The sequence below is a fragment of the Castor canadensis genome, chromosome X, assembly GCF_047511655.1.
Source record: "Castor canadensis chromosome X, mCasCan1.hap1v2, whole genome shotgun sequence".
NCBI lineage: Eukaryota > Metazoa > Chordata > Mammalia > Rodentia > Castoridae > Castor > Castor canadensis.
This window is the reverse complement of record NC_133405.1, coordinates 102,789,489-102,861,577: the sequence shown is the minus strand read 5'-3', so window position 1 is coordinate 102,861,577 and position 72,089 is coordinate 102,789,489. Positions and strand designations below refer to the sequence as shown.

The 72,089-nt window shown below is 41.1% G+C and overlaps 1 protein-coding gene across 1 annotated transcript; it reads right to left on the bottom strand.

Annotated features, from left to right (window-relative positions):
- Positions 1-13,867: 13,867 nt before the first annotated feature.
- Ndp (norrin cystine knot growth factor NDP) lies at positions 13,868-38,901 on the bottom strand. Its single transcript, XM_020165217.2, has 3 exons — positions 38,703-38,901; positions 24,537-24,914; positions 13,868-16,474 (listed from the first exon to the last, which is right to left on the bottom strand). Exons 2-3 carry the CDS (start codon positions 24,708-24,710, stop codon positions 16,247-16,249), a joined length of 402 nt encoding a protein of 133 aa, XP_020020806.1. The 5' UTR covers positions 24,711-24,914; positions 38,703-38,901; the 3' UTR covers positions 13,868-16,246.
- Between the last annotated feature and the right edge of the window lie 33,188 nt (positions 38,902-72,089).

Genomic DNA, 72,089 nt, shown 5'->3' with positions numbered 1-72,089 from the left:
CAGGAAGTCACAATGCATGGAAAAGAAAAGAAACAGGACATAAAAGCCTGCTGCAGAAAGGTTGCTATGGTGTGATGTGTTCTTCCCCACCCCTCTTCCCAGAGCCAGAAAAAAAATGAATGATAATAGATTTCACCTATTCTTTCTTAAGTGAATGAAGGAGGCTTTCCTGAAGAAACTGTCTCACAGAATTAATGGCTCCATCACACAATCCAGCCACACAATCGGACATTATGACCCCAGATCTCCAGGAGCTCCAGGCAAAGCACAAAGACATAACATAAATCTGACTGCAGAGGATGCACAGTCATGTTGAAAGTATTGACCTGGGGCGTGGATCGCATGAGACCTGCCTAGTCTGGTAAAGTTAGCATTACCAAAACCTTGCTATAGCAACCAAAGTTCAGAAATTTATTTGAATTAAGATGCCTGCAGATCTGTTGGTGGATGTGGACCCCGGGCCTGGCATAGGGTGTTGGAAGTACAGCTAGTCATCCACTTCCTTGATTCTGAGCACAGAACGCTTTCAGACTCTGCTTTATTGGTAGACCATTAGCACCATCTAAAGGCTACATACCAAATGTCTTGCTGGCGTGCATGTTGCTCAAAATGCTCTTTGCTCTGATGGTGGATTCTTTGGGGATGACACTGAAAACTGGTACCTACTTGGAGTGAAGCAGTAAGCCACTACCATGCTGTGTGTATCCATGTTGGTTCTGTTCCTGGGGAGGTGCAGGTTGCCTATAACCCTTGCCTGTTTGAAAGATGTCAAACAGTAGTCTGTGTATATTGGAAGCTGCCTTGGCCGGGTTTCTTGTGCAGGTGCCTTGTCATTTTCCAGCTTAGGAAACCCACTCTGCCAGTGGACCTAGTCTGAACTTGGCCATGAGCACTGTAACAGGGTGGAGGCGAAGAATGGGGCAGACACCCCACAGCCATTAGTCTGGGCCTGAGAGATTGGGGTTCCAGTACTACTTTGCTGTGTACTAGGTTTCTGACTTTAACCTCTCTAAGTCCCTCATCTACAATGCAAGGTCACTCAGCTGGAATGGTTCTAGGGTGATATCAGTGTGGCCTTGGGGTCTCAGAAAGTGAAGAGATGGCCTGGTCTCTTACCTCTGTTTCATGTCATTGGAGGGAATAAAATGAAACACTCCAGCCAGGTCTCTGTTGTGGAGAACCTAAACTCAGCTGATTTTACCCAAATCCTTTGGATTCAAGGCCAAGGAAAGTCTGACTTAAAATGTCTTTGGGAAGTTTAGAGGGGTTCCAGAGGTTAGCTGGAGTCCCCAGAATCTCTAGAAGCTGGAGTACTTCTTTCTCCCAAAGACCTTTTAGAAATAGGGACTGGTCTTATAAAGATGTGGATGATAGGAAGTTTTCAGAACAAATTGACTTGACCTTGATCTTGACACAGGTCCTCTGATATAGTAGTCATCCAGTCAGAAGTTGCCTTGTCTGAGAGTCAGATTGAGATAGGTGCAGAAAGGGATGGTGGGTGGAATTGAGAGAGTCAGAGAGAGAGAGAGAGAAAGAGAGAGAGAGAGAGACTGGGTGTGGTGGCTCACACCTGTAATACTCAGGAGGCAGAGATCAGAAAAATTGTGGTTCACAGCCAGTCCAAGTAAAAAGTTAATGACAGCCCTTCTCAACCAATAAGCTGGATGTGTTGGCTCTGCCTATTGTCCCAGCTGCATGGGAGACATAGGTAGGAAGATTGAGGTCCAGGCCCTGCCTGGGCAAAAACATGAGACTTTATCTGAAAAATAGCTAAAAAGCAAAAAGGGCTGTGGGCATGGCTCAAGTGATAGAGAGCCTGCCTAGCAAGCTAGAGACTCTGAGTCAAACCCCAGTACATCAATAGGAAGGAAGGAAGGAAAGAAGGGAGGGAAGAGGGGAGGGAGGGAGAGAAATAGGGAGGCAGGGAGGAAAGACAATCTTAAGCTTAGGAGACAGAGGTCTGTGGTCAGCTTGCTCCTGCCCCTCAAGGCAAATTATGCTACCTGTCTAAGCTTCGGTTTCCTTGTCTGTAAAATGTGGCTAACTGCATATTTGTTGAGAGGATTCAATCAGGCATCATGCCCATCACAGATAGCACCGTACTAAATATGAAGGAAGGATGCCAGGAGTGATGTCATTGGCTGCTTATCCTAAAATCAGATTCTCCCATCTGAGGCCTTACAGTGCACAAAGAAAGGCTAAGTGTTCTTGCTTATGGGCATGGGCCCTGGCAACAGATTCCAAGTCTCAGACACAAGAAACATGCTTGCCAGTTTCCTGTGACACATAGCCCAGGGCCTGGCCTTTGTCTTTGCAAATGTCTTCTTGGCCTGCTGCTTCCTCTACCCTGCACAATGCTGCTTCAGTTTTCAGCCCTGACCTCTTTTTGCTAGCAGGATATTTTATGTTTTCCTTTGATGATCCTGAAACTAAGCAACTTAATTATGGATGAGCACCCTGCCTAGAACTGTGTATCTCTCTTTCTTTTTCTTCAAATACCTCTGGCATATTTCCAGGGCCTTAATATACAAAAGCACCTACCATGAGCCACTCGCAGCCCCTTCTATTTCCTAAAAAAGGTAAGTGAAGCCAGGTGTGGTGGCACATGTCTGTAATCCCAACACTTGGGAGGCTGAGACAGGAGGATCACGAGTTTGAGACCAACCTGGGCTATATAGCAAGAACTTGTCTCAAAAAGGCAAAGGGAAAGGAGAGGAAAAGAATAGAAAACAGAGGACAGGAAGGTAAAATATGTCCTATCTGAGGGCTTGGCACCAGTGTGGGGGGATGATATAAGGAAAGGGTGTAAGAGGATGAATATGGTGGAAATGCTATGTATTCATGTATGAAAATGGAAAAATGAGACCTGTTGAAACTATTCTAACAATAGGAGGATACAGGAAAAAGATGGAGAGGATAAACTTAATTAAGATGTAAGCATTTTCGCAACTGTCACAATGAACCTTCAGTACAACAATAATATGATAATAAAAGAGAAGAAAAGAAAGACAAGAGAAAGGAAGACTGAATTAGGAGGAAAAGAAAAGACAAACCTAATACATATGCCAAAGATTATACCAAATTCAAATTTTTGAAACATTCTTAAGGGGTTGGAGATTTAGCTCAATGGTAGAGCACTTTCCTAGCATACATGAGGCCTTGGGTTCAATCCCCAGCACTGCAAAAAAAATATTTTTTTCTCAAAATGAATGATGCATCATCAGCAATTCTACCTTATGTATTACAATAAAGTTAACTATGTTTTAAGATTGGTGGTTAGCCTCATACACTGTTGGTGGGGATGTAAGCTAGTTCAACCACTTTGGAAAACAACATGGAGGCTCCTTAAAAATCTAAACATAGATCTGCCATATGATCCAGCAATACCACTCCTACCCAAAGGAATGCGACTCAAGTTATTACAAAAACACTTGCACACTAATGTTTATTACAGCACTATTCACAATAGCCAAGTTATGGAAACAGCCAAGATATCCCACTACTGATGAATGGATTAAGAAAATGTGGTATTTATACACAATGAAATTTTACTCAGCCACAAAGAAGAATGAAATTTTGTCATTCACAAGTAAATAGATGGAACTGGAGAACATCATCTTAAGTGAAGTTAGCCAGGCTCAGAAGGCCAAAATCACACGTTCTCCCTCATATGCGGATTATAAATCTAAAACAAATGCAGTAATATTATTGGACATGGGTCACACACTAAGGGGAGAACACGCATGGGAGGAATAGGGAAAGGGAAGGAAACCTAAGACTTGAATATGGTTGATGTGCTTACTGTATAGGAGTGAATATAGTAATCTTAAACTGGCAGAGGCCACTATGGGAAGGGGACCAGGGAGTAGTGAAGAAATGAACCAATATGGGTTGCAATACACATGTGCATGGAAGCAATGCTAGGAATCTCTCTGTATAGCTATCTTTATCTCAAAGTAGCAAAAAACAATATGTCTTTCTTACTGTCTCTCATGTTTTCTCTTCAACAAAATAGGAGAACAAGAGAACAAAACAGGTTCTTCCCAGAAGGGGGAGGGAGAGGGGGAAGGGGAGGTGGCCCAAACAATGTGTACACATGTGAGCAAATGTAAAAATGATAAAATTTAAAAAAGATTGGTGGTTCAAAGCAAAATTTTAACAAGATAACTTGATTGCTTCCTATTTTTAATCATACATTCATACATATAAAACACCACTTATGAAACCTTTGACTTTTTTTGTGGAGCTGGGGATCAAATCCAGGGTCTCACACATGCTAAGCACATGGTCTGCCATAGAACCCCATGCTCATCACTTGAAAAGAAGGAAAAACAGAGAAACCCATTAAGTGAAAATATAAAGTTTCCTCATGATGAAAATAAAAGCAGGAGCAGATTTTTTAAGTACCATTAACTTGAGAACAGGTGGTGCAAGAGGTATGTGTGTGTGTGTGTGTGTGTGTGTGTGTGTGTGTGTGTGTGTGTGTAGAAAAATATTCACAATACAGGAAGAGATCTTCAAAATCTTGTCTGAGAAATTGAGAACTAGGAAGTCCAAGTGATTCACTTGGAACAACACAGTTGGTTAATGGCAGAGCCAGGGGTACATTCCAGTTCCCTGACTTTGAGGGGATTTCTGGGTGTTGGCAAGTAGTCTCTGAAATGTGCAAGCAGCTATTGCTTGCCAAGACCCAACCTCTTTGCTCTTGCTCTTAGACTTACCATATCCATGCTTTTTTCTCTGTAATTTCAGTTCATTCATGAAATTTCAAAAAGAATATATAGCTCAAATTGATATGTCCCGTGAGTGTAAAGTACACACCAGACTTCAAAGACTTGGCATGGAAAACACATGAAATGTTTCATTAATAACTTTTCATGTTGATTATATGTTGACATGATATTTGAGATACATTGGAATAACATTAATTTTTACCTGATCATCTTTAATTTTTGTTCCTTTGGGTTGTTGTTGTTGTTGTTGTTTTGCTTGAGACAAAGTCACTGTGTAAGCCAGGCTTGCTTTGATCTCACAATTCTCCTGCCTCAGCCTACCAAGTACTGGAATTACAGGCCTCCACTACAATGCCTGGCTCTGTTTTTATTTTTTTTAATACAGCAAGTAGGAAATTTAAAATGATAATATGTAGATCATGTTACATTTCTACTAATCAGCACTAATTTAAGTGATATTAAGTTATAATTTTCCAATTTTAACTTGATATTCCACCCTTCATTCAAATCTAAGATTTCCTACAGAGAATTCGGGCTCTGGACAAAAGACTGTTGTTCTGGAAAAATAGGAATTAGTCTAATGACTGAGGAGTATTCAACTGTACTAATCAATAATTATGTTGTCAGAAAATCCACAAATTGTGCTAATCAATAGAATAGTTTAAAAAATAGAAATTAACCAGGTGCTGGTGGCTCACCTCTGTATCCTAGCTACTCAAGAGGCAGAAATCAGAAGGATCGAGGTTTGAAGCCAGCCCAGGCAAATAGTTCATGGGACCCTATCTCGAAAGAAACCATCACAAAAACAGGCTGGTGGGGTGGCTCAAGGTGTAGGCTCTGAATTCAAACCCCAGTACTGCAAAAAAAATAGAAATTAATGTAAGGAGACCCATGTATGAACTTGTACAACACACTGTAATCTTATCTACCATGGGAAAGAATGTTTACTTCTGGACTCTCTGCATTCTTAAATTTATAATCAGGGTGGGGGGAGTGCCTGCCTAGTATGATCAACACCCTGGGTTCAATCCCCATACCCCCAAAAAATGAAATAGAAAGAAATTGACCAAAAGATTTCCTTTCATAAGGTTCCTCTATCAGATCACTGCCAAAACGTGCTTCTGAACAGGTTTATTAACTCACATCTTTTAGAGGAATTGTTAAAGGATGGGGGACATCATTTTTAAGAATTATTGCAAGATGGGAAGAAGCAAAGCTCAGACATTTACTTAAGAATAAGATAGTTTCCCAGGAAAAGCATTAAGAAATCTCACACATTTCATTGTTTTTTTTTTCTTTTTTCTTTTATTATTCATATGTGCATACAAGGCTTGGTTCATTTCTCCCCCCTGCCCCCACCCCCTCCCTTACCACCCACTCCACCCCCTCCCGCTCCCCCCCTCAATACCCAGCAGAAACTATTTTGCCCTTATCTCTAATTTTGTTGTAGAGAGAGTATAAGCAATAATAGGAAGGAACACATTTCATTGTTTTAGTTGAATCAAATCTAAGCCAGATTCCAGTATGTAGGTGAGCACATAAAATGACCTCATAGGCATTTCCTGTCTCCAGTATTAGTGGAATCTGAAGGCAGAATACACAAACTAAAAATTAAGCTATAAAATAACAATGAGCTCTAATTTTTTTTCTAACATCTTAGTGCTACAACTCTTAAAAACTGGAAACTTAATGGTAGGGTAGTATTACAAGAAATCTCAAGAATGCATAATTTTTGCTGGGAAAAATATGGGGTAAGAATAATATTCTTTGTAACCAAATCTACATTTGAGAAGTCACGGCTTGTGCACACTGTGGGTGCATAAATGGGAATCATTACTAATACACGAGAATGCTTATCAGGTGCCAGGCATGGTGCTAGTTCTCAACACTTCACATATTAGCTCATTTAATCCTCAAAATTGTACCAGGAAGCCACGTGCATATAATCCTCCTTCCTGCCTTTCAGACATGGAATCTGAGGCACACAGAGGCCAAATAACTTGCAAATCAAGAGCGGAGCAAGGGCTGTGAACTTGGGCAGTCTGGCCCATGCAGTCTCCTGCTAACATACAACAAGGAGCACTGTGAACTGACAGACAAGAGTGGACAAGCAGCTGGAGAGATTTACAGTACTTGGGTTTCAACAGTAAAAATCATTTCCATAGACTTCCTCTTTGCAAGAAGAATCAATGGGTGAGCACCAGTTGGGAAATTAGAGGGCCGAAGATCCCAAACTTCAAAATGAGAGCACTGCATTAAATGTATTCCATGTTTCACTCACATCAGAGACGCTTGTTAGTGCTGTGGTTTGTCATAGCTCCTTCCAACAATGGCTACCTAAAACACCATGAATGGCAAACGTCGTTGTGGAACCTAATAAAGGAAAAGGGAAACTGTCCCAAAGCAGGAGAAACAATTGCATGTATTAGGATTATGGAAAAAGCACACAGCTAGAGAACCAAAGATCGAAGAGAACACATTGTTAAAATTTTAGTTATTGAAAACCACAAGCAGGGTTTAGAATCAGCTCACACAAGGAGAAACCATCCCTGATTAAATTTATTTCCAGACTACATATGCATGCATGGGTACTTTATCTACACTTTGTGATAATGATGGCAATATTAGTTTGGGTGGTCATTTTGAAGGTAATGAAGAACCCTGGAATCCAAAAAATGAAAGATTGAGAGTGATGAAGACCCATAAGCACTTACTCATGCTGTCAATAAAGTGGGCATGATAGGAGCCTCAAGGGCTGAGCTAAAGCAGGGAAGGTGCTAAGCACAATGTCTGTTTCATTATATGCAGTTAATCAAGGCTACCTATGATGACGGTGATGATGACATGCCACAAATCAAACTGCTTCTACGACCTGTGTCTTAACTCTTAACGGCTTTTAAGAGTTACAATAACATTCAGATTACACATACTATAATACTAGGACATTAAGGCTATTCAAAGATTACTGCCACATACAATGGAGTTTTAAAAATCACAAGCTCAGCCTTGGTTTGATACATAATTTGGAGTGTATTTGTTTTCCCCAGAAATTCATGGCAGAATAGTATATCCTATAAGTCTGTTGGATCAACAAGCTCCTTACACTCTGAGATCATTGTTTGCTAATGAAAACTGACAGATATCAACACAAGATTCTTTGGTGGGCCTTTCTTTCTGTCCAAATACTTTAGAAAAAAAGAATCATTAATGGAATCTAAAATGAAGTTGTTTTCCCATCAACTGATGAATGGATAAAGAAAATGGGCTATATACAGAATAGAATATTATTCAGCCATAAAGAAAATTATGTCCTTTGCAGAAAAATGGATGGAACTGGAGATTGTCATTATGAGTGAGATCAGTCAAGCTTAAGAAGCCAAATGTCACATGTATTCACTCATTTGTGGATCCTACACCTAAAATGGTGGTGTGGTGATGATGATAGGACATGAATGTGAAAGGGGGTGGTCTGGAGGCATTAATGAGGGGGAAGGGGCAAAACAAAGGATACTGAGGGGCAGAAATGATGAAAGTACACTACATATTTATAAATATATATGAAGACAACGTAATGAAACCCACAAAACACTGTTTGAAAGGTGGGGAGAATGGGAGTAGAATGGAGGGGTGAACTTGTTCAAGGCACACTGTACACATGTATGGAATCATCACAATGAAACCCCTCATATTATTAATGTATGCTAATTTTAAAATATGGTAAAACTTTAAAAATGATATGAATGGAAAAGGGGAAGTGTAGGGGAGACTACAGGAAGGGGGAAGGCAAAAAGGATGGGTGATGGGGGGGCGAACATGATCAAAGTGCACATGTATGTGTGAAAATAAAACAATGAAACCCATTAAAATAGTAAAAAAAAGGTGGGTGGAAGAAAGATTTAAAAAAGTAATAGAGGGGTGAATGTGATCAAAGTACATTATCTGCATGTATGGAAACATCACAGTGAAACCTCTTTGTACGATTCATATACACTTATAAATATAATTCAGAAAAGTAACATAAAATTCCATTATTTAAATGGGTAAATGAAAATACCAAATATTCAGTTGAAGGAGTTGAAAACAGTTGCCTCTGCAGATGTGGTGGCCAGTGGAATTGTTGTATTTCCTAACAAGTCTGGTGGAACCATCTGCCTTTTTAAGCCATGTGTAACTTTGATTAAAATGAAACAATAACTTCAAAGAGGGAGACGAGCATGATGTACTGATCAAAGGTTAACAGTTTGTGTTATGAACTTTGTAGACATCATTTTTTTTTCTTCTTAACTCAATTTTTTTTGTAGACATCATTTTTAATGGCTGTGTATTATCCTACTGTGTGACTATGTCACAATTTACTTTTCTACTTCCCTCCCTGTAATTAGATTCTAAATTGCATTATTTAAACAACATTGTGATCAGCAACCCTGTGTATAAAACTTTTTCCATAAAGCAAATAAATAAATAAATGTGAATATATACATACAATGAAAAACTAAAAAATAGAAGTGTTTTTACAGATGCAGAGAATAGAACAGCAGTTACCTAGAGGGGGAGTGGGAGAGAGGACAGGGAGAGATCGGTCAATGGGTACAAAGTTAAAAGTAGTCAGGAGGAAGAAGCCCTGGTGTTCTCTTTGCACAGTTGGGTGATAATAATTAACAAGAAGGTATTGTACATTTCCAAACAGCTAAAAGAGGATCTTGAATATTTTCATCACAGAGAAGAGTTGATCACTGTATAATGTATATGTGTATTGAAGCATCTTGTTACCCCATAAATATGTACAATTATAATGTATCCATTTAAAAATAAAAATAAAATAAAGCCCTATATGGGTTGAAAAAGAAAAAGAAAAGACGGTTTGGGGACTAGCAAAGAAAGCATAGACTCTGAGGCCCAAAGATGGACTCTGGTTTCTTAACTGCAAGACTTTTATAATAATTAACTAATACCATAAAGATATTTTGAGAATCAAATGAGGTACTACCTATGAAAATGCTGTGTCAATACTTGTGTCTTAGTTCTTTACATTAAAATGGCTGCATTAAATCCAAGCACCCCAGATTATCTCTTTGTGAATTATTTTTATACATCACCAGTGTACCGATAAGCCATCTCTCACCCTCTATAGCCTGTACACATATTAATTAAAAGCAAAGCCATGGCTTTCGCAATACCTCCAAGCATTTAAGATTCTTGCTGACACATTCCAGGTATTGGTACGTATTTTTAAACCTTGTATTTATTTATTTATTTTTCTATTTTATTTTATTTATTATTTATCTTTTGGCGTACTGCAGTTTGAACTCATGGCCTAGCAATGTGAGGCAGGTGCTTTATCACTTGAGCCATACCTCCAGCCCTTTCTTACTTTATTCTTTAGGTAGTTTCTCGTTCTTAGCCCGGGATGGCATCAGACCGAGGTCTTCCTAACTACACCTGAGAAGCTGGGAAAGCAGTTATTTACCATCAAGCCTGGCTTATTTGTTGATATGGGGTCTTTTTGCCTGGACTGGCCTCAATCCAATCTTCCCAATCTTTCCCTGTAGAATAGGTGGGACTATAGATGTGTGTCACCATACCCAGTCACTGTCTTTTTTTTTTTTATTACTTTATTTATTTTTGGTCAGACTGGAGTTTGAACTCAGGGTTTCCCACTTACAAAGCAGGCATTCTACTGCTTAAGCCATATCTCCAGTCCATTTTTCTCTTATTAGTTTGGAGATAGGGTGGGGTCTCTTGAACCAGTTGCCTGTGCTGGACTCAAACTGTGATCCTCCCAATCTCAGCCTCCCAAGTAGCTAGAATTACAGGTGTGAGTCACAGATGCCCAGCTGTACCTTTATTTTATTTATTTATTTTTTGATTGGTTAGGATCTTTATTTTTTCTTTTATTATTCATATGTGCATACAAGGCTTGGTTCATTTCTCCCCCTGCCCCCACCCCCTCCCTTACCACCCACTCCACCCCCTCCCTCTCCCCCCTACCCCCTCAATACCCAGCAGAAACTATTTTGCCCTTATCTCTAATTTTCTTGAAGAGAGAGTATAAGCCATAATAGGAAGGAACAAGGGTTTTTGCTAGTTGAGATAAGGATAGCTATACAGGGAGTTGACTCACATTGATTTCCTGTGCGGGGGTGTTACCTTCTAGGTTAATTCTTTTTGATCTAACCTTTTCTCTAGTTCCTGGTCCCCTTTTCCTATTGGCCTCAGTTGCTTTAAGGTATCTGCTTTAGTTTCTCTGCGTTAAGGGCAACAAATGCTAGCTAGTTTTTTAGGTGTCTTACCTATCCTCACCCCTCCCTTGCGTGCTCTCGCTTTTATCATGTGCTCATAGTCCAATCCCCTTGTTGTGTTTGCCCTTGATCTAATGTCCACATATGAGGGAGAACATACGATTTTTGGTCTTTTGGGCCAGGCTAACCTCACTCAGAATGATGTTCTCCAATTCCATCCATTTACCAGCGAATGATAACATTTCGTTCTTCTTCATGGCTGCATAAAATTCCATTGTGTATAGATACCACATTTTCTTAATCCATTTGTCAGTGGTGGGGCATCTTGGCTGTTTCCATAACTTGGCTATTGTGAATAGTGCTGCAATAAACATGGGTGTGCAGGTGCCTCTGGAGTAACCTGTGTCACAGTTAAACCTTGTATTTAAAGGAAGCCAAAATATTATTCGAATCCTTAAATATGACTTACCCAATGAGACTAGACTGTTTAGATGGAAAAATAATACACTTCTTTCCTTTTACAGACTGATGGAGTTTGTGATGCTGGCACTTATGGAAGGCAAAGGGGAGAAGCAAGTGGAGCTAGAAAGAGAACCCCCTGGACTGGTCTGGAGTGAGGCATACCCATAAGAGTTGTCCTCCATTGGGCCATGAGAGCCAAGGCCTTATTCCTGGGCCTCCATCTGGCCTAGAGGCCTCCAGCTCTGAAGATGAGTCAGTCCCTGAAAGGGTTGACAGCTGAGGCAACAAACCCTTCCTTGAAGGGAACCTGGTTGGTACATTTCCATGTTTTCCATAGTTGTCCAATTTAAAATGTCTGTCGGCCATATGTGACCATTGCATTGGCATTTGAGAGCACAGAATGGCCTTAGTCAATGAGACATTTCAAGTCACATTCATCAGGGAATAAAAGAAAAGGCCTATGGTCTCATAGTCTTATGGTAAAACAGACTAAAACATTTTATTAATATAGTGAAGACTTAGAGGAAGACAGAGGATTTTGACATTGATCTGTTGGCATGTGATGTCCATTTCTCATGAGATGCTGTCTTTCAGCAAGTCTGGCTGGGTACCTGCTCACACATGGAAACAAGCATCACTAAGTGAAGTAAGTGATCCTCCAGAGATGTAACCATACAGCTATGGGCAAAACTCTTCCCAGTCCCAAGTTTCTCCACTGTTTTAGCCCCTAAAGAAACAGGATGTACCTGTACTCGGAGTCATGAAGAGGGCAACACAGACAGGATATGGCTTTCCTTTATGATCTAAGCCTTCCAGCCACCACTACCCCTTCTTCCCACCCCTACGTATTTGGCCTTCCATCTTGGGCAGCGCTCTTGCTCAAGGATATATGTTTCAACAGGGCCTAAAGAAGTAACTGAAAGGAAATCAAGACCTTAAATTCTCCAAGGTCAAAATGAGAAATCCACTTATGCAAACAGTCAATTAGTACAAATGCACGTGCAGCCTGCTCTACCACCATGAGGTAATGTACTGGGAAGATTAGCAAATACTGCAGTTTGGAAGAAATTCAACCACTACTTCATCAGGACCAAGCAGGGTTGATTTGTCTGTCATTCTAAGCTTCTGGAGACAGTTCGGGAGATTACTATGGGTATAGACTTAAGGAATTGGTCTAAGAAGCTGGGATGCCAAGAAAATCAATTAAGTTCAAAAAACTATCTTCCACTCCAGTAGCAACTCATTATTATTAAATGCTTATAAACGAGGAAAGTGAGATCAGTTTATAGGAGGCTTTTCCTCCACCATTATGAATTATTATACAGATGGCTAAGATGTAAGCTACAAAGACTGTAACACATTTTAATTTCTTTTTTTCAGGCATAGTAAATGGGGAAGGCAAGGGAACATTCCAAGAATAGTGTTTGTAACTGATCAATGTTTTCATTTGTTTTTTTCTCCATCCTTAGGGTTAAACACTAAAATAAGGCTAAATATGTTTAATTTTTAAAGGATATAATACAAATTCCATAGTAACTTAATATCCAATAATGTCTCAATTCTCTCAGTTCCCAGGGCTATTTTGGAGTCTTTGGGGGAAAATATAACTCTTTTTCCTCTTTCTCAGCTTTGGTATACTGCCATTAGCTTTGCCCTGTCTCCTTGCACTCTTTTCAGCCCATTCATCTATGCAGAATCCAAGATCCTAAAAAGAATGAGGCTCCATTGGCTGGTGAGGGGAAGGGAAGAGAATATCCATGACTGTAGGGAGCAGAAATCTTGGACCCTAGTTCTGAATTTAAGACTAAGTGTGTAAATTTGAACAAGTTCCTGGATTTCTGTAGGCCTCCACTTGTTCATAGGGAGAGAAGAAGCTAGATACTAACAGCCTTCCCAGTCCCTCTGTCTTGTGTCCTCTAATGCTCCAAGCACATTCTGCTTATTTCCATGGGTGAGGGGAAGCTTTGACAATAGACCATGTAATGGGATTTAAAGAGGACATTTTCTACGCCTACCAGAGATTTTGGAAGATATGAACCATATAACTCCCCCGTCTCCCCCAGTGATGAGTTTATAAGAAGGAAAGAAAGACTAAGGTTTGGTAGTTGGGTTCTGGTGGCTCATACCTCTAACCTAGCTACTTGGGAGGTTGAGATCAGGAGGATCACGGTTTGAGGCCAGCCCAGGCAAGTAGTTCGAGAGACCCCATCTCCAAACTAACCAGAGCAAAATGGACTGGAGGTGTGGCTCAAGAGGTAGAGTACCTGCTTTGCAAATCCAAAGCCCTGAGTTCAAAACCCAGTCCCACCAAAAAAAAAAAAAAAGAAAGAAAGAAAGAAAGACTGGTGTTTGGGAGTATAGATTGCATACTCTCAAAGTGAAGTGAGATTTCAAAGCCAAGAAGAGACATGTTAAGGCTAGAAATATTATTTTTGGTTTTTTATTAGCAACATGAAACAGTCATAAACATGACCAGCAGTTAATTCTTTCGTTATCAGTTAAGAATTATAACCATTTAGCCCAGCACAGTGCTTCACACTTGTAATCCTAGCATTTGGGTGGCCGAGGCAGGGAGTTTGAGGCCAGGCTGGGTGTTTTTTGACACCCAGTCTCAAAAAACAAAACAAATCACATGGACAGTGGGTGAAGTCTATAATCCTAGCTACTAGGGAAGCAGAGATTAGGAGCATCATGGTTTGAGGCCCAACCCAAAAAGTTCACAAGACCCCATCGCAACCAGTGGCTGGGTACAATGGTGTGCCTGACACCCCAGTTATGCCGGAAGCACAAATAGGAGGACTGTGGTCTCAACCAGGGCATGAAATGAGACCCTATCTAAAAAATAACCAATGCAAAAAGGGCTGGCAGAATTACTCCAGCTGTAGAGAGCCTGCCTAGTAAGTGTGAGGTCCTGAGTTCAAACCCAATATTGTCCAAAAAAGAAATAAAAAGAAATATGAACATTTACCTTTCACTATTAGATTAAGTTCTTTTCATGACAAAATTTCTCCTCATCAAATGGTCTAAATTGCCATTTCACCTTTGCTTTCAGAAGAGAAGAACCTCTAATTTAGTGGACTGGCTGACTCTTTCATCATGAAGGTTAAAAATCAAGGTCAAGATTTCATTGTGTTTCAAAGCCACAAATACAATTTTAACCTTGCTGGCTTTCTAAAAACTGTGAAAATGGTGCCAAAGAGTATAAAAAAATCATCTCTACAGGAAAAGTAATTCACAGGTTGACTGTGCTAACAGTGGGGAACACTGTCATCTCTGGTTAACCAGGACAGCATGGTGTCAACGTTGCCCTGGAAACTGAGTTGTCAAGTCAGGTTGGTATTAGGATGTGTGCAGTGGACATAGCAGTATTCCGGTGTCAGGAATATTTTTGCAATGGCCATGGAGGGCTGGATCAACTATGGCACAGAAACCATCATTTGTGAACACTGTCCTGCTGGTTTTTTAGACTTCACTACTGGATGCATACTTTCTTCTAAGAAAAGTGAAGAGGTTAAAAGGGAGGTGAGTTCACTATCTCTAGCATCCAAGGAAGCCAGAATGCATTAGATTTTGTGTTCGTTGAGTAGACTAAATTTTAGAGTAATAACCAAATTTCATGAGCCACTCCCCATTTGAAAAATGTCCCTACCATGCATTGTGAAACCCTATTGCCTTCTTTTTGGGGGACTCTTCTTTCATGTCATGGGAGACGTCTAAGCACAAGCTACATGGTTGTTACAGTCCACATTGTAGTATGATATTGAAGAAAGAAGAAAAAGAAAGAGAAGGGGGAGAAAATACTTACATAGCCAAAAATTTGAAGATACTCTCTTTTTATTTCAAAACATGGGACTAACTCAAAATTTGAGCATCAAGAACCAAATATATTGGAATCAAATGTTCAGAAGATGAGCCAGGTCACCACTATGGCAACAAGCCTCACACGGACAAGTGGATGTTAGAGAATGATTCCCGTAACATGGCCAAGACTATATAGCACACCCACAAAGAAAGTCATACTTGGTTGTCTAATTTGCATGCATGAGTACGGTGCATTCTCCGTGCCACTAGTATGTATATGCCTTTTCCAAAGTCAGTGCAGGATCCGTAACTGTGCAAGTCTTTGCAAGTCTGCTCCCTTATAAAATTTTTACCATAATTTATCTGCAAGAGCCTTCGGGTGACAAATTCTTTATGCCACCTTTACTTCCCCAAAGTAATTTCTGAATAATAATTATGGCAGTCAAGAGTTTCAGAATCATGTAAAATAATCCATTTGTTAGTTATTTTAATGTCAGTTAGCTGTCTGTGAGAAAACCTTGCTAAACATATCCACATGCTTGTTGTTCAAAGTTTGAAATTGGTAACCTTTAGACCAAAATGACAAGATGAAGAAACAAAAAAAAAACCAACAGCTGTCCCAGGAAGAGTTGGGCTTTCCTGCCTTCCAAACAATGTCTTCCCTAATATGCACCAAATAGCAACAGCCTGACACACTCTTGCACGGGGCCCCACATTTTCCCACTAATGCAAAATTGTTGGAAATCCAAACAGCATTCAGAGCCAAAGGGGGAAATGCCTGAATGTGAAAAGGAACCAAAAGAAATTGTACCAGGGAAAGGAGATGGGAACCAAAACCAAGTTCCCAGCATAGCTTTCTCTGTCAAGAAGCAGAGAGTCTTTATTACTAGACTATGCAGAATCCTGCGGGAATTGCTGTGCCTTTATTTGCCTTAACTCTTTTCTTGCCAGTCCTTCCCTGGCTGATGATCGGTCATTCCAGCCAGAAGCCACACAGCCATGCAGCAGGCCTCAGGAGCTGCATTCCTCACAGTGACAAGAGAGGATGTAACGGTAGGTGGCCGTGATTCGCATGCCCCCGGAGCAGCGCAGTCGCAGGGCCTTCAGCTTGGAGGTCTGGGGCCGGCAGCAGTGGCAGGAGGAACGAAAAGGTTGCCTGAGGACAGTGCTGAAGGACACCAAGGGCTCCGAGCGCGATGCCTGGCTGCAGTGCCCCTCGCACCTGGCCAGGAGCACCATCTGGGGAAAGAAGAGGAGGCGGTTATCCCATGGAGATGCCAAAGCCTCATACTTTGAAAGGCCCTAACACTCCTTGCCAATTCCTGCTGAATTAGACCAGTGACTTCCATCCCTTGTGGCACACAGAATCTACTGGTAAACTTTTAAAATAGCTATCAGGGCCGGGGATGTAGTTCAGTGGCTGAGTGCTTCCCTAGCACATGGGAGGCCCTGAGTTCCATCCCCAGCGCTGCAAAAGAAAAAGTCAAAAATCTAGCCCTGTTGAATTAAAATCCTTGTGGGTAGTGCCCAGACTTTCATGGTTTTCCAGAACTCTTCACTGATTGTGAAGTGTACTGAGAATTTAGAAGCATTAAACAAGGCCCACCACCATAATGTACAGATAAAAAAGTCTAAAAGCAAAAGAAGTTTTCCTGACGCATTGCAATTCTACCAGTAGCAAAATGCAGAAAGCTATTAGGAGTTGAAATCAAGGAGCAAAGAAAGAGTAACAGAAAAAAATAATTGACTCTTTCAGGGAATGGTTAAACAAAAAGAATGTGGTTCCTGAAGAAGAAAAAGTAGGAAGCTGAGTGATGCTCAGGAAGAAATATTCTGGGCACTGCAACTTGGGACAAGAGAATCAAGTAGAGACAGGTCACGTTTGGGGCCCTGAGATGACATTCCTGGGTTTGTACCTTAAAGGAGCCTGGGGTTTGTGCAATCTCATGGGCATCTTCAGGGTCATTTATGGCAAATATTAGGACATATTCATTCCAGCCATCTCTATTTCCAAAGGTTTGGAGTAGAGTAGAAGTTGTGTGTTCTTTATAGTGGCTCTTAATCTGACTCCTTTAAGAATCTAATAAAAATACCAAACTTACCCTCAGAAAAATGTCCATAAGCACACATTCAACGTGTTGCATACAACTTAAGGAAATGGATTAAAGACTTTTTTTTTAAAGAGCAGAGAAAGTTTTATTGCCTATAGCAGTAAGGAGAGCATGGGAGTCATTTCCAAAGCAGTGCCCCTGCAGAACAAAGGAAGAGTGAAGATTTTATTCAGGGAGTCTACAAGTATTCCCATAGGAAAGCAATTTTCTGAGCATACTCAGTTTAAAGTCATAGTAAAAGAAGGAAAGATGGTGGGCATGCTCAGCTCAAAGACACGGAATTCAAAAGGTTAAAATGATAGAGAGAACTGCTTCTGGGCATGCTTAGTTTTTCCAGAAACTTTTAGCTGGAACAAAAAGATAAGTGTTAATATAGGAGTTTTCTCCTAAAGGTCAAAAGGTTCACTTTTATATTTCATACAAATATCCTGGTTTCCTGGGAGTGGAGGTCATGAGTGGGGTGGGGTGGGCAGCTTGATTCATGAAGCTATATAACCTTATATACCAAGGCAAAGAAGGCAGTAGGGAACCTGAGATTAGTGGTCCATGTCTGTGTAGGAGGGTCTTGGTTGGTGAATTTCATATCAAAAGTTGCCCTAATTCCAGAACCAACAGCAGGATCATAAAAAGTAGAACTGTTCAAATGAAAGATCCAAAGATACATATATATGCATGGAACCTTTTGACATTTACCTTACAGTATTTTGGGAGTTAGCAGTTAGTATGAAGGACTCACAGCTATTATCTCTGACATAGAGAAAAACCCAAGAACTAAAAGAGGGAATGGTCAGTACATCTTTCCAAAAGGAAGGAAAAGATGACCTCTGGTAATTATAGATTATTAACATTATTATCAGAGAATATCCCGGGGGTAAAATCCAATAATCACTTAGCAACCACCAAAGGAATATGAACTACTCACAGAAAAAAACATCAGGGCTAGGGAAAGAATAAGTTGGACTAGACCAACTAGTTTATTTTCCTTGAAAGATCACAAAGGCAGAAAGAAAATGATAGCAGTAAGCTGTTTTTATTTTTATTTTATTTTATTTTTTGGCTGTACTGGGCATTGAACTCAGAGTCTCACACTTTCTAGGCAAGCACTCTACTACTTGAGCCTTTCACTTTTTGGTTTGTTTTTCAGATAGGGTCTAGAACTTTTGCCTTGGATGGCATCTTTATCTTCCTACCTCCATCTCCTGCATAGCTGGGATTGCAGGCAGTCATCACCAGCTTGTTTTTGAGATAGGGTCTTGCTAACTTTTTACTTGAGCTGTCCTCAAACCACAGTCCTCCTATGGCTGTCTCATGAGTAGCTGCTGCTTTAATTTTTTAAAGCTTGATTCAATCCTGCCTGTTCTTCACATTGATAGGCAAAATAAACATGATCTGAAACAGGTTTGGGGAGATTATGACATAGGTCAGCAGCACACTGGCCAGTCTCTGATGTCCACCCTCATCTCTCTAATGAGTGAGAGATAGACAGCAAGATCTTCTCCAACCCATTCTTGGAGCAGTGATAAATTGGCTGATCTCTAATCTAGATAATTTATTACGGGGATTAAACAGTTATTCAGAGTCACGTCCCAAAAATGGAGTTTTCAAGATTCAGTTTTGGTCTAACTTAATTAAGCAGGGCTAAAGGGGACGTGGGACGCCACACCCAAATCATATACCCAAACATAGCCGTAACTGACTAAGCTATTAGCTGTACATAAAATAACCAATTCCACAGTCTAGAGCCATTTGCAGATTGTGATTTCACTAAAAGTTTTCAGGATGTCAAGATCCACCTTTAGCCCACTGTGAAGGTCAAGAACTCCAGCATCAAAGGACCTGGGGCTACCTCCAAAGGGCCTAGCTCCTCTTCCTTAGGAGCTGGACTTTTCTGCACAAGAAGAATGCACATACATGTACAATAAATACATCCATTGGCTGCCCTTAGCCTTCAAAATAAAATCCAAACTCCCAAACTGGGATCAAGGTCCTCCATGACTGGGTGTAGAATATCGTTTCAGTCTTCCAGCTGTTCTTCCCACCCACTCCCTGCTCCAATCAAGCTTAACTACTTAGGAGTCCATGGAACTGCCCCAAATTCTCCTGCCTTTCTTCGTGATGTCCCTCTCCCAGGAATGTCCTTTTCACCTCTGCCTAATGAAATTCCACCTGGCTACCCTGTGGCCCAATTCAAATGCCTTCCTCCCAAAGAAGAGAATGAAACAATGACTGGACTCTTGATCTTCCCAACAGACAGACAGACAGACACACACACACACACACACACACACACATTTCCTCTCTGGAGGAAACAAGACCCACCAATGTTGCTTCTCCCATTCCTTCCCTCATCAGTAACCTCATCTCCAGGGACCCAGGTCAACCTCCAAAGGATCTGTGCCAGGCTGAGGGCACCAAAAAACAGTAACCAGGGAAGCTAAGCAGCATGGGGGTGGTGGGAGCTTTGAAGGGTTGGTGGGAACTCAACTCACTCCAACTGGAGTCTTGTACCATCCCTTGAGTCACAAATGAAATGGACAAGCTGGCAGAATAGCTCAAGTGATAGAGCACCTGCCTAGCAAGCATAAGGCCCTGGGTTCAAGCCCCAGTACAGCCAAAAAAAAAGAAGGAACAAATGAAACAAACAAGAAGAGACCTTTGCACTTCCCTTCCCTCTCACCCGTTTACCTGTAAATATTATAGGTTTCTAGCATCTTCCATAGTGCCTATACATAGTAGGCATTCAGTATAAATTTGTTCCTAGTTGAAAAATAAAGTCACATCTCTCAAGTGGCCAATTGTGTTATAAACTCAATTTTCCTGACTTCACTCATTCCTGCTATACGATGAGCTCCTTAGGCAGAAGGAAATAATTTAAGGGAGTCCTAACAGCTCCCTTCCAATCCTAAGACTCAGTCCTTGGTATCCCATGTCTCGTCTCCTCTGGGAAATTTCACAGGCTCTGTCTCCTAAATCCCCCTCCTTTTTCTTGATTGCTACCCTTCAGTCAACATCTGCCCCCGTGCCCTTCAGTTACCATCTGTGCTCTGGTTCCACACCCTGTCCTGAGGCCACCTTCTCCCACTTCTCACCCAATTCAGGCTTCATAGGCCTGCCTTGCCAGCTCACTTTTCCAACATGAGTTCCTAAAATTCCCTCTCTGGCCAGGGGACCAGAACTCCTTGCCTCGGTTCCTCCTTCCTCTACTCACCTGGTAAGGCAGGTCAGCCACCAGGGTCTGTTCCTCATTTATCCTCCTCTTAGCATCCAGCACAGAGGTCTACACTTACTTTGCTCTCTGTCCCATCCTATGTCCAACAAGAGCACAATAGGGCTCACTTTCCTAATCCTTGAGGCTATAGGAGATCCCAACAGTTATTGAGGTCTCAGTAGTGACTGAAATAGAAAAGTGAGTCAAAACACCTGTCCAGTTTATAACTTCATCAAGCTCATAACATCATTTATTAAATGTCTATTATACGCTGGATACTGAGTTGGCTGCTTTTACATGTTATCACTGGCACTCACTCATACGTACCCACACCCTCGAGTAGACAGCTCCATTTTGCATGGGGAGAAATAGAGGCATTAAAGAATGAATTAGCTTTTCTGAAGTCACCCATTTGACAAACCATGGAGCTGGAATTGGAAACCAGGTCTCTGTCACTTTGAAGCTTGGGATGCTTCAATTCCCTTAAACGTTTCCTAGCAGCCCATTTCCACTAACAACTCACCTTTAGTCTGTTTGATCTACAGTCTTTACTACTCAGAATTTCAGGAAAACATGGTCTTCTGGGAAGATTGTAAATGAACCTACCACTCCCAGGACCTTTTGGACCCAGTCCCAGGAGGTGTCACTAAATCTAAACGGTGACCACACTGCCCTCCTTGGTGGGTTACCCTTTTCTGTCTTATTTCATTTCAATCCTTTCCTGAATTACTAGGAGATGGGTGACAGGACCCTGAAGTTGGCCAACTGCAAGTTCAGAGATGGGGTGAACAGGCAGTCTCACTGGAGGCTTCTAGAAAAGCTTCCACTACTAATATTTCTTTTTTTCTTTCTAGAAAAATTGCTGGATATAAATCACTATTGCTGGCAGACCTAAAGTTGGACTTGGACTTCTAAATAGTGATTCCTACATTCTGCTTGCATTCCTCCAATACTAAGAGCCATGTAGCAGACAAAAGAATGACCAGAGGCAGATATTGCCATTCCAGGGCTATAGGGCATCAAGTAATCTACTTAATCCTTTTTCTGGATTTTGGTTTTTCTTACCCGTAAAATGGGAATAATAATGCCTGCCATCACAGGTGTGTTGGCAATGATTAGCACATGGAGTGTAAAGTGCCTGATACCTATTAGCTGTTCAAAGTGGTGCCCTTTCTCCCTAAGCCTGTGTCACATGTATCCTTCATCTGTCTTTACAAGGTCAGACACCAGATACATGTTAAGTCAAGAAGCATTAACTGAAAGGCAAACAGCAGGCATGTGTCTAGTAAATAATGGCCTTCAGCATGATTTCCATGAGGGAAAATGTTGGTAGAGAAGAAAAATCTACCCCAGTCTCTTTTTTCTAGACATAGGTTAAATGTTTTATCCCAAGTCTCTAAAGGCAAACAATTTCATTAAATGAGATCCACTAGAGAAAAGATCAGCCTGAATCTATGAAACTTAAGAATTATAAAATATTTCCAAATGAAAACAGTTTTCTTCCTAGATACATAAAGAAAATTTAATCCAAAAAAGGTTTGGGGTGGTTGAAATTCTGCCAGGAGTATTTTATGGCCAAGGAAGAAAGGTTTATAATTACAAGAGCCATTTACATAAAACTATTCTATATTTGGAATAGTTTGGGATATTTGAAAACAGATTGTTCCCATGAAATCACAAACATTTCTTCTATTATCACAATTTTGTGCTGCTATTTACTGTGGCATTCTGGGAGAAGCAAAAGTGAACAGTAATAGACTCCAGTCTGTTTCTAAGAGTCATGCTCAAGTGCTGTAAGATTGAGCGAATTGTCTCCTTTGAACTTCCTTGGGTCAATATGCTAGTTGCTAAGGCAGTCTTCCATGATTTTGCCTAATCTTTCTAGATTGTTTTTGACATTTGTTTTTATTTATTTGTGGTTTGCTTTTGTGGTGCTGGGAGTGCTAGATCTCACACATATTAAACAAGCACTCCACCACTGAACCACATCCTCAGGCCATTTTCAAGTTTTTAAAGATGCTCCTATTTTCTTTCCTTTTTTTTTGAAGTTTAGAAAGAATTTATTTAGCAAAACAGGACAAAGTAGGGAGAAATAGAAAGGGAAAGAAGAACACCTTCTGTCTGACATGCAAGAGGTGGGAGCAGAGGGGCTCAAAAATTGGCATATGTTTACTCTGTGGAAATTTCTATTTTCTGTGCTCTTTCCTATCATCACAATGTCACTTTCTTTAAAATAATTTGAATTCCTTTTACAGTATCTGCTTTGCTAGTGTGAAGTCTTGAGTTCAAACCCCAGTCCCACCAAAAAAAAAAATAGTAATAATTTGAATTCTTTTTTCTTTTTTTTTAAAGAATCATGATTGTGGCAGATAACTCAATAAGGGAGAAATGGTCCATAGGATGATAAACACTAAATATTGACGGGAAAGGGGAGGAGAAGATAGTAATTACTCTTGTCAACCCTACTAGGTCAGACAATTTCTTTCTTTCTTTATTTCTTTCTCTGTCTCTCTCTCTCTCTCTCTCTCTCTCTTTCTTTCTTTCTGTCTCTCTTTCTTTCTTTCTTTCTCTATCTCTTTCTTTTCTGGAGATTGAACCCAGGGCCTCACACATACTAGGCAAGTGCTCTACCATTTGACCTACACTCCCTAGGAGGTAAAATTTCTAAGCAATCAGGCTCTTAAAAATGTTTCTCATATTTTTTCTCAATTTTTAGTTGCTTTTTGTTATTGTTGTTTTGTGATGCTGAAGATAGAAGGTAGGGCCTTGCATATACTAGGCAAGTGCACTACCGCTGAACTCCACCCCTTGCCCCTAGTTTCCTTTCCCTAAGAAGGAATTTTAGCCTTGCAAAAATTTATGTTCATCTGATTACTCCTTATTGTTTTAGTTCTACACGTATAAATAAGAGCCAGGAATTTTCTTCAGTGGAAAATCTATTTCTTTTCCTACAGCCATAGGTCTTATTAATATAGAGGTTAAAGTGATTTAACTCAAATTTTGATCCCCCCAAACTAAAACAAGTCATCTTCATTGGACTATAATCACAGAAATTGTGGAAAATTTAAAAGAGACTGAAATTGTAATGTTTTTAAATGGAGGGTAGAGAGATTGACTTATATGGCCTTAATTCTACTAGTTAACATTATAAAAAAAAAGTCTTAATTACCCTGGTAATTTAAAAAATACTTTCCATATGAGAACGTTTAAGTGGTTTTAGTCTCAGGACTAAAGTGAAAATCTCTGAGGTTGTGCTAAACAAATTCTTATTTACCAAGTGTGGACACATTTCATTCATGTGTATTTGGGGGCAGTGACGGTCATGAGAACTTTCATTTGGAGTCCATTCCATCCTACAATGTGCCTCCCTTCTGGGTGGTCCACAGGGCTAGCCATTCTTGGTGGCCTTGTAAGCCTGATATTCCCTTGCACACCTTGTCTTAACACCGAGGCCCCTGAAAGAATGACCTGGATAACCAATGCAAAATGAGAACTGATTAAATTGACATCTTAGCTTTCTAATCACTTTAACATAAATGTGGCACTGGGAGAAAGGCTCAGACCACACAGCCAGTTCCTGAGGTCACCAGGAGTCTCTTTGAAGAGCTCTCTAAGAAGTGGATTCTGTTGCTCAATTTTACTCCTTGCATTCCCTATTTTTTTAAACTGCTGATGGAAGTAGAAGGAGTTACAATAACTTGTAAACTCAATTTTTGTTTCTCAAAAAAGGACACTACTGCTCATGAATTTCACAGCGAAGGACAGAAGACACTCCTCCAGTAGGATGAGTGCACACATATTCCATTAGCTGACACAAGTACAAAGCATGGTGGGAAACTCTAAAAGCAGGATTCTCCCACAAATCCTATGGTGCAGTCATAATTTGGGCTATCATCATATTCTCCCTCCTGTGATAAACAAATATGGCTTCTCTTCTGTTTCCAGGGGAGAATTGTTACCCTCACAGAGACCTTGTTCTTACCTTTGAGCTACACTTGTACATTGGGTGACTGATAGAATCAACATAGTGGTGTCTCATGCAGCGTCGAGGGTCCGAGTCCATCACGAACGAGCTGTCTGTTTTGCTGTCTGTATCTCCCATTAGTGCCAGCAGGGAGAGCATAGAAAAGGATGCAGCTAGTACATGATTTCTCATTGTTGTAAGGAAAAACTTCTCCAGAGGAACAGCAGAGGGAGACAGAGGACAAAAGATTGGAAATTCCTTCACCTAAGATCCAGTTCCTTTCAAGGCAAGGGCAGGATCTGGCTGAAGCTTTCTAGTTGTCATTGTCCTTTGTATGGCAGAGTCTTGTCTTACTCTTTGCATTGACAAGCCATCAGCATAGTATCTGCTGCACAACTGGAATGAAAACAGAAATTAATTTCCCCAGAAATATTTACCCAGAAACACTAATGGAACCCTGAAGGATTAAGTAGAATTTTTCTATGACATTTTGATGGGCAATATTGGCTTCTAGAGTGTCATTAGCATAAACTGTCATTCACCCCACTCCCCTATCTATGCATATGCTACATATTTATAACCATTTGGCTGTGGACACAAGGATTTACTGGAAGTGCATGTTGAATTTAATTGCTGGAGTACATGCTCATCAAGGCAAGAATAGTTTGAGCCATGGTCAAGATTAAACATGTGGTTCTGGCCACAGCATAACTAAGTTGGGTGGTCTTATCTTTATCCTGGTTGGTAGGGGCAAGAGGGTCTATTGAGTTTCTCAGGAAACTTTGGTACCAACATCAGCTTACTGGGCTAGAGAGAAGGCCGGTCAGCATTAATGAATGCAGGCTATGTCCCACAGGACCACATTTTTCCACTTCCAAGGTCATAGCCACCCACCCAGCCACCCACCTAATGTTCCACTTGTGTGCTCTTGGCTCATCCTGTTTGTGTTTTAAGCTCCATGCCACCCAGCATCAATGGCAAACTGCATCTGAAATACATATTATGCTTCCTGGCCTCCAGCACATGTGAATTTCCCAACAGAGTCACACATTTCTTCAGAGCCTTTGTAGTCGGAGCCCATAGTGTAATTTGCAAAAGAAAGTGGTCATTGGAGCAGAGACTTACCATTAGCATGGGACCATGCTATACCAGCTTTCCTGAAATGTGCTTTGTTCTTTTAATCATACCTCTTGGTCAAAGGACTGGAGTGCAAAGATCTCAAATCACCTCACAAACCCCCCAGGCATGGCCCACACTGATGCTTTTTATTACACCCAAAGACAGAAAGTATCAAAAATATTTTCAAACATTTAGGAAAATTGGAAGACTTGACATTACATCCCAAAAGAACTGGATAATTAAAGCTTCGGAAATCTTTCAAAGGTATTTCAGATCAAAGTTTGATTGTTTTGTTCATAGTACAACTGTTTTTTTTTTAACTTCCTACTGATGAACTGTGTGAATAAATAGGGTGAATTATTAATATGATCAAGAGTAGAGGCTCGAGTAGGTATAAGCCAATTTGTTTTGCCCTAAGAGTGGCTTCAGACCCACCTAGCTGTACTTAGCTATATGCAAGTGTGGGGCAGGGAATCCTGAGTGGAAAAAGGCATGTGAGACTAGGCTGTTTCAGAGCAGAGCAATGGCAAAGGTTGAGCGCCTGTGTTTCAGGGAATTCCTACAAATTATAGGAAGGGCAGAGACCAGTAATGAGCCCCTCCCATCCCCGGAATAAGTCATGACACTGCCATTAATCAGCTTGCACACCTCACTTAAATCTTTCCATCCCATTTCCTCACCTGAGTGTAGGGGAAATGACAGAGATGGCCCCTGCTGCCCCCTCCTGCTCTAAAATGCTACCAGTTAATAGCAGCTATGGATTTAGCTACCACCATCTCTGTATGCAGAAGGCAATTCTAAAGTCGAGGAGACCCTATTTTCATAAACCTTGTACTGCCTTCCTTACTGTCCATGCTAATGACAACATCTCATTAAAATGAACCAAACCTGTGCCCAAAGCTCCAAGTCAGTAAAGAATATGGAAGAACATTTGTTGAAGGGTGATTGGATTTGATCAGTGTACACTGTATACCATATGAAAATATCACACTGACCTCATGAACATGTGCAATTAAAACATGTTAATATGACATTTTAAAAAGAAGTGTCTTTTTTGTTTTCTTTACAGCTGCATAATATAGGTTTTCCTATACACAGGGCTTCTGAAATTCACCAAGACTTCAGCTCAAAGAGCCAGAACTTTCTTGGGGTCCATGTTCAGAAGATGCATTATTACTACCATTTCCTGAGTTTCAATATGATCCAATTATCCCAAGTGGTTATCTGTCCCTTTGAAGCCTTAATTAGTCTCAGAAAAAGAATTGATTTGATTTCTCTTTTCAGCACTCCAGTCTAGAGATATTTCACCCAGGAGTCAATGGCAAAAAGAATGAAGGGAAAAGCAGACATTGCAGGTTGGCTCTTCTGCCACTACCAGCAACTTCTCTTCAGTCAGAGCCAGGAGGTATAGTTAAATGCACAAAGCAAATTAAAGAAAACATGTATGGAATGATGGCAAAACCAAGTAACAACATCAATAACGAATCTCTACAGGTGGGTATGTATAGTTTATTTGTTGGCATTTCCATTTTCTCCACAGTAAAGGAAATATGAAGGGCCCTTAAATATAGAAGATGGACACTGTCACTCATTTAAGGGAAATGCAATACTTTTATCAATCCATCAGATTTATAGTGATACCAAAGTCTGATCAGGTACCCAATTGGCAGGTCCATTTTTGGAGACAGTACAGTATAAATTGGTACTAGCTCTGTAGAAGCCAACTTGGCAATATATTTTTGAAATGCAAATGTGTGTAATTAAGACCCAACAATTCCATTTCTGTGAATTATACTACATGTGAAATCACACAAGCACCTGGCATAAAATTGGAAACAGCACAAAATATCCATTAAAAGGGGAGTGGTTAATTGTATTATACACCATTCATACAATGGAATACTAGGCAACTACATAAAGAAAGTTGCAGAAACTCTTTGCACTGAATTGCAAGCACAGTTAAAATGTTTTTCCTGAGAAGTCAATAAAACGCATTTGTAAGCAAATATGAACTTTATACTGATAAAGAGAAAGTTACTGTTATGTACGATGTAACTTCTCTTTAGAGGCAATAAGTCAAACCCACAAGTAGTAATAAAGAATAAGAGTAGCAGAGGAAATGTTCCACCCTTAGTTCTGAGATTTTTCACTTCAGTACACTCACGAAGCATAATTTTGGTCAGTTTTTATATTAAGTATTGAAATAAGGACAAAAGCAATATGAACGTACTACAGACCTCAAAGAACCCTCGACATGCAAAGGTAACATTCTTGCAGCATAGCACTGGGATTTGGATGTGGTTTTGATGTTTGGGTTTTTGTCTTAAGTGTTCAAATTGAATGAACCAACACAGTTGCATGGAAGAAGAAATAAAAATAAAGCTCAAGAGAAGAGCAATGTTGAGTGGTGTTGTCTTGACATTGTGTCAGTAGGATGTACATAGGTGAGAATACGCAGGAGGGGGCTAACAAGGGGAAAATCAGGAATTAAGGATATTCACACCACTGGAATCCTTGCTTTCTGGCAGCCTAGAAATATCTCTGCTTTATGGGAGCTTCTATCTTTTGCTCAATACTAAATGAATTCCAGCTTGTCTTAATATATTTTTTTAAAGCCACATGTCACAAAATCAAATGTTGCCTATCAAGACTTCGAACCTCTGCCCGGGCAATGATGAGTTGAATGAGACAACTGCTCTCTTGCTGAACTCAATAGGCCTGTGGCTGCTCTGTGCTCTGAGTACTGTCTCTGAGACGTGGACTTGGCTTCTGTACAGAGCCCACATTCTCGTAGCTCCAGTGCAGAGCCTCTGGCGGCAGGAGAGGCACGTAGGCCGGCGTGCCCGACTTTGGAGCCACCCTCCAAACGCTACCAGTGGAAAAGAACAACTGGTGCCCAGATTTCCCCACCTGTCATCCTCAGCGAAATAATATAGCAGCCTCCTGGGTGAGAGATGGTGTCGTGCCCACAGATCAGTTCACTCTTGGGCTGACCTTCTGCCTGGCAGAGAGTAAAATACTGGTTTTGCACAAGTGATTCCAGCCTGATCCTCAACTAAGGCAAGCGGCACATGTCAACAATGGCCTTATTCTTGCCCTGCTTGCCCGGCAAAGGAGGACAGTGTTTTAGCATCCAAATTTCTCCCTGGGCCACATTTAGTATTAATATATACATGTGCTCCCTCCTGCAGCCTTTTTAAACAAATATTTATTCAACACATATTCATTGTGCACCAATATGTGTCTACTTTTACTCTAGTAAATAAGAGATAAGGGTCAGGAAGACAAAGGGTGTAGCTCAGAGGTATAGTGCATCAATCCTTACTACCAAAATAATTAAAAATAAAAAAGAGGTAAGGCTCAGAAGAAGCAATAGGTCCTATCCTAGATCACTCTTCTTGCTTGTTACATCTACAAGCAAAGAATCTTATTGCTTTCCTGGGTAATTTTCTGGACACATTGATAAACCCCCTTAGTATGGAATTCATATCTAACACACTGCATCATTTCTAAAAAGATCAAGTGAGGCAGATCAAATATAATGACTTTGGAATGCACTCAGTGTATCAGAGAGAACTATTTGATATTTACTGTCATTTTTTTAAAATTATAATATGAAGCAGGAATAAGGTAAATATCACAGAACACAGAGCCAAGGGAATTGCCACCAGAAAAAAAAATCAAAGATGTACAAGTGTGGATGAAAGCTTGCCACTAGATAACACTTTTTAACAAGGATTGGAAAAGCAACAAACTCTAAGTCATATTCAGAGAGTGCGAAGTGTTATTTAGCTCCTTCCCAGGAACCCAAAGAATTCCAATGGGATCTAGTCAACTAGATGCCTTGGAAAATAAGTCAAATGTTTCTTCCCAAGGCACTTAATTTATAAACTGTAAACAGCATGTTAAATTTTACAAAGCATCCCATGTGCTCAATGGCTGGTTTTTAATATTATTCCTATCTGACAGCGCAGGAGTAGCAGCCAAGAAGCAAAGCTTAGGCTGACCTAGAAGCAGTGGTCCTCAATGGAAAAGCTGCCAGCCCCCAGCCTGCCAACCCCAGGGATCTCCAAGGATGGGCAGCCACAGGGCAGTGGGGAGTGAGCTGTTCCTGCCCCTTTCATCTACTGGTGTCTGATCTACAGTGGGAGGCAAAGGCAGTCCCCATAGTGCTATCTTAGGAGACAGAAGACCAATACAACATCCTTGCAAATAATCAATAGTCCACCAGTCTGTAATAGGACTCTGTGTTCTCCCAGTCTGCCCTACTAGCCAACTGTGGTTGAGCTCTGCGATACGGGGTGATGGAGGAAGAAAAGAAAGGGAGAAAGCAAAGGAGAAAGAATATGGCCAGGGAAAGAGTCAATAAACCAGAACCCTGTGGTAGATAAGGGTACACAAATGAAGGACTGGGAATAGGAATAATCTGGGGGATGAGCCAACTGTCAAGTGGTTCTACCTATGTGTATGTCCTTGGCTAGAACAGTTTTACTATCTGGGGAGGGAATGCAGTATAAGGACTTAAACTTGAGCCTGACTGGAACCTAAAATTCTGACCTTCAGACATTATCAGAGAATCCAGAGGAACATCTCATTGTTATCCAGTCTCCCATTTCCCTGTAACTTCATGCTTCCCTCCCCAGAACCATTGCTAGCCTATGTTGCTAGTGCCCTGTCTCCCAGATTTTGCATTCATTTGTCAGAAATATTGGATCACTAAGTCTCTGCACCCTGAATCTCACAGTGTATTCTACTGCTGCCCGATCTAGTAAGGCTGATCTAATGGCCCTCAAGTTCTGAGTCCTGCCCTTCCGTCATTGGTTGTATGATCTTGACAAAGTCACTTGTCTTCTCTGGGACTCAGTTTCCTTACCTACAAAATAAATGAATTTGTCTTGATACTTCTACAGTTCTATCCATTTCCAATAGTCTGTAACTCTCGGGTACAGCACCTGCTCTGGGACTACATAGTCCCAAAGCAATACTGAAGAAAGACATCTTTCTTCCTCAAGGAGTTAATGACTGCTGAAAAGTCCAAAGAAGTTCTAGTGAGGTGCCTTAGCCAACATGAGAGGTCAAGCTTTAAGAATGTGCCCCTTTGATGAGGTCATATGTGGTGGCCTGAAATTTTTAAAAATAGCCTTTAATAACCAATGCATTCGGTGTTTGCAATGTACTAGTTTATAAATTAACAATACCCTGTTAAAAACAGGAAGCACTTAGTGAGGAGAGTTAACCAGTTTCTATTTTTCTTAAAGCTGTCTTAAAATTTGTGGTGCTTCTTTCCAGTTTCCACCGAAGCATAAACGGGGAGAGGAGAAAGGTTAACGGTAGTCATCGTGCTAGAATTAGACTTTTTTCATTTAATAATGAGAGGAGGATAGGTGAGCAGAGTTGTCTTCTCTGCACATGTAAAATTAATAAGGTCTCAGGGGTCAAGAGCAAGGCCCCCTGCTTGACAGGGTATCTGCAGAATCTCTGTGCTAGGGAAGGGACATTTCCAAAACCCCGGGCTGAGCCATGAATCTAAAAGAATTGCCCACTGGATATGGCTCTTGGATCCTATACTGTGCATCTGTAAGCCTCCACAGTTTCCAAGGAAAGACTCATTCTGAGTTCTTAATAGTTGACATAACTAATTGACTCTTAGAATATAAATCCTGCATACATTGGAAATGACCAGGTCTGATTACCCGAGTGTCGGGAAGCACTTTTCTGTGGAAGTCATTTCCCCTGGGGGTTTGGATTATTTCTGTAAATCTAGCCACCCGACTATAAGCTGTGACTGATATGGTGATGAACTGTCAGAAAATGCTCAGGGGTGGCCTTTCTATGGTGCCACAAATCACCAGTAGCTCTAAACAGGGAGTTCCCTTCCATCATTTCATCCACAGGGAGTAAAAACAGGCAGATGGAAACCACACTAGAAGTAAAAAAGAGAAGGAGGAAGGATTATTTTTGATGTCCTGAACCTGCCACTGCTTTTGCAGGTTTTTTTGCATAGCATAATTTCAAAAAGGGAAGGTTCCCTTCATTTTACCTACTCCCTGCCAGGAAGGGGATCTCATCTGAGGAGCGAAACACAAGCTACCACTCACTTTGCACAAGACCTTTTGGAAATAAAGCAGGACAATTCTGAGATACCCAACTCAGAGGACTTGGTGCTGCCAAAACACATGAAACTATGCCCTCTCCGCAGAAAAGAAAAGATGGCCAGGTGTTCAGTGGAGCCTTGTGCCTAAATAACTCCACACATGTTCTGCCACCAGACTGCTGCCTGTGGCCTGGCCTTGGGAGAAGAGAGGTGAGCAATGTTAGCTCAGGGTTCAGGCTCCCTTCTACCCCCGAGCCAAATGAGTGTGTTGGCTTTTCTTCAAAGGGCCCAGCAAAGTCTTTCCAAAGCTGCATTTGAATCTCTTCACCCGAAACCACGTTCTGGAATGGTGGGTAGTGATCTCACCTAACAGCTGTAGGGCCCTTCATTAGAAGTAGGACATAAACAATACACCGAGCAACTCAGTCTTTCCATTCCCTATTCAATTGGCCTTTTCTGCCCCATGGTGAGATTTGAATACTGAATTCAACCAGGTTGTGATCAAAACACTCCTGGATGCAAGCCTATATGAGAGGGGCAAGGTTAATACACACATCATGTAAAAAAAAATATGTTTCCCTATGTTGCCGATCCCCCTGAACTTGTCAGTTTTCTGATTGTATTTTGCTTTGCTTAAACCATGCACGTGACAGCTATGCCTTTGGATTGCTAACTTCAAAAGAAAAATTTTAATTCTGAAAATTTGTCATTTTCCGTAATGGGGAGCGATCACAGAAATGTATCAAGTCCTAAAATATCCCCTCCAGTTTTAAAGATAAATTGAACTTTGAGTAACGATTGGGCTTCTTTGATTCTTCACATCCTTGTTAGGAATGTGTGCACCTCAAGTTGAGCATGAGGGATGTTTTACACATGGGGGTGTGGGTGGAGCTTGACCTCCTTTTCAGGTAAAGAAGGCAACTTCAAATCCCTTCCTGGGAGGAGGCAGTGGGTAAAATGAAGGGAACCTTCCCTTTCTGAAATTGTGCTATTTGAAAAAATTGAAAGGGCAGTTGCAGAATTTGAACATCAAAAATAATCCTTCTCTTTTGTTACTTCTCCTATGACCTGCTCTCGTCATATTTTTATTCCCCATGGATGAAAGGATGCAGGGGGACTCCACGTTTAGGGCTATTGTTGGTTTGTGACACTAGAGAAAGGTCACCTCTGAGCATTTTCTGACAGCTCGTCAACTTTCTTGAATGTCTTACCCTACTGCCCTTACATTTTTGAAGGATACTGCAATTGATTGGATCAAGGCTTAAAAGAAAAAGTTGGGATAGAGCCAGGCTTTGGAAGAGAGCAAATCGTCTGAATAATTCTTAGCTTTTGTGGAAAAAAAGAAAAAAGATATCTAGTGCAAATCTTATACCCAGCTACTAATCACTGTTCATGCCCAGATTTTGACACAAGAGTGAACAGGACCCCAATTGGACGAGGTCCTGATTATAAGCCCTGGGGTGAATTGCCAACTGAAGTTACCCATTCTCTGAATCTTCTGAGTTAGCACTCTTTCTAACAAGAAAGCAATTGTTCTAGGCTGTAAATCCCATCCAGTCTGTTAGGTTCTGACTGTTGAAAACAGGTCTAGAGAATGTAGCACTTAGTATATCCAACCATCAGGCTCTCGGAGACCCTCCGATGAAGGGGAAAATAAGCATGAAAAAGAGACACGAGAAGGCAGCTATGAAGATGTGACGGCAGCTAGCATCAGAATCAATACCATTGGCACAATCAAATGTGTGGCTGTGTGAATCTGCAGTGTGCAACCTGCACAGCAGAGGCAGGGGGCACTGATTTCAGTCCCAGCTTCTCCTGCCCACTGCCAGGGGAATGGGGGTCTTGGAAGGATTCCTCATCCTTTGTTTTCTCCTGGAATCAAGCAGAGCAGTTCATGGTTGCTGACCTGATGGGTGAAGAGTGGGTACGACCCTCTGGCGTGCTGCCACTGGCAGGGGCAGACAGGAAAACAGGAATGCTCTTAATCTCCTCCCAAAGAAAATCTTTGATGGACAAAAGAGTAGTTGTATTTTTACTCTCTCCTTTCATGCTGCCAGGCATCCTTAAATAGATCCTCTAGCCTAGGGACTTGTATGGAATAATTCATATTAAAACCTCAGAAGTGGTAGTGAAGGGGAAGGGGATTGAGATTGGTTCTCTCTCTCTCTCTCTCTCTTTCTCTCTGTCTTTCTCTCTCATCTTGTCAAGCCAATAGGAGAAGACTCATTTTAATTCAGCTGTGTTAAATTTTTCCTTTTGGGTCTCTTAATGAACTTTAGCTAATTCGGAGAAGACAACCAAAGCCCCCAGGAAAAGAAAAGGAATCAGAAGCTGTAGATTGCTCTTTAATACCTCTTGCTCCCAAGGACATTGGCGACATGCATCTTTTATGGATACTGCACAGGGAATGGGAATCTAAGTGACAAGTCCAGTACCTTCCATTCAGAAGTCATTAGCCAAACTGCTGTTCTATGGTACAGAGAAAGGAAGGAAGGGAGGAAGGAAGGGAGGGAGGGAGGGAGGGGAAAGGAAAAGAAGGAAGGAAAAGAAAAGGAAGGAAGGAAAAGGAAAGGAATGGAAGAAAGGAAAGAAAGAAAGAGAAGGAAAATTCCTTCCTCACCTCCACAGCACCATGCATTTTCACTTGGTTCAACCTAGGGTCCATTTCTCCCCTCTTCCTTTCATCAAATGGGTTTCATAAAGACATTCAAGCCCAAGCTGGCCAAATTAAGTCCTGTCTCTCTTTCTTTCTGCTTGGGGAAGGGGATATGTGGGAAAGGGGGCAGGGCAGGGCCCAAGGATCTGGGGAACTTTGTTCCAAGTCATTTGTTTCTCCCTCTGAAGCCGAAAATCACCACATTTCTCTTAATGTGGGCCGAAGTGTATCCAGGCATTTCCATAGTGCTCCCAGCCCCAGACCTTTGCCAGAGATGTCCGGGTCACTGTGATGGTATGTTTGTCCCTGCCAACCCGGGTCACTCCAATCCTGCTCTCTGTGAGCCACGTGGCTGCTCCTCTCTACAAGTGGGTTCAGGCTCTGGGCTACAAAAAGCCCCCATATCCTATCAGCCCAGCAGAACCGGTGCCAAGAATGACATCCTGGGAATACTATGGAGATGAAGAGACCTCATGAGCTGTTCTCCCCGGATGGAACAGGACTCAGGCTGTCTGGAAAACAGACAGAGCAAAGAGCCAGCTCACAATGGAAGGAGCTCAGGCGAAGGGCAAAGGGGGCGGGCTGGGATCAGTGGTGAGAGAAAGAAAAGAAAAGCCACATGCCACCCAGGAAGATTCCAGGGAGAGCAGGAGGAGGTGGCGGAGGAAGGACTTGCAGGAAACAAGTACCCAAACATGGCACTGCCAGTCTAGCTGGATTCTTTTCTGAATTAGATTATGCGAAAGAAAGAGGGGAAATATATAGCCAGCCAGCTGTTCAAAGGCTTACAACCTTGCTTTTATTGTCCGGGTAAGTTGGTGAGGTGGGGCATCAGAGGAATTCCAATCATACCATCCCAGAGAAATTTTAATATGTTCCACAGTGTCATACACGAAGAGGAAATGACAGCTGATCACAGCCAGGACCGGCCACAGCAACTCAGGCCCTGGAGCTCACCCACCCTCCCGTGGCCCTGTTTCCCCCCTATGTGTTCACACTTCGCAGTCCTTCCACCTGCTTCCCCATCCCTGCTGCTACTGCTGGACTGCCAAGACAAAGTAGCATTGACTGACTGTCATAGAAAGAGGTGAGCACAGGCTTGAAGGCTAAGAGCCAAGAAGCAGAGGGCTGGCTAAGGGTGAGTCAGGCACCCTAGGGAGTCAAAGGCATTTTAATCCAACCATGGGGATTATCTGCTGATAAGGACCAAATCAAGGTTCTTGCTGATGCTGTCTTGAGGGGTTTTTTTCCCCTCAGTAATTTAACTGTGTGCTAAAAAACACCAGACTGGTTATTTGAAAACAACTCTGTGTGTGTGGGTCAGACAGAGACCTGGGTTTGGGGAACAACTTCCGGCAACTTCTTCCCAGGGGCCTTTTGAATTGGGGCCAGGCCCAGAGGTCATTGGTTTCGTCAGTCCTGGGAGTGGGACGAGTAAGTGGTGGGAGAAATAGTGACTGCATCCTCCTCGGTGCATGTTTCTAATTCAATGATTCATCAAATGGCCCTGATGTCAGCTGCTGAGGGGCTGACTCACACCCATCCCCAATAGGGACAGCACGTGGGCCTTTCCAAAGGGTGCTCAAGAGAGCAGAGGAAAGATACACTGCACTTTTCCAGGCTTTTTCTACCCAGGCTGGCAAGTTCCAGACCATGTTAACTGTTGCAAGTGAGATACACCCAGAATCTAGTGCTAAAGTCCTAAGGGGAGCCCCTTGATCATAAATGGAAAGAAAATCCTTTGATAAGAAAGAACCATTTCAAGTAAATCTAGACACCAGCAGCTATGTTAAGTGGTTCTTCATGACCCACTGTATCCATTGGGAAAGTCCATTTCAGTACCAAAATCTAACTGGAGGGAGAATACAGACCTAGAGTTAAGGTTCAGGACAACGTCCGCTTCCCTTTTGTGTCCTCCATCAGGATTAGCATAGTGCCTGGCGTATGGCAAATGCTTACCATTTATTAAGAGAATGTCCGAGCTGGGCACCAATGGCTCACACCTGTAATCCTAGCTACTTGGGAGGCTGCGATGGGGAGGATCTTGGTTCAAGGCCAGCCTGAGCAAATAGTTCATCAGACCCCATCTCCAAAATAACCAGAGTAAAATGGACTGGAGGTGTAGCTCAAGTGGTAGAGCGCCTGCTTTGCGAGTGCAAAGCCTTGAGTTCAAACCCCAGTCCCACTAGAAGAAAGAGAGAGGGAGGGAGGGGAAGAGAGAGAGAGAGAGAGAGAGAGAGAGAGAGAGAGAGCTGGAATGAATGAATAGTTAACCAATAAGAATAATAGTATGTGCATCATGAGTTCTTAAAATAGAGTAAAAATCACTGGTCACCATTGGTGGCTATAATTCTAAGAAACTACATTTTTCAAGGCCCCAGGAAAATAAATGAGTTGGAAATTGTGAAATGTATTGAAAAATGGTTTATTTTTCCCTTGACAGTGTCATTGGAACTCAAATGAAGATTAAAAACTCCACAGGCGCGTTTCTATCTATGAGTATCAGCTGCTTGGTACACAGTTGTAAGAAGGCCTCAGCTAGTTCTGCCATTACCTGGACCAAATGTATTTTAAAATAAATGATGCAATGCATTGCATTCGGTATTCAAACACTCTCATGTAATGAGCTGAATAATAGTTGAAGAAAATTGTTTTGAATTGCCTAAATGCTTTGCTAACAGCAGTGGTTTGAAGAAAAGCCACCATAAAACTTTATAGCAATACAACCCATAGTATCTTTTTTTATGGGCTTTCTTGATTAGTGAATATCCCAGAGTTATGAATTAATTCATTTAAAAGTCAGACTTCCATTCAACAATGCTTGTTAGGCTAGTTATTAGAGAAAACCAGAAAAGTGCCCCATACATCATGCCCCAGTGCCACAATGAAAACTGGTCAGTTGGACCCTAAAGTTAATCTCCAGAAGCAAGACTGGTGAGAAGAAAATGAGCAGATTCATTTGCATATAGTCTAAACACTTAATTGAGAAGCACGCTGCAGTCCCTGCAGTATTTGGTTGACACCCACAGCCAACACTGCATTTTAGACATCTCTGTGCTTTCAAGTGTACCTGGTATTTAATGTTCTGAGTTGAAGCAATTTGCAGATGCCAGCTCCTTGTAATTAAAATCCACTAATATTAGAAATGAAAGGAGGCATGCTTTGCAGCAGGCAAACTACAACTGTTAGCGATGACAGTTCCGAAGAAAGTGTGCTGGGCTCCCATCTTGCCAAATAGCTTCCTTTCCGGCACCTGAATCCCTTTCTTGGAGGCTTATCTGGGCTTGTCCACAAGGAGCCTCAGTCACTGTGTGTTCTGAGTCATTAACATTCTGTACACAATCAAACTTCCCGTCCCTCAAGAAAGAGTTATGGCCAGGCCGCCTACAGCTCAATTGTTCAAGTAATGAGAGAACTTGTATTCAGGAGTTTGAAAGAACCCTCCGAATATTCCTCAGGTGTCTGCAGGAGGCATTCCTCCGGGTCCCTGTCCCTGTGCTGGTGGGAGCATCCTTTCCCTGTCACTCCTTGAACATGGGAGCATTGGTCATGCTGCAGGGACAAGCTGACTACTAAAAATAACCCCTTGCAATAAGGCCAAGGCAAACAGCATGCATTTCCTCGGACTTTTTGCCCAATCAAAATCAAACAGCAAAGCCATCCTCATCTCTGCCCGGTGCTCCCAGAGGCATCTATGGAAGCGAAGTCCCGCTGCGCAATGGAAGAGGAGTGCAAAGGAGCAGGATTCCTGCAAAGCGTGACACAGAAAGCTAGGCATAAATGTTGCCTATTGTTTGAAGTCATTCTGAGCACTCCGGCACAGCCCTGGCAAGAGATCAGCCGCATACATAAGTAGTAATAAAAGTAAACAGTGCGCGTTTAACCTCGCAGGCTCGCCTGCGTTAATAGTGCCCCCATTGTAAGTGGGATGAGGGCGGCGGGGAAGACACCGGGCTCCATGAATCCAAGTCGGCAAGCTGCTGCTGCTCTGTCCCCTTTCAAAGGGTCAAATATAAGAACCATTACAAAGTTACATCGAACTACGCAGAGAGTTTGAAAAGAAAATCGCAATCAACCCAAAAGCTATTTTGGAGCTTCTCTGCGACGCTCCCTGCTCTGTCACAGACTTCAAAGACCCGTTCATTTTAAAAAAAAAACACAAGGCTACCAAGCTTACACATTAATGCAAATTCAAGTAATGCAAATTTAAGTGGTATTTAAAGGTTGTCTCTTTGTCTGTGCGGAGGATGAAATGCTCGGTTTGCAAAGAAGTAATTTCCTAGGCAAGCCGTCAGCGCTTGTTTTTCCTGCTTACCTTGGGGAAAACGCAGGGCTCCTTTCTTCTCAGACTTTTCTGAGAGCTAGAAAGAGGTCCTGTTACTTCCAAATGCTTTTGTTCTTCTGTCCCTCTGTCACATGGCTTGCCTTTTATATTTGCAACACACAAAAGTTAGGACTGTTGTTTAAGCGACAGAGAGAGAGAGAGAGAGAGAGAGAGAGAGAGAGAGGAGAGGGAGAGAGAGAGAGAGAGAGAGAGAGAGAGAGAGAGAGAGAGAGAGGAGAATGTCAAATGGAAAAGTGCCATATATCAATCAGGCGTGCGGCCGCAGCAGCGCACACGCAAATGGGAAAGCCACGGAAATGTGAGGCGCTGGTTATCGGGGACTCAGCCGCTGCCCACCGCTCGGCCCCTTCCACCCAGCATCTTAAGATGGGAACAGGGGAGACCGGGAGACGAAAGAGGACATGGAAGTTTTCTTTTTCTTTCTTTTTTCTTTTCTTTTCCTTCCTTTCTTTTTTTTTTTTTTTTTTTTTGGTATTCTGAAAATATAAGAGGCTAAATGAATATTCTGGGTTTCATTCTTTTGCAAGCATGTGGGTGCCATAAAGGTGCAGTCCTCAACAGAGACACATAGTTTTGGAAATACCAAGCCAGGGTGACACTCTAACGATTCAGCAGCTGACCGGCATGAGGTTGAATTGCTAAGTAAGAGAGGGGAAAGATGAACATTGGAGATCTTTCTCAGACTATGCTGTGAAAGCAAGGGCAAAACGCTGCCCTGTTTTATCACGATGTGTGTGGGTGCTAAGAGTTCTTTTTTCCGACTTGTTCATCCATTAAATGATTTTTAGCAACATATACATTATTAAACTCACAGTGGCACTTTAATAAGAGCCTTCATCTGCATCATTTAGAATAACTTTCTATTGTATTTAGAAACAATGAGAAACGTGTGTTCCCATGACTCCTTGAGACATGTGAGGGTGTGACTAAGAGGTAAGGCCAATTCACCACATCACAATTAGTAGAAAAGTGACAAAGGTGTAGGTTAAGTGCCTGCAGCTGAATAATTCTGCCTTATGAGCTGTGGGACCACAAAGGGAATTATTTCATAAATCTTGCCCTTAAAAAACTTAAAATTAAGACAGAAAACCATCAGCAATTTTTGTGGAAAATACAAAGAACCATTTATAATTTTTTAAATGTGAGTTAGATTCAGCCACAGTATAATTCATTTTATTAATACTGCTGAAGAAATAAACCAAGAGTTTTTTTTAAAAAAACTCTCGATATGTCACAGAAGAGGAAATATATCTCAAAACTTAAGAAGAAATTTCTTTTGGGAGCTCCAGATAATTGCTGGTGACTAAACCATCACGTTCTGCTGTATTGGACCATTTATTATTCATTAACAAATTGGTAATCACCTTACTGTTTTTCCACAGAACCTTTATTCCAGTCACTGGTGTCTAGAAGAGGCAACCTAAAAGTTTCACATTTGCCTCCACCTTTTAATAAGAAGTCCCTTTTCTTTTGCTGTACCAGGAAAACCCTGTCTATCTCAGATCAGTCACAGACAGAACCTACCTAGGACCATAAAGGACAAATGACAAGTTCAAGGCCTTGAAAGGAAACCTGGCACTTGACTGGTGATGATATTGGCTCAATGTCTTAAAGCAGAAGATCAAAAAGCAAATAGAAATTGGCCTTAAAGTGGAAATAATCTGAAAGGGGAAATGACTTGTCACCCAGTAACAGCCATAGAAATGAAACTGGAGTTTTAGGGCAAAAGCCCTGGCCCCACAGATCCCAAATGGACTAGGATCAGCCACCTGTCCCTGTGTGCCATTTAAAGAGATGAGCACTAGTGAATGGTGGAGAAAGGAGATTTAATTGCAAGTGGCTGCAGCAGGAAGACAAAAAGAGGTCCGGGGACCCTAAGGTTATCTTTGAGGGGCCTACAGAAACTTTGAGATTTTATAGGAAGAGAATCAGAGGAGGGGTTTGAGGTATACATGACTGGCGGAGCCAGCAATCTTGGTCATGCAGGTGGTCTGGTCCAATACTGGGAAGTTATCTCCTGGAGGGAGTAATCTGGTTCCTGTTTATAATTGTCCTTCACTGGGAGGGTGGAGGCTCTGGTTCTTTGTCATAAAGATGTTATCCCTCAGTCCTGTTTTTCATGGAATTAGGGTTAGGGTTAGTTGACTGGAAAGGCCAGAGGGACTCAGAAAAGGTTAGTGTGATAGAAGGACAAATGGAGTTAAGTAGGCCAGTGTCCTCTTTCAAATTCTCGCTGTCAAGTCCTCATTCCGTTTCTATGGGATCAGGGACAATAGGCTTCTTTTCTTCAGTAGCTACTTCCTGCCGACAGGGGGCACTGTTGGAATCTTGGAATGGAAGACCTTGGCAGGATCAGAGAACTTTGTCTTTTGGGTCTTTTCCCAGAGTATGTAACAGGGGCATTTCCATACTGGTGCAAATAGTATTGGCCCCAGTCTTACAAATGCAGTTGATTAAACAGCATCTGAGGAAGAGAAGAGAAAGAAAAATAACAGCACTAAACATTAAGAACCCCTATTTAGAAGGAATTGACTCCAGCCAATTGCTGTAGGGGGTCTGTTGCTAAAGCATTAACAGCAATGATACGCTTGTCTAAGTCTTTCAATACTTCAGTTACATTCTTTGAATAATTGGGGATATAGACGCAAACAACATTCTGTCTTAACGAGACCACAATTCCCTCCTTGGGCAACTGTCAAAATATCTAAGGCCATTCAATTTTGGAGGACCACTTTGTGAATTTGTGTGGTCTCATCATTTAGAAGGGTAATGGCCCATTGGGATTGGTTAAAAGTGGCTGCTGTGTGTCTGGCCAAGGTTTCTACCTGAAATTCTGTGACACTGGAAGCAGCTCCTGGGGTGAGTATAGCTAGGGGATAGAACCACCAAGAGACTCCTTTGACATAGGGTCTGGCTTTTCACACTATTCCAGTTATTGGGAACTGCTGGCAGGTGACAGACAATTAGCCCTGGAAGGTATAACCAGCCCCAGGTGCTTCAACCAATCCAATTGTGGGACAAATAAGGCCACCCATATTTCCCACAAACCCATAGCCATCCCCATGGCATATATACCCTGACTTCTTAGAGTGATCTTGCCAATCAAGCCACAGGTACTCAGAGTGACAGTCATATTATATGTTTCTCACAGGGTTCAATCCATTATTTGGGGAGTCCCACGAGAATCGTTTAGCTTTTCAGCGCACACGATGTTATCTCTCCTAGTCGGACCTGCTCTGCTGTCAGCCATCCAACTCCATCGTGCATCCCATAGCCCATACTAGGGGTGGCATTGACTTGTTCCTTCACTAAAGCAGACACATGCTGCTTTATCTCAGCTACTATCAGAAATACCCTTTCTTGGAGGAAAGAAGAAAACATTCTCCCACAGGCGAGGGGAAAATATTTGCTCCCAGGAACCCAGACCACCCAGAGAATTTTTGCCACATGGACAGATTGGTTGGATGAATTTTCCAAGGCAGCCCATCAGTGGCAGAAAGGGGGAGCTCTCCATATATCCAACAATTAGTCTCTTGGTAGACCTCAGAAACTGAGAGCTCAATCTGCAAACAGGTTAGATCGGATGTCACTTGGGGTAAGGAGAAGGCATAGGAAACAGTGATAGCAATATAATTCATGATTATTTAAGATATTTCACCTGGGGCCCACTTCTTGAAGAAGTATTTGAGGTCTTTCAGGGCATCGTCCAGTGAGATGACTGTGGATCCTGTGGAGGGTCAGGAGGGCTGCTTTCTGGTGGTATCCCCTTTAATAAAGTTTGGTGGATTCACGGTTAACACCTGCAAGTTCTAAGGAAGTGTGAGTGGTTAAGAGTTCATCATAGGAGCCTGTCCGTTTTTCTATTAGTTGGTCTTCTGGGCCCTAATTCCTCCATATCTTTAACAGGACTCAGTCTCCCTGTGGAAAAGGGTGCAGGAAGTCCTCAGGGTACGATCTTGTCCCTGAGGAAGCACAGTCATGCACAGAGGTTAGAACTTGATTAAGCTGTTGTACATAATACTTGATCCTATTTTCATATCGAAGTGTGGGGAGAGTATCCCCTTTATGGAAGTCTGACAGGGTCTCTCATATATAATTCCATAAGGGCTCAGTTGTAGCCTGCTTCTAGAAGCTACCCTGATGTGAAGAAGGGTAATGACAGTGACTTTTCCCATGTTAGACTAGTCTCTTGGGATAAAGTCCTATTTAGAGTATGGCTCATTTTCTCAGTCTTACCTGTCAATTGAGGTCTCCAGGCAGTGTGTCGCTTCCAGTGGATTCCTAGCACTTTACTCACCTGCTTGGTTATTTCTAAGACAAAGGCAGGGCTATTGTCACTTTGTATAGAATCGGGTATGCCGTATCTGGGAATGATATCCTTTAGCAGGGCTCATGTCACCTCTGACACTTTTTCCGTTCTAGTGGGATATGCCTTGACCCAATTGGAAAAGGTGTCAATAAAGACCAGTAGATATTTGAAATCTCCAGGAGCCTAGGCATCTGGGTGAAGTCCACTTGCCAGTCGTCAAAGGGATATGGTCCATGATATTGAGTCCCCTGAGCCCTTGGCAGTTTTTCAGTTTTGGGGTTGTTTTTAGCACAAAGTTGGCATCTCCTGGTCACCTCTGTGGCATATGCACAATGATAGGTTGTCCAGGTGTGAATTTCTCAGCTTCCTTCAGCACATCACAAGTGGCTGCTACTCCCCAGAGGCAAGGGGGCCATGCATTGGCTGTGTGGCCCAATTTGTTTTGAGAAATAGGCCACTGCTTGGAGAGCTTCACCCAGCTATTGGACAAGAACTCCAGCTCAGTTCCTTGTTTTTCATGCACATATAATTTAAATGGTTTTTTAAGGTTAGTCAGTCCCAAAGCAGGGACAAACGTTACTCTGTCCTTGATTGTTTTAAAGACAGTTTCACATTCTGTTGACCAAGTTAAAGGCTCAAGATCTGCCCTGACTAAAGCTTCATGTAGCGGCTTTGCTCTAACTCCAAACTTGGGCGTCCATATCCTGCAGTAAGTAGCCTGCCATCCCCAGGAAGCCACACAACTGTTTATAGGTCCTGGGAACCTAGGTGCAAGCAATAGCTTTCTTCTGGTCAGCCATTAGGCCCCTCCAGCCTTGTTGTAGTTGGAACCCCAGGTAAATGACTTGTTCTTTACATATTTGTACTTTAGAGGAAGACACCTTAAACCCACATGAAAGTGAAGACACTGTATACCCAGTGGCAAGATGATTCAGAGTCTGAGTGGTGTTTTCTAGGCAAAGCTCGTAAATTGGGCTGGCGATCAACAAGTCATCCACATACTGCAGCAGGGCTCCCTGACTTAATTGCAGTATTCTTAGATCTTTAGCCAATATCTCCCCCAAAGATGGTAGGTGAGTTTTTAAATCTTTGAGGGAGTGCTGCTCAACAGTACTGAAGAGTAGTTTTCGACTGAGGGTCTGTCCGTTCAAAAGTGAAAAGTAATTGCGATTCCCTTTCCAGTATAATGCAAAAGAAAGCATCCTTGAGATTGAGGACTGTGAGCCACTTACATTCCTGGCAGGACTTTCAGAAGAGTGTAGGGATTAGGCACTGTAGGGTGAATGTCCCAAACAATTTCATTAATGGCCCTCAAAATGATACTTGACCAAAATGATACTCCTCAGATGGAGGTTTCTTTACTGGCAGCATAGGAGTATTATATGGTGATTGGCAAAGACAGATCAAATAGTACTTTAAAATTTTTCTGAGTATGGGTTGGATTCTCTCAAGTGCCTCCTGCTTCGAAGAGTATTGTTTTAAGTGAGTTGATGATGCACCTTCTTCCAAAAGAACCTTAACAGGCATGGCATTTCTAGCTCTGCCTGGAGTCCTGTTAGCCCACACTGCTGGATTGACCATTTGGTGGATTTGGGGGAGGGGGCCATTGACTCACCCTCTAAGAGCTTCTCCTAGGTTAACATCAGCTGAAGATGAAGTGCCTGTTCCCGTGTTTCTCTGGGAAGGTCACTTGAGCATTGAATTTACAGAGTAAGACCCTTCCTAGCAGGGGAACTGGACAGTCTGGCACATACAGAAAGCTGTGAGTTAAATGCAAGTCACCCAGGTTGCATTCTAGCAGCTGTAGGAAAGCCTGCTCTTGGGACTTGCCTGATACTCCTGTGATAGGCACAGTTTGATTAGTATTAGTCTTTTTTGTTAAAGGGGTTGTCAAAATTGAATATGTAGTGTCAGTGTCTATGAGGAAGCTTATTGGTTTATTCCCCACTGTCATCTGTACTGGGGTCTCATGGGGAAATAATGATTGCATCCAAGAGCCCCTGGGCCTCCTTAGTCCCCAGCAAAGTCATTATCAATCCCTACCATCTGATACTTTGGCTCAAGTTGGTCCTTCTTAATTAAGAGTCGGAGCAATGTTTCTTCCAATGCCCATCCTCATTATAGTATGCACATTGATTCTTCCTTAAGGGTCCTTTCTCTTTTGAATAGGGCCTTGAGTTCGAGGATTCCAACCCTGGGCATTTTGAATAAAGATGGTGGCTTGTTGAGCCTTTTTATTTTCCTGGTTGTTACAGACCTTGTAGGCTATTTCCACAAACTGAATGAGATTCATGCACACGGCCCCCTCAATTCTCTGTAATTTCTATCTGATACTAGGGCTACTCTGCCCAATGAAGGTCATATTGCCATCCATACATTTTCAGGGGCCTCTGGGTCTAAGCCAGTATATTGAATATAGGTTTGGTATATTCTTTCAAGCCAGGCTGAGGGGTCTTCATTTATCCCCTGTTGTGGTTGTATTTTGTTTAAACTTCTTGGCTTAGGTACCCCCATTGATGCCCTCCCAGGATACATGTACAGTAGTGGTCCACTAGGAGTCGGTCGTCATTTGAGTTTGGGTCCCAGTTGGGTTCCCATATTGGCACTGCATATCTTGAGTCTGGGGTGCATTGAGGGTCAGCCTGGTGGAGGAGCTGAGATTCCTCACTAGCCTTGTTAAAAACAAGACGTCATTCTTCTGAGGTTAGTGTTATATTGAGCAAAGCTTATATATCAGCCCAAGTAGGGGAGTGGGTGGCAAAAATCCTGGTAAAGAGTTCCACCATCTTTTGGAGATCCTCACGATAAGTTGGGTTAGTTTTTCCAGTTTAACAGGTCAGAAGTGGAGAATAAGGCATGAGTCAGTAGTAAACCCATTGGTTGACCTTGGGCATTTAGCCCTCTTGCTGGATACTGTCTCAGTGGGAATTGCCCTGCTCTGCCCAGGTGGATATCCTGGCCAAATTGGGTGCCCTGATAAGTCTTAAAGGGAGAGACCATTTCAGACGTACCAGCACATTGGAGAGGCAGTGTCCCTCCTGATGTTCCAGCAGCTCCATCAGCTGGAAGGGGAGCTGGCTGAAGTGCATAGAAAGGGGGTGGTGGGTCTAACGGAAGTGGAGGAGCTGCAGGATTTAAAGTGGTTAGCAACATTCTCTCCTCTCTTTCAGCCTCCTCATTGTCCAGCAGGGGTTTTAGCTTCCAAGTCTGAGGTCTTTGCACCATGAGTTTTGTTCCTTCCTTAGAGGAATCTTGATTATGCAAAATCATAAAAGACTGAGTGTATGGTATCTCATCCCACCTTCCTGATTTTTGACAAAATAATTCCAATTGTAGCATAGTATGGAAATTCAATGGTGCATTCAGGGGCCACTTCTCATTAGCATCTAGTACTTAGGCCATATGATGTTATAATAATATTTCATCTTTCTCTTAGTCATCGGTTCATAGCTGTAATTAGGCCAATCATCTGAAATTCTCCCTAGGGTGCTGCCTGGTAGTATAGCCTCGGTATTTCCCATACTTGAACAAATGACAAAAGAGATCTCCCAAACATCCTGGTCTCCCATACCTTGCGTTGCTCCTTTACTACTTGGTTCTGCAGAGTGTCAAGTTCCCTGTCTAAAAACACAAATGATCTGAGCCTAGAGTAGCCCAAAAGAGCTTGAATGACAGAGAAAACAAGACAAAAAACACAGAATTTCAAATTCCTTGTCAAAACAAATGGCCTGTACAAACGACAAGAAAGGGCAAGGACCAATCATGCACTGTTGGAGAGGAGTTTCCAAGGATCCCACTCAGAAAAGGCCTCAAAATTCGCTCATTTCTCCACTTCACTGAATAGTGGGAAAAAACCAGTTGATACTGGCTGAAGAAGAAATGATAAGAAATGTCCCTGGAATAAAGTGATTCCAGCAAATGTGTGGAACTATTCAATCATTCCTCTCTGTCTAGGGTCGACTAACTGCAAGTGGCTGACACCCAGAAGTTGCCTTTCCTCCTGGCTCAGCTCGCCAAATTTGAAACCAGAGTTTTAGGGTGAAAAGCCTTGGTCCCACAGGTCCCAAATGAACTAGGATCAGCTACCTGTCCCTATGTGACAATGAAAGAGATGAGCACTGGTGAATGGTGGAGAAAGGAGATTTAATTTCAAGTGGCTGCAGCAGGAAGACAAAAAGAGGTCCTGTGACCCCAAGATTGTCTTTGAGGGGCTTACAGAAACTTTGAGATTTTATAGGAAAGGAGTCAAAGGAGGGTTTTGAGGTGTACGTGACCTGTGGAGCTGGCAATCTTGGTCAGGCAGGTGGTACATGACTGGTGGAGCCTGGCACAATCTTGGTCATGCAGGTGGTCTGGTCCAGTGCTGGGAAGTTATCACCTGGAGGGAGTAATCTGGATCCTGTTTGTAATTGTCCTTCACTGGGAAGGTGGAGGCTCTGGTTCTTTGTCATAAAGATGTTATCCATCAGTCCTGTTTTTCATGGAATTCAAGGTGACTGGAAAGGACAGAGAGTCTCAGAAAAAGTTAATATGGCAGAAGAACAAAATGGAGTTAACTAGGCAATGTGGCAGAAAGGGCAAAGTGGAGTTAACTAGGCCAGTGTCCTCTTTCAGAAACAGACATGAATACATTTTCTGGCTCAATTGAGTGAGTCAGATCTGGAAGGAAAATAAAGACTTGGGCCACCAACAAGTTCATTCACCTTTTATTTCAACTGAGGAAAAAAATTGGTGGCTTTCTTAGCATGTGCTCACTGCTCCACCCTGCCATCTTTCATCTTGGGGTTCAGGGTGGCCATATCTGCTGTGAAGCAACATGAAAAGGGGTGCTTCTTCCTGGATGGAATTTTCCAGCCTTTGGCAATCTGCCCTTCTGAAAGAGCATCACAGAAAGTGTAAAGATTGCAAACACATTGATTGCTTGGCCTAGGAAGACTGGCTGATCTTTGGGAGAGATCCCAGATGGAGCCCCAGGGCTTCCTCCTGTAACCACCCTGTTGAGGTGGCGAAGACTTCCATCTGCTGTCCCTTTCAAGAGGGAGGCTTTGCCTCCGCCCATTGGGCGCCAGGGGAACTATTTCTAAGCTGTCAATAGGTATTTGGCAACAGCAACTCTTTTCAGCACATCATCACGCTTTTTCAAAATGTCACTGTGCCATGTGGTTACTTTACAGGCCATCATTAATGTTGCCAAGAGAAAAGGGTTCCCTTTACGTTTCCTTCTATGCAAAAAAGGATGGAGGTTCCCCTGCTGTTATTTCGTATGCATTCAGGGTGGAAGCAATGTCTGTCAGTGGAATGGGTAATCCTTCAAGGGCCAGCTACTATGTGTGTGTGTGTGGTGTGTGTGTGCGCGTGATGGTGGGGGTGGAATGCAGGGCCTTCCCACATGATAGTCAAGCACTCTGCTACTGAGCTACATCCCAGCCTTGAAAGACTATTTCTGAGTTTTTCGTTTCTGATCCTATTTTCAGGTCACATTTCTCTTTCGGGGAAACCTAGTGGACATTTATTTACAATGGCCCAGCATCCAAGTACTCCCAGGGCAGGTGACAGATAGGACCTGTTTCCTTGCCACAGAACCCAAGGAAGCAGGTTCTCTCCCCTACTCCGGGTAACTGGAAGAGCCAGGTGTTAGAGAGCCTGAATTCCCAGATAACCCATCCTGGAGGAGTGACCAAGGCATACAGACATTCAGAGGTCATTCCTTGTGGAATGGAAGAGAAAACCCAGAGGCTATAGTGGGCCAATATTGGGGAATACAGTCCAGCGACGTGACAGTGGGTGTCCTTGGGAACACAGGACCCCTGTGAGGGCAACCTTAGCAGTCTTGTCTTTTCGGCTGCATCTGTGTTCACCACATTTTATGAGTCCAGACCTTCAGCTTTCCTGGTGATCCTGTGAGCTATACCCCATCTCCACCCCTGCCAAGATCCTGCCAATAAATTCCTTTCTGCTTTAATTAGCCAGAGACAGTTTTTGAGATTGGCAGCCAGAAGTCCTGACCTGAAAGCTACTTTTTCCAAATTTAGAAAAACTAACATCATTACCATACAAATATAAATGTAGCCTCTACTTCCTGCTAGTTACTTTCCCAAACAGTTAAATGGTCTCAGAGTCACAGTCTGCTATAGTCTCAATTATGACATTGTGGAAAGAGAAAATCCTTATGTGAGTATATAACAATATGTATGGTGTTGTGTGTGTGTGTGTGTGTGTGTGTGTGTGTGTGTGTGTATGTGTAATCCCAACCCACCAGTACAGTCTACTAGGCAAAGTTTACAATTATGTATAAGGATACTAATCTTTGTTGTCCTCATGAATATGATAGCATTCATTCATTCAAAAATTCCTGTTAGTGATAACAGCAACTAACTAATGGGTGTTTACTCCCTACTGGGTTCTGTGCCAAATATTCTATATGCATTATCTCTTTGAGGGAGACACACAACTCTATAAGGTAGATATTGTTATTCCCTCTATTTTACAAATGGAGAAACTGAGGCTCTGTGTTTGACACAGCAAACAAATGGCAGATGTGAACTCTGGTTTTCCCGGCCATAGACTCCGAAGGCCATGGCTTAACTATTAAACCATGCTACTTGTGGAGGAGACATATAAAGGTAGGACATGGATCCAGTTCTTAAGGTCTTTATGATATGGTAGGGAAGAGAAAAATACTCACTTATGAAGACACTGCCTGGTAGAAAGTGATTAAGGCCACAGGAAATGGTCCATCCAGGAGATAGGCTACTCCGATGGGCCTAAGCTTTGAAGGCACGAGTGGGAAGCAGAGAATGAAGGTGAACTTGTGGAGTGACACACAGTCAGACATTTTGGTTGGGCCTAAATTTATGCTACAGTGCACCAGGAAGATGTGATGAGCAGAGTAGAGCCAGGCCCAGAAGATAGTGCCAGGTTGGTTTCCGAAGGAGAGGGTTGAGTGGAAAGCCAGGGTGAGACAAAGGAGAGGTTATATAAGTGGAAGAAGAGGATGAGGCAGAGCAGCAAAGACAAGTAGCTGACAAGGCTGCAGACAGGGGCTTTCATTCATCTGTGGCTTCATTCAACAACTATTCTTTTATGAAGATAACTATTTTTCAAAAAGCATGATCATTGAAAAGTCATTGTCACAAAGCCATGATGAATAACTTGAAATAAACTTTGAAATACAGAAATAAGAAATTCTTTGACTTCTAACAGCTTTAGCTGATCTCATCACAGAGGCTCCAGCATTGGATAAGGCAAAACTTCCACAGTTACAGTGGAGCAGTATGTCAGTAAGGACACTTGAAAAGTAAATAACAAACACCTTGAGCACCAATGGCTGAAAATGTAAGAACATTTGTGGTGTTTGGTCAGGAAGTGGGCAGTTCTAGGGGTGGTACAGGGGCTTCATGGTATCATCAAAAACCCAAGCTCCTTTCTCTCCCATCAGATTCAGCATTGGTGGCTTCTGTGCTCTTGTGGCAGGACAACTTATGTACACAAGATGGCTGGTGGAACTCTAGAAATCTCATTGAAAATTCCGGAGTCAAGAGGGAAAAAGAGTTTGCTCATTGTAGGCTTCTTCAATCAGGAGGAAGAACTCTCTAGAAACCTCAAAGGTTTTCTTTTACATAACATTGACCAGAACCTGACCACATGCCCACCCCAACAGAAATCTGCAGAGGGAGACACAGTTGCCATCAGTGGCCTGGACGGATCATGATTCATGCCTTGGGACTGAGTGCATAGCAGACTTAACACAGTCAGATCCTCTTAATAATAAAAGAGGATGAATAACAGTGGATAGACAAACATGTAGCATCTGCAACCACAAGAGGGACAATATGTACTCAAGGCCACTTCAGAGTGTGACAAATCCTGATAAGGAAAATGAAGCAGTAATAAGATCAAGAATAGCTAGGATAGTGCAAGAAGAGGAGTGAGCTAATAAGGTGATCAGACTTGCTCTCTCTGTGGAGATAACATCTGTATTTGAATGCTAAGAGCAAGTTTGGCTAGCAGAAATGCCAGACATGGCTGAACAGAATGAGAAGGGCAAGTGGTAGGACATGGGGTCATAGAATGGAAACAGTGGCCATATACAGGAATCCCTCAGTAAACACAGGGGACTGGTTCTAGGGCACCCCCCCCACACACACTTCCGTGTACACAAAAATCTATAGGTGCTCAAGTGCCTTATATAAGATGGTGTAATATTTGCATAGAATCTTCGTATATTCTCCTGCATACTTTGAATCATCTCCAGATGAGGTACAATTCCCAAAACAATGTAAATGGTATGCAAATGGAATGTAAATACTTGTTATACTGTTATCAGTTAAGGAATAATGACAAGACAAAAAAGTCTGCACATGTTCGTACAGATGACAATTACTATTATTTTTCAAATGTCTTCAATCTGTGGTTGGTTAAATCTGTGGGTATGAAACCTGAGGATACAGAGGGTGGATATAAAGCAGCAAAAAGCCAGTAGAGAGAATTTGAAGTGTTGTTACGGTCTGAATTGTGTTCCCTCCAAAAAAGACACATTGAAGTCCTAACCCCTAATATCTCAGAAAGTGACCTTATTTGAAAACAGCATCATTACAAAGAGATAATCAAGTTAGAATGAAGTCTTTAGGGTGTGTCCCTAATCCAATATGACCAGTGTTCTTAGACTAAGAATTTTAGATGCACAGACAGATATGCAGAGGGAGGTTGATATTAGACACACAGGGAAGGGATGGCCATGTGACTGGGGTGACACATCTGAGAGCCAAGGAATGCCAAAGATTGCCAGTAACCACCAGAAGCTGGAAGAGGCCAGCAAGGATTCTCCCCTAGAGCTGCCAAAGCCAACATGGGTTTGCTGGCACTGTGTTTAGACTTCTGGCCTCCAAAACTACGAGACAATTTCTGTTGTTTTAAACCACCCAGTTTTTGGTACTTTGATACAGCAGCCTAGGGAAATGAATACATTTTTTTTTAAGTTGGATGAGAATTCATTTGTGGGTTGAAAACAATGAATTGTCTTTTTTTTTTGTACTGGGGTTTGATCAAGCTTTAGGGCCTTGTGCTTGCTAGGCAGGTGCTCTACCACTGCAGTCATACCCCCCAGCCCTTTTTGCTATGCTTATTTTTCAGATAGCATTTGGCTTTTGCCTGGGGCCAGCCTTCGGCCATGATCCTCCTGCCTCTGCTTATTTTGGATTATAGGCATGTGCCACCATGCCAGGCCTTGATTTACCTCTTTAGAAGCTCACTCTGGCTCATATGTAGAGGTGAATCATGAGCAGTAAAGGAGGTGGGAAGGGACAAGAGGAGCAGGAGAGAGGTCTTTGAGGCTTCCCAAGCAAGAGAAGGTGGTAGCTTGTATCAAGGTTGAAATACTGGAGATGGAGTAAAGTTGACAGAGTTCAGATATGTTTTAGAGGTAGAGTATGCAAAACTTGTAGGAGGTGGTTTAAAAAAAAAGGAAAAAGAAACATCAAAGATGATACCTGCCCCATGGTAGAGTGAGACAAGTGCAGGTTTGGTAAAGGGTTGAACTGGAATCATTAATTCAGTTTGGAACAGGATCTCTTTTTCTAAGTCATCCAAGTAGAAATGTAGAAAGATGGCTTGATAGATGAATCTGGCTGTCAGGAGCAATTTCAGAGCTAGAGCTAGCTGGTTGGGCTGATAGACATCATGGAGAGAGAGAATCTAGGTAAAAGGAAAGATAGGGGATTAGAGTGGAGCCCTTCAGCTCAACTACCTTCTAGATTGAAAAGAAGAGGTCAGTCAGGCATGGTGGCTCACACCTATAGTTCCCAGCACTCAGGAAGTGGAAGCACGAGGATCATGAATTCTAGGCAGCCTGGGCTGGACACAGTGAGACCCTGTCTCAAAAAAGCAAAATAAATAAAATAAAGAAGAGGTCAAAGAGATAGAAGGAAAGTGAAGAGAGTGGGTTGTCTGTCACCAGATAAAGAAATGAAAGCTTTTTTCTTGCTTTTAATTGAAGAAAGCTGTTGCTTGAAACTAGAGAAAGGGTCTATGGGTTGACCTGTGGTTCTTATCTTAAGAACTCGATGGAGAACCTTAAAATGCTGATGCTCAGACCTCACTTAGGCTAATAATTAAGACAGAATTTCTAGGGGTAAGGACTGGGTATTTGTTTTTTTTTTTTTAAGCTCCCTTTACAGCACCAAAAACATGAGTCTAAAAGACATCACTGATAAGCTGGACCTCCTTAAAATTTAAAACTTCTCTATGAAAGACAGTGTCAACAGAATTGAGAAGAAAAGCCACAGACTGGGAGAAAATATTTGCAAAAGGACAGTTATCCAAAATACACAAAGAACCTTTAAACTCAATAAGAAAATGAACAAGCTGATTTTTAAAATGGGAAAAATACCTGAACAGACACCTCACCAAAGTGAGGTGTCTAATGGATGACACCTAAGCATATTAAAAGATGCCACACATCATATGTCACCAGGGAATTGCCAAATAAAATGGCAATGAGAAGACTGGGCTTAGTGATAGAGTGCTTGCCAAGCACGTGCAAGGCCCTGGGCTCCAATCCCAGCACCAAAAAGCAAAGAAACAAAAAATAGCAATGAGATAGCACTACACACCTATTAGAACAGCCAAAACCCAAGTTATTGACAAAACACAACATCAAACACTGAGGAGTATGTGGAGCTACAGGGACTCTCATTCACTGATGGCGGGAATGGAAACTGGTACAGCCACTTGGGAAGACACTCTGGCAATTTCTTACAAAACTAAACAAAGTCTTACCAATATGATCCAGCTGATCTCCTTGGTACTTACTCAAATGAGTTGAAAACTTTGATCCCATGATGCATGCTTGCAACAGCTTTATTTATAATTACCAAAGCTTGGAAGCAACCATACATCCCTCAGTAGTTAAATGGACAAACTATGGTATATCCAGTTAATGGAATATTACTCGACACTAAAAAGAAATGAACAATCGTGATGCGTCTTTTGCCACGTTACGACTCTTGTGAATCTAAGTAAATTAGTATTTTAATCATGACTCACATGACTATTCCTTAGTAATTCTAATTCTATGGTGAGCTTTTTCTTGTAAAACAAGTTGTAACTGAGTCAAGTGATTGACAGATTGCCACTTTGACAGCTGACACTTAGCTTGACAGCTGTTTGCCTATATGCAAATGAGATCATCGGTGCCTAGGAGTTTTCCCTCCAAAATTGAGATCTAGAAGCTGACCTAATATACCTTCAGACAGCCACTTAAGACATACCTTACTATGACTCTACTCTGTGAGCATTCACTCTAAATTGGCACTGGCTACTGGAGACCGCCTGAGTGAACAAGTCCTTTACTTCATCGCTGACAACTTGACAGCAATCAGTATCCAACTTGAATGGTCTCCTGGACAATTTGAACAATTTCTTCCATGAACAAATGGTGTTTGGTTCATTATTAGTACTCTGTGTTTGAGTGATTTTCTTTTCCTTATTTTTGCCTATATTTTCATATATTCTTTTTGGTGATTTTTGGGTCTTCTTCCTCTGTGTACCTTATAATAAACTAATTAATTCGGGAACTATCCTTATTTCACTTGTGTTTTCATTTGGTTAGAGAATAAAGATCCTGCTCCTCCTGGAGGAATTGTAATCTTTGAGGCTAAAATTATCACCAGGTATCAGGGAATCAGAGCACCCTTGGCAGTCCAGCATGGCAGCTATCAAATCATAAAAAGACACGAGAAAACCTTAAATGTATATTACTAGGTGACTGAAAGGCTACATACCATACATTTACAACTGTATGGATTCTGGAAAAGGCAAAACTGTAGAGACAATAAAAAGATCAGTGATTGCCTGGGGTTGAGGGGGAGAGGGGGACAAATAGATGGAGTACAGTAGATCTTTAGGGCAATGAAATGACAGTAATCCACAGTATTCACATTAATGGTGGATACTTGTCACTATACATTTTAGTATAATGGTGGATACGTTTGTCTAAACCCATAGAATGTACAACACCAAGAATGATCCTAAAGTCAACTGTGGACTCTGAGGTGATAATGTGTCATCATTTATTAACAATGGAATCACTGTGGTGCTGAATGGCCATGGTGGGGAAGTTGGGGGAGGGGGAACAGAGGACATGTAGGAACTCTCTTTAATTTCCACTCAATATTGGTGTGAAGCTAAAACTGCTCTTAAAAAATAAAGTCTATTTTTAAAAAAATCAACAACACAAAGGCATGGCACATTGCCCCTCTCCCTTAAATGTTACCTGACTAACGAGACAGCCTCAAGAAAACAAAATAAAACATTCTCCAGGTGACTCCAAAGAGCAGTCTTTAGCCATTATAAATGTACACAGTCAATCAATTCAATAAACAATTTCCTAGTGTAAATTTAAGCTAGCACACCACTCAGTACACACTAATTTTAATGAATAATCTCTTTTGGCAACTTTCCTACCATTTTATGAGCTCCTTCAAAGCACTGAGAAGTCATCTTTTCTTACAGCATATTGCACATCTCATCAAAGGCATAAATCAGGGGCAATCTTTGGTTTATAAAAAGATGCCGAAAGAAAAAAACTCAGCTCTAAATTTAAGCACCTTTTGAACTTTGTGAAAATCATTTTAAGAGTAACGTTGTTGGTGTAATAGAAAAATCAAGATTTTTATCTAGCTCTTTTCTTTTAAAATAAATCCTCTCTGTGAATTACTCCATGAAGATTATGAAAAATTATTTTATCCACAAAATGAAAATGCAAGGATTACAGGCAGTCCAAAGAACATTTGAGAAGCAAGAACTTGTCTTTAAGGAGAAAATAAATCCTCCAACAAAGCATGTCATCTTGCTTCACTAGAGTTCTAAAATTAGCCCCGACTTACTTAGACGAGAATAAGGTCATTGCTTAGTGCTCTGCTGAACTGCTGGGGGCTCCATGCTAGTGGTAAACTCCCCAATGTCCATTTTATTTCAAAGGTCTTATTCCTCACCCTAAAGGATTCCCCCATAGTATCTGACACAAATGAGCAACTTTTCCTGAAAATTCTTCTCTTATTCTTCATGGTGTTGGAGGATCCATTCTGACCCTGGCATTCATTTCCTTGAACACCTCAATTCTCTTCTCCACTAACATCTACCTGAACAATTTATCTAGTTCATGGTTCAAATGCCAGCTCAACATCAATTTCTGTTCTTAGCCTACTTTCCGAATTCCAAAACAAGAATATCTATGTACTCCAGGGAAATTTCCATTTAAATATCTCTCTGACTCCTCTCACTGGGTAGCAAGTTAGGCTAACTACTCCTCCCAGGGGGCCTCCAGGAATTGTATCCTGAAATCCCTTTCATTACAAGTACTCCAGGCTAGGAATTCTTATTGGGAAAGTTGTTAACTTCTTACAGCCTCAGTTGTTTCATCTGTTTAATGGGTAAAGAAAATTGATTTAAGAGGCTTAGTGTGAAAGTTATTTGAGACATTCAACTGCTACTGCTTTAGATTTCAAAGAATATCACTCTGTGTTGTTCATCGGGGCCCTGCTGGAAACAGCTAAGGAACCCGTGAACTCAGTTCTGGCTATAAACAGACTCAAGGTCTTTGACTCCCATATTATGATGTCTATAAAACTATTGGCAGGCAAGGAAGCAATAACTTTCTTGATAGAATGAGAAAGAACTGTTTAAGTCATATTTGAACTCCAATTTCTTATATTCTTGCTGTAAAATAATAGACTCTGCTGTCAAATCTTATTTTCTCAAAATCTCAAATTTCACATCCTTTCATAAAAAGGGTGATATTCATTTAGAAAATATATTTTTAATTAATTTTGCATGTCTCAGGATCACTTACTTTCACTAGTAATTCAACAAAATCATGTAGGGTCAGTTTTGATCTTACTTTCAGTCAATCTCACATAAAAATATTTTGGGGGCTTGTACTGACAACTTCTAATTAATGTAATGTAATGTAATTAATTAATTAATTTTAATGATTAGTCACTGACTGGATGCTCAAAGAAATATATTTCTTGATCTTCCCTCGCCCCTCCCAAAAAAAAGATACCATACATAATACTTGACCTTTATTTTCCCAAAAGAAAATTTCTACATCTGAAGTTTCTCTGCCCCAAATTTATGACTTTTTCAACTAAAACCTAATCTTAAAAAAAACATATTTGGTGGTTTGAGTCAAGAAAAAAATAACAAGCTTAGAGATATTCCATAGTTGTTCTACGTGATAAATAAAGGCAGCTTCATTTTATGCATGCATTTACTCAAGCTTTATTTATTAAGTACCTAGTAAGTGTAGAAAACGCTGCCTTTCCTTATTGAATTGATGAGTAGCTATATTTTCAGAAATAATGGCTGTTTTAGACCTTAGGGATACAGTAATAAGATAGACAAGGTCTCAGTTCTCATGAAGCTGACATTCCATTAGAGAGACAGATCACAAGCTCATAAATAAATATACACTTTCACTTAACGATGAAGGCAATGAAGAAAAGTCAAAAAGGTGAAGGGCAGGTAAAGTGAGGGAATGTTGTTTCAGGTGGGTTAATCAGGAAATGCACCCAGAAGGAAGAGGTATATGAACAGAGACATGGGGAAAGTAAGAAAGATCATGCAAGGGCTGGGAGGAGGAGCTTATGTTTAGAAGGTTCAAGGTGAAGAAAGGAGACTACTATGGTTGGAGCAGAGTGAACAAGAATGAAAACAGAAGAAAATAAGCCAAAGGCCAGATGATGTAGAGCCTATGGTCCTGGGTGGACATTAGAATGTATTCTAACGTGCTGGGAAGCCCCTGGGTGCAATCAAACTGGAGGATTACATGACCTGATTCATGTGCATAAAAAGATCACCCTGGGCCCTTTGTGGAAACAGGCAATCTGGTTAGGAAGCCAATGCAGTGAGACGTGGTGGAATTCTGGCTATAGTTTTAAAGAGGAATCCTTGCAGAACTTGCTGATGGATTGAACTTGTGGTTTGGGAGAAGAACAATTGATGATGGCAGTTAGCTTTTTGGTATGAACCACTGGTGTTCCCATTTAATTGAAATAGAACAGATTAGAGCATAAGTCCAGTGGGTGCAGAAGGCAGAGCCAAGAGGTCTGATTTGGACATAATAGAGCATCTATTGTGCAATGAGGACAGATGTTCTGATGGCAAATAGAGCAGATCTGCTGGAACAGTGTTTGTGGCATCTTTGTGAGTTCCTCCTTGTCCCTTATATTCTGGGTACCTCTACCCTAGATAACAGATGTGGAAGAGGAACGGGACTTTTGGAATATGGGGGTTTTGTGCTGAACGATTAGGGAAAAACCAGGCTCTTTTCTGATATGATAAAGCACCAAGATGCAATAGGAATCCGAGTCAGAGAGCCGAGGTATAGCTCAGTGGTAGAGCACTTACCTAGCATGCCCGGAGGCCCTGGGTTCCATCCCCAGACACACACACACACATACACACACACACACACACAAATATGGAGCTCCTCTTTGACTGCTATGGAAGGGAGGGGAATATCTGAGCTCAGGCTGCAACTGTGTGACTCTGAAAGCTAACAGCAGGGTTTGCCACATCAGTCTCCATGGCTGGAGAAGCACCAGCCCTTATCCAGGCATGCTTGGAGGGCTGAGGTCCAAGCCACGTGGTTGACTAGGATTGATTGCCTTAAGTACTAGCCTGGGCCAGTTTCTATGGAGATTAGCAAGAAGCCAATTCCCTCCCTGCATGGGATAATTCGTGGACAAATTAACACATACGTCTTAGTGAAAACTTGGATTAGGTTGGCAGTGGTGGAGTGGTAAAATATTATTGGATTCTTTAACTACTCTGAATGTAGATTTCTTCAAGAACCTTCTGATGGCTTGGCTTTATGAGTTGAGAGGAAAAAGGGGAATCAGGGAGGAAGTAAAAGTTTTTATTCCAAATAGCAAAATGAATCATGTTGTCATTGACAGAAATAAGGAAGAGTGAAGGAGTGCATTGTGGAATCAAGGGTTTTGATGGGATCAGATGTTGGGTGAGACACCTGTAATGTCAGCACTGGTGAATTTCCAGTTCAGTTTGAGGCCAGCCTGGGCTACATAACTAGACCCTGTCTCAAAAAGAAAACAAGAGTTCTGATTGGGAAATTCATAACACACACCCAAGTGGAGAGGTGGATGAAACCTAGAGTTCAGAGGAGAAATGTGAGCTGCAGATATAAATTTTGGAGTCACTGGCATATAGTGCCTTTGGAAGCCTTTGGAAGCCTTGAAACTGGATCACCTTAGGAGCAAATACAAAAGAGAAAATGGCCACAAACTTGTCTTGCTCTGGTGGCATCAATCAATATTTACACGTCTAGAATAGACCTTCCACTCTAGATAGACTCTCAGTTGCATATACGAAGAAAAGAAGGAACATTTAAGCACAACGTAACCTTACAACGATACCTGTGATTCAGCAAATGAGGCAGATATGAGAAAGACAACAGGGTCATGTGCCAAGGCAATGGGGGGGTATTTCTTTTTTCCCCTCTTTATTTTATCAGTGTATATTAATTTTACAAAGGGGTTTAATTGAGATATTTCCATATTGTGGAATATTTCTACACATATATGTATAAATATGGCAAAGACACAAATATCAAAAGTATGGCTTTCTTCCTACTCCACAAAAAAGAATTTTTTGCCAGCCCAACAAGGAATTGATAAAAGTCCGTACTTTGCCTACTGTTTAAGAGATTTCAATTAAAAATTATAATTTTATCCTTTCATGATAAAAGCTCTGGAGAAACTAGAAATAAAGGAACATGCCTCAATATAATAAAGGCTATATATGACAAACCTACAGCCAAGGTCAAACTAAATGGAGAAAAACTAAAATCATTTCCTCAAAAGTCAGGAAGAAGACAAGGGTGTCCACTCTCCCCACTCATATTCAATGTAGTACTGTAATTCCTGGCCAAAGCAATAAGACAGGAGGAAGAAATAAAAGGGATTAAAATAGGGAAGGAGGAAGTCAAATTATCCCTATTTGCAGATGATATGGTCCAATACCTAAAAGACCTTAAAGATTCCGCACACACAAAAAAATCATCTCTTGGATCTCAAACACTTTCAGCAAAGCAGCAGTATACAAAATCAATATATAAAATAAGTAGCTTTTCTAAATATCAACAATGAACAAGCAAAGAAAGAAATCAGGAAAACAATTCTATTCACAAGGACCTCTAAAAAAAGAAAACATCTAGAAATAAATTTTACTAAAAAGATGAAAGACCTCTACAATGAAAACTACGGAACATTTAAAAAAGAAATCAAAGAACATACTAGAAGATGGAAAGACCTTCCATGTTCATGGATCAGCAAACTCAATATTGTGAAAAAGGCTACACTACTCAAAATTATATATTCAATGCAATCTGTATCAAAATTTCATGACATGTTTCACAGAGGTAGAAAAATCAATCCTAAAGTTCACATAAATGCACAAAAGACCTCAAATAGCTAAAGCAATCCTAACCAGAACAATACTAGCGGTATCACAATGCCTGACTTCAAATTATACAACAGAGCCATACTAACAAAAACAGCATAGCACTGGCACAGAAGCAGGCATGTAGAACAATGGAATAGAATAGAAGACCAGAAATAACCCCACACAGTAACATCCAGCTGCCTTTTCATGAAGGTGTCAAAACATACACTCAATAAATGGTGTTGGGAAAACTGGATATCCACATGTAGAAGACTGAAACTAGATTCCTATCTCTCACTTTATACTAAAATCAGTTCAAAGTGGATTAAAGACCTTAACATAAGACCTGAAAATTTGAAACTACCACGGGAAAACTCTAGAAGATACAGTCATAGGCAGCACCTTCCTAAATAGAACTCCAATGGCTCAACAACTAAGAGAAAGGATTGATAAGTGGGACTGCATCAAACTAAAAAGCTTCTGCACAGCAAAGGAAACAGTCACTAGAATGAAGAGGCAGCCTACAGAATGGGAGAAAATCTTTGCCAGTGAGTTATTTGACAAGGAATTAATAACCAGAATATACAAGAAGCTAAGAAAACTAAACTCCAAAAAAAAAAACAATCCAATTAATAAACGGGAAACAGAACTACCATATGATCCAGCAATATTGCTGTCAGGCATATATCAGAAGGAATGTAAGTCAGGATACAATAGTGATACTTGCACAACGATGTTTATTGCAGCACTGTTCATAATAGCCAAGCTATGTAATGAGCCTAGGTGTCTGTGAGCTGATAAATGGATAAAGAAAACATGGTAGATATGCACAATGGAGTATTATTCAGCCATAAAGAAGAGTGAGATTATGTCATTTGCAGGAAAATGGATGGAACTGGAGATCATCATGTTAAGCAAAATAAGCCACATTCAGAAGGACAAAGATCACATGCTTTCTCTCATATGTGGAAGCTAGACACTATATATGTATGTGTGTATACATATATACATATATATGTACACACACACACATAACCTTACTGTAATTGTGGGACTGTTTGAGGGGATAAGGGAGAGGGAGTAAAGAGAAGGAGAATAAGGGGATGAATGCTATTGAAATACATTGGGCCTATGTGTGAAGATGGCATAAGGAAACACTGAAGGCTGTTGAAAAATAAGAGGGAAGGGGGAATGGAGAAAAAAGAGAGTAATAGAGAGGGTTAATCTGATCGCAGTACAATATATATGTGTGTGAAATATCACAGTGAAATCCCTTTGTATAATTCATATACACTAATGACCAAAAAGAAAACAATTAACAACAAATATTAGCGAGGATGGGGGATTGAGCCATTATACACTGCTGGTGGGAATGCAAATTAGTACAGCCACTTTGAAAATCAGTATGGAGGCTCCTCATAGAACTGCCATATTACCCAAATATAGCACTTTTGGATATACACCCAAAGGAATCAAAGTCAGCATACAATAGAGATACTTGCACACCCATTTTTATTGGGACACTACTCACAATGACCAAGTTATGGAATCAACTTAGCTGCTCATCGAAGGATGAATGCATAAAGGAAATGTGGTATATGTATATAAGGGAGTATTATTCAGCCATAAAGAAGAACAAAACCATGTCGTTTGTAAGAAAATGGATGGAACTGGAGATCATCATGTTAAGTTAAATAAGTCAGACTCAGAAAGACAAGTATTGTATGTTTTGTCTCATATGTAGAGCTGGGGAGGGTGTAAATATAAGGGGGGCTATTAAGAAAGAGGAAGAGGATAAAGGAGGGTAATGGAGAGGTAAATATGATACAAGTACTTTCTATGCATATGAAAGCATTATTTTGTACAACTAACATACAGTAATAACTATAAAATAAATATTATTTCATGCACAAAATGACATATTAACAAGAACGATCATTCATTAATGAATGATTTTAAGAAATATGTAACATTGTGAAAAGAAAACAAAAAAATACTTAAATAAAAAAAGTTTAATACAGAGAGACACCATGTTTCTGGATAGGCGAACCTAGCATTACATATCTAATCCAATGCCAACTGAACATTTTTTCAACTTGACAAAATGCTTTTAAAGCTTACTTAAAAGAATAAATAGGCAAAAAAGAACCAAGAAAATTTTAAAAGGAAGAGAAAAATGAGAAGAGACTTGAAACCAAATGTTGAAATATAGCATAAAGCCACAATAATTTGAGCAGTGTATTTCTGGTGCAGAAGGAGATAAACAAATCAAAGTAACTAAAATAGGAAGTCCAGAACAGACTTTATAATGACAGAAATGCTTAAGAATTTAGTGTATTATGGGGGTTGAATATGACCAAAGTATGTTATATGTGTATGAGACTAGCATAGTGAAAGTCACAATTGTTAAAAAGTAGGGGAGGAAGATAAGAAAGAGTAATATAGATGGGATAAATTTGATCAAAGTACATCATATGCATATCATGTAAATATCACAAGGAAACCCCTTTGCACAATTAATTTATGCTAATAAAAATAAAATTAAAAGAATTTATGATATGCTGAGGTATTTAAAATTGCATTTATTATATGTGACTTAATTTTTGTGGAAAAGCTAAATTGACCTCATTATATTCCAGAATAAATTTCAGCTGGGCTAAAAATGTAAATCTTTAAGAAAGAATCAGGAACAGTCTGGAACAGAATATAGATATATGTTTATACAACCTGAGGGTGGGGTAGGATTTTCTAATCATGAACCCCAAAACATCATAAAGAAAAATACTGATCTATTTGGCTTTATGTCATAAAATTTAAGGGAATATACATGAAAGAAAAAATAATACATAAACAAACTAAACTCCTGGAAGAGCACAAACAAAATTGGGAAAATATCATTACTACACAAAAATATAAAAAAGTAAATATATTTAATATCTGGGTGCAGTGATGCCCACCTGTCATCTCAGGTATATGGGAAGCTGAGATCAGGAGAATTTCAGTTCCAGGGCAGCCCCAGGGAAAAAAGTTCACAAGACCTCATCTCAACAGAAAAAAAGTTGGATGTAGGAAGCATAAAATAGGAGGATCAAGGTCCAGGGCAAAAGGTGAGACCCTATCTCAAACATAACCAGAGCAAAAAGGGTTGGAGGCCTGACTCAGGTGGTAGAACACTTGCCTAGCAAGTATGAAGCCCTGAGTTCAAACCCCAGTACTGGCAAAAAAAAAAAAAAAGGTATATTCAATAAACAGTTTCCACAAATCAATATATAACTAAATTGAAACTAGCAAAAGTTATAGAAGGATAATTCACAAAATTGTAAAGTCAATCATTTATTCCAATTTGCTTAACTTCTTTAGCAATAAAACACACACTAAAGAGAAGTATGCATCATGGTTTTGTGCATCAAAAATTAAATAAGATTATGATTTACCAAGTGTGGATAAGTGTGCAGCTAGTACTTTCACACAGAGCTGGCCAGAATATATTTTATGACATTTTATATGGAAAAGTGATAATTCATATCAAAAACCTTCAAATTTTGACCTTTGGTATCCTAAGAATTTGTCCTAAGGAATTAGCTTTAAATGTTTCCATGGACATATTTATGTCCATTGTGTCACCTTTATAGTAGTCAATAAACTCAATATCCAGTGATAAAAGATTGGCTCAATCTTTAAGTAAATCCCTTTAGTGAAATACATGGGAGCTATTAAAATATTTTAAGGAGTATTTACTGACACATGGAAATACAAATAATATAGTTTGGTTTCAAGACATTAGAAGGGCTGGCGAAACAGCAGTGGTAGAGTGTGTGCTCAAGACCCTGGGTTCCATCCCCAGCATGGCAAAAAGAATTGGAAAATAATATGCAGCTTGAACCCTTTGATAAAATTATATTCGCAAATAGTAAAAGACAGGAATTACACACACACACTAAAATGTTCACAATGGTTTTCTCTAAGGGCTGGGACTTTAATTATTGTTAATGTCTTTTTGTCTGCTCACCTGTATGTTTCTGATTTTCTTCAATGAATGCGTGTTCTTTTATAATCAGAAATTAAAAATACATCACAAACGATTTTTTAAAAGCATCTCCCAAAAAGAGAAACAAGCAGTCTTGTAGACGTGTCAGTGTAGTGTAGTGAAAATAAATGATCATCATGTTTGTCAGGATATGTAGTACCTTCTTCAGCAGAACTCCAGGAGAAATTCTTCTCCATTCTTGACACCAACTACCAGTGATGGTTGCTCTTGTGAGCAATTGGCCTGTTTTATCTGATGGGTGCTATGAATCACATAAACCAGAAAGCGTGGAGACAAACTAAGTCCACCTCTGGAAACAAAGGCATGCATCTGTCTGACATGCAATTCTTTTTTTCTTTCTTTCTTTCTTTCTTTCTTCTTTCTTTCTTTCTCTTTCTCTTCCTTCCTTTCTCTCTTTCTCTTTCTCTCCCTCCCTTCCTTCCTTCTTTCCTTCCCCTCTCGCCTTCTGTTTCTCTATCTTTGTTTCTTTCTTAGTTTCTCTTTTCTGTCCTTCCTTCTTTTTCTCTCTCTTCCTCCCTCCCTCCCTTCATTCCTTCCTCCCTCCTTCTCTTCCTGCTTCCCTCCTTTCCTTCCTTTCTTCCTCCCTCCCTCCCTCCCTCCCTTCCTTCCTCCCTCATTCCTTTCCTCCCTCCCTCCCTCCCTTCCTTCCTTCTTTCTCTCTCTTCCTCTCTCCATCCCTTTCTCTCTCTTCTTGATTTCTTTCTCTCTTTCTTTCTTTCTTCTTTCCTTCTGTTATGCTAGGGATGGTATCCTCACACACTCAACCACTGAGCAACATCCCCAGTCCTGTTTCATTTTAAAACCTGGTGATCTTGTATTTTGTGTATTCTGATAAATCAGCTAAGTCTTTTCAGGGAAGACGCAGGATCTGTGTTAAACAAGAAGCATCCGCACACCAAGGACTCTGAAGGAATAAGAGAATTTCCTAGCATGCAAGAACCACCAGGCCTGAAATGACAACAACCCTTTCAATGACTGGGAAGAATAGACCATTCATTGACTGCACTAACATATGTCAAGGTTCTATCATGTGCCAGACCTGTTCTAGGTGATGAACACCATACTGGATGCATTGTGAGAAAACTGCACAATTCCTTTTACTAAGGACCAAATTGTGTCACCCTTCCAAATTCATAGGTCAAAGTCCTAGAACCTCAGAAAGCACCTGTATTTGGAGACAGGGTCTTTACAGAGGTAATTAAATTAAAACAGTGTCACAAAAATGGGCAAGCCAAGGAGAGTCCTTAGAAAGAACCAGTCCTGATACCTTGATATCAGGCTTCTCAAGTTTTAGTTTTGTTTTTTGAGACAGGGTTTCACTATGTAGTCCAGGTTGGCTTCAAACTTGCAGTCCTCTGCCTCAGTGTCCCAAGTACTGGGATTACAAGTGAGTGCCACCATACCCAGCTAAAATCTCTGTTGTTTTAAGTGACCTTGACCTAGTCTTTTGTGCTTATGGCAATCTGAGCAGACTAATTTACCTGATATCAAGGGGATAAAGAGCAATAAGGAAATGAATATATAGTAATAAATTGTGAACTTTCCAGGCTGCCCTGGGGAAGCAGGTTAAGCTGTAACTGAGGATGAGAAGGAAGTGGCCTGTGAAGAGGGGAAGCATCCCAGTGGGAGGGGCAACAAGTATGCAGGTCCCAGTAGGGAACCTTTAATAAAGAGGCACTGGTGATAGGCATCAGAAGCCATTCTGACTCTAACCAATTGCATTTGAGCAAATGCAATGAAAAGCAATGAGTCCTCAGTATGGAATGTGGACTTTGTCACTCATTATCAACCTGATTTCCTGATAAAGCACCCCATTATTTAAAAAAGTTTCTTCAATCACACACTTGAATCCACAGTCTGGTATTGGGAGTAGAAAAACCTTCCAGAATTCAATCTTTTCTAATGATTTAATTAGCATATGATAGTTATATGGGGAGATACATTGTGATATTTATGTATGTGTTTAAAATATGTCTTAGTTGGATTTACCTCTTCCATCATTCTCCCTCTTCCTCTCTTCCCCCTTCTAGAACAATTTCAATAGGTCTTATTCTTCTATTTTCATATATGGTTACAAAATACATCCACCATATACACCCTCATTCCCCTTTTTCTTGTGACCACCCCCTCCCACTGCTACCAACCTCTGGAAAAGATTGATTTTTTTTTCCCTCCTGTCCTTCATTTTTTTTTTGACTAAGTATATATTGATAGTCCAAGGAAGGTTCACCTTGATACTTCAAGTCTGTATATATTGTGCTTTAATCAAATTAACCTCCTTTCACCATTACTTACTCATTCTCTATCACCATGCTCTCCTAATATTTGACAGCTTACTGTACAGTGCACTACATTATATTCATGTATAAATGACTTCTTTCAATGTTTTTCATTCTCTAACATTTTTCAGGATTCATTCTTAATTCTGTAAGGATATACTTTGTAACACTCACTCCCTGCACAACTTTTCTAGTTCTTTTCCCTTTCCTAAAAACTCTTGTTCTTACTGGTCTTCCTATAACTTCCTTCACTGACTGATCTTGGTGATATGTGTGATGGTGTAGTGGTTGTCAACATAACAAGTGGCTCTCAACATAAGGAAACAGGCAGAAAGATGATGACCCCAGGGTCATATGTACCTAGCAGCATCTCCAAAAAAAAAATAGTCATCCATTAGTGCGAGGGGTGTAGCTCAGTGGTACAGTACTAGCCTGACACGCAAAAGTTCCTGAGTTCAATCCCTAGTACATCCCCTAAAGTCATCCATTAATCATTGGGGTTGACATCTTTATACTTGTCCCACTTTTTGTCATTGAGGTCTCATGCCCTGTTTTGCTCTAGGATCTGTCAATTGCCCCCGTGGGCTGTTATCCTATCCTTGGGCGGGCAGACACTTGTCACAGATCTAACAGCGTCATCTGACTTAGAGCTAAGTTTTATTCCTATCATCAAGACCCCCAAATGCTTATCTGTTTAGCAGCAAATGTCCACCATCCAGTTACGTCAAAATGGTGTAATTTAAAATTCTTTTACATATCAAATGGATCATTCAGCAAGTAAATGAAAATAGACTGACCTTTTAGAGCTATATATTTTTATACCTCCTGATTTTGAGGAGATTTCTGTTCACTTTGTATACAATACAAAGACGAGATTAAATGACTTCAAGACATTCATTCTAGTTAATCTAAAGGTCATTTAAAAATAATCTAAGTCCTTTTTCTCTTTAAGTTAGTTGAGCAGAAAGGAATTCTTTGAACAGAAAAAAACTGATCTAAGAATATTGTGAATATGACATATAAATTTAAAATGTAATACTGCAGTTTGATTCTCTGCTAATCTTTTTGTGCATTTGCACTATAGACATCTGGCTTTGATAGCCCATCTAGAATACCAGTAAATAAATAATGATGGAGCACAGCTGACAGAACTCAAGTGATAAGTGTTCATTAAAGTAAGGTTGATTTTGAACATACTACTTTGCCAGTTCGTAATAAGAGGTCAACATTATCATAACTTGTTTTTCATTTGCACACTTACTTAGACTTGAATAGCCTCCCACCTCCAGGTATGTGGCTATGGTTTAGACCTCCAGACACCGCATCCACGGGAAGTAGATGAGTTCTTTTGAGGTCAGTGACCATTTTCCACTATTCCAGCATGTCTTACCTTTCTCTTTCCACTCCTACAATCTCCATCGTTAGCTCTGTTGAGAAGTGAATAAACTTTGACATATGTGGGGATTTTAGTAGGTGCCCTTTGTGTTAGTCAGGTTTCCGTTGCTGTGAAAAAAAAAAAAAAACCCTGAAAGAAACAATTGGAAAGGAGAAAAGATTTATTTTAGCTTATGGTTCAGAGTTTTCAGTCCATAGTCACTGGGCCCCTTACATGGATATCAGGATGGTAAGCATGTAGTGGAGCAAAGCTATTCATCTCATGGCAACCCAGAAGCAAAAAAGGAGAAGGAAGGACTAAGGACAAGATTATACAGAGAAAGGGGAATACAGGAAATAACCCCCAAGGACATGCCCCTAGTGACCCACTTCCTCCAACTAGGCCCCACCTCCTACAGTTTCTATCACCTCCCAATAGTCCATTGATCTATGAATCCACCAATGGATTTATTCACTGATGAGGCCAGAGCCCTCATGATCTCATCACCTCTGAACGCTGCTGCATTGGGGACCAAGTCTTTACCACATGAGTCTTTGGGGGTGCATTCTAGATCCAAGCTATAACACCTTTCCAACACCAATAATTGAGAATGTTCCAACTAACACAATAGTCTTTTCTTGGTACTTGCTTTCACCTCCTTATAGATTTTAATACAGTTGACCTTGTCCTCTTTTAAATCCCTTCCCCCACCCCTCACTCTGTAACACGTGCTACTGCAAACATCCTTCTAGAATTATGAGCATCTCCTCCAGAACCACACCTTGTATATTCCTCTGTGGTTCAAGTTGGAATTCACTTGTGATAGTTAATCTTGATTGTTAACTTGATTGGATAAAGAAATGTCTAGGAGATTAGTAAAGCACACCTCTGGGTGTGTCTGTAGGCAGTTTCCAGAGAAAGTTAGATCATGAAGGTTAATTTTTATACTCTTCTGAGAAAGAGAGAGACAGAGACAGGGGGATGGGGCAATAAGCTCCTTTCCCCTTGCCCTTCCTTGTACATATTGCTTTTCTCCCCTTCTAGTCATAGGAAAGAAAGAATCATCAGAGCAGGGTGAAGGGGAAAATGTTCTCAGTTTGGGTTTTTGGATTTCAAAATAGGTTTTTCAAACCTGTCGCAGAGATTATAGCTTGAGAGCACAAGGATTTGAGTTCCAAGAGTAAGGTCCTTTGTAAGAGCCAAAGAAGGCTCAGGGCACAAAGCTTCTGCTGAAGAAAAGGCCCAGAGTGTAGTGGGTTTGGGGAGGAGATAACATTGACCTGGACTGGTCAGAGTAGGGCATGGGAGGGGAAGAGGGGAACCTGTGCTCTCTTTGAAGTCGGAGCACAAACTACAGCAAGCCGCCTCCCCATGCCTTTCTTAGTGAAGTGAGGAGAGTCGAGTAAAAATAACTAGTGAGAGTTGAGAATATCCCAGCAGAAGGACTTAAGGGAGACCCTTGAAAGTGTCTCTGTGTTCCTTCATGGTAAGCCCAGTTCTCTGTAAGCACAAGTGAGTCCAAGAGAACAATGGCAGAACTTGAGTATGCTGAGTTCAGATAAAGGAGGATATAGCAGAGTGAGCAGTAGAGTCCATTAACTACAGACCAGATGGAAATATCTGGGCAAGTACCAGGGAGCCCAAATCCCAATGGTCAACACTGGCTCCTGTACTGAAACTGTTTCCCCAAAATTTGCCCCACACTGAGCCCACTGGAACTTAATTGGCTATTACTCCAGAGATAAGGAGGAAAGGAAAAGCTGTGAAATAGCCAAGAAAATCCTGGATTGGCTAAATTCATGTGAAAACTAACTGATAACCAGTTATAGAAAACATTTTGGAAAACTATAGTAGAAAATCAATGTGAATTGTATATTTTGAGTACTTAGGCTTAAACCTAAGGAACTTTGCCTACTATGTAGTAAATGATATACTTTGCATAGTATACTAGTATACATCATCTCCCACTCTAAAACAGCTTTTTTTTTTTTTTTACCATTTTTGGTTTTTTCCGCACCATCTAGAAAACCTGGAGATGCCTAACAAATAATCATTGAGAGACTGAATGATAATTACTTTGATAATTTCAGTTAGTGGCTAATTTAAGATTAAAACAACAATGACTTAAAGTTTTACATTTCACACAAAGATTGAGATGGTGCTATGGTTTGAATTTAGACTTTCCCCCCCTTGTCCCATGACCATATGTTAAAGATTGCTAGCTTACAATGCTACTGGGAGGTGGTGGAACCTTTAGGAGGTGGGGCCTTGTGAGAGGAAGTTAGGTCATTGGGGGAGTGCACTTGAAGGGGATTGCAGGATCCCATTTCCTTCCTACCTCCCTCTTTTTTGTTTCCTGCTTGCTATGAGGTGAACCGGCCTCCTCTGCTATGGGCTTCCACCATGATGTATTGTGCCACTACAGACCCAAAGCAACAGGGCCAAGTAACCATGACTGAAACCTCTGAAACTGTGAACCAAAATAAATCATTCTTCCTTCTAAGTTGATTATCTCAGGTGTTTTGTCTCAATGATGGAAATATGGTTAACACGGAGGCTACATTTAAAAATGAGATGTTTTGGGCTAGGGGCATGGCTCAAGTGGTAGAGTACCTGCCTTGTAAGCACAAGGCCCTGAGTTCAAACCCCAGTACTGCCAAAAAAAACTTAGATGCTCTTCTTCCTTCTTATAACACATCTATTATTTTGCCAAAGAGTCAGACTTTGTGTTTGATGAAAGTGAAGCGATGTAATGTATGCTTAGTGATATTACTTCTACTTTCATGGAAGTCATAATGTCAGCCTGACAGAGATGAGGGGCCAACTCCACAGTTTAGGTGTTCAGCTTTCTGAGCACCTAAAAAGAAAAAGCTATCCAGTCCCTCATAACAGTCATGAAGCAGAATGCTATGACATAGAGGAGCAAGGGGGAAAAGTTCATATAGACATCATTTGGGGGATAGAGGATAACAGCCCTAAAAGTTGAATTATAGAATAATTATATAGAAATTTACTGCAGATACTCTTCCTACATAAACTGTCTCAGTTATGAAAACAAGGCTTTGAAGGACCTTTTAAAATGTCCCATTAAAAAGCCAACACAGGATTGCAACAAATGTACCACTCTCATGCTGGATGTTGATAGTGGGGGAGATTATGCATGTGTGGGAACATGGAGTAGATAAGAACTCTCTGTACTTTCTACTCAATTTTTCTGTGAACCTAAAACTGCTCTAAAAAATAAAGTCCTTTTTTCAAGTTACCATACTAAATCCATAGAGACAGAAAGCCATTGGTAGTTGCCAGGGCCTTAGGGGAGGCAGAATGGAGGAGGGCTGCTTAATGAGCATTTTATTTTGGGGTTCTGAAAATGTCTGGGATCTAGATAGAGGAGTGGTTGCACAACACTGTGAGTGTAGTAAATGCCGCTGACTCACGCATATTAAAATGCCTACATTTATTGTGCAAATTTCTTCCAATTTTTTTTGAAAAACCACCATAGAATAGATGAACTTCTTCAAAAACACATTGCAAGGAATTATAGTCTCTTGATATGGTCCTCAATCAGGACTTTTGTGATCCAATTTTATTTTATTCTTTTGGTGGTACTAGGGTTTGAATTCAGGGCCTCATGGATACTGAGCAGGTGCTCTACCACTTGAGCCAAACCTCCATCCCTTTTTTGCTTTAGTTATTGTTTTGCCCAGTGCCATCCCATACCAAAATCTTCCTACTTACACCTTCCTCAGAGCTGGTGCATGTTACCACAATCAGTTATTGGTTGCAATGGGTCTTGCTAACTTTTTTGCCCAGTCTGGTTTTAAACCACAATCCTCTTGATCTCTTGATTACAAACCAGCCCCATTTTTTTGAGACAACATCT

Excerpts from the sequence above, each read along its gene's own strand:
- Ndp (XM_020165217.2), bottom strand. The coding sequence starts at position 24,710 with ATGAGAAATCATGTACTAGCTGCATCCTTTTCTATGCTCTCCCTGCTG. Across the intron at positions 16,475-24,536 it reads TGTACAAGTGTAGCTCAAAG|ATGGTGCTCCTGGCCAGGTG; the intron begins GTAAGAACAAGG and ends TTCTTTCCCCAG.